The following is a 72,089-nucleotide window of genomic DNA, read 5'->3' as shown; positions in this document are numbered from 1 at the left end:
CTTGAATGCTGCTCATATAATTTTAATAACCAGGGCTTAAATAGAACCATTGTGTTCCTGTGGCAACTGAAACATCAAATGACTCTAGCATAATCTCTCGCTTTATTCTTACAGAATAAATTTCTTATATATATAAAAAAGGCTTATTCTGAGGCCAAGTAGGTAAATTATTTATACAGTTTGTTCTAATTTATTATCTCAGATGAGAAATGGCTCTTAGTGATGACTCACCACTCTGTGCTTCTGAGTGGGAACACAGCTATCATTCCAGGGTCATTTCTAGTCTGTGTGATTTGGCCCCCAAGTCTCCATGATACTGTTTCCTTTTTTAAAAGAAAGCATCTGTAGCCTAGAGCATGCTGTTTTTCCACACACAGCTGATTCCACATACGTGTTATATGGAAGCTGGATCCATTACAAAGCAAGAAGCTTCAGAAAAAAATTATATCCTACACTTATTTATGTACTGAGATAGCATCATAGTGTTTGATACTGGGGAATCTCTGGTTAAAATAAATCAGAGATGAGAGAGATGTCTTATTTACTCAAGGCACCTATGGCCGAACCTAAGGGTCTGAGTTGGATTCTTAAGTTCTCAAGAGAAAGAGAAAATGGATTCCTACAATTGTCCTATGACCTCTTCCCTCCTCCATGTGTGGTGGCATGTGCATATTCCCATATACCTACACAGTGTGCACACTTGAGTGTGTGTGGATACATATATATACATACATATATATACACACACACACACACACACACACACACACATATATAAAATACAGCAAGACTGCACCATGACAAGCACCAGTCATTCTAAAGTGTGGAGGCGACAAATGAGGGCTTAATACACTTGTGTGGATAAGCAGATGTGATTTTCTATCAGCAGCATGCTTTACGGTTAAATGTGAAGTTTCGCAGAGGAAAACTGCTCTGTCACATACAGACTTGACATCTTCAGCTGAAGAGCGGTGAATGGATCCACATTCAGCGCTTGTAGGGAAAGCAGTAACGCAGGGTACTGATGAGCACAAGGTCGACCAGTTGTCTTTCTGTCCCATCCTGGTGAAATGTCCAGACAGAAGCTTGGGCTGAAATCATCTTCAGAACATCTCATATTAAGCCTTCCTTCCATGGCCTCCCTACAGGGATTTCCACTCTGCTGAACACTGTCTGGCCTCTGAGGGTTTCCTTTGAAATTTGGGCTGAGACATCTATATACCAACAATTTTTATGTTCTTCGTTTCTGTATAGCCTGTGTCCTGTGAACAACATTGACACCAGCCCAGGTTACTACCTGGGCCATAGTACCAGTGGCCACTGAGCACATGATGGCTGAAATCTTCCTAAATATTCTTGTACAATCAAAGTACCCCATGGCTCTATTCTCTAAGCAATTCCTTTCAAATGAACTAGTCTTCACACCCTTTACCTCATGTTGGCAGGGCTAGTCAGATTTCACAGGGATTCTCCAACATCTTTCCTGTCATCCTGATGGCAGCCCCACCCAGCACTCCTCAGTTGGCAGTTCTGAGCAGGAGATCTTCTGGATCGCTGAGCACAGGATCACAGCTCTAGGTGACGGTGCTCTGTGTAGCCAGCTTATCCAATAGGAGACGTTACAGGTTTTGTAGATGGCCGAGATGTCTTCTGTGTTGGGAGTTCTAGCTTTGATTGGTTCATCTTTCCTCCTCCTGTCCTCAGTACCATTTGCTTCCTAAGATGCAAAGTTGGTTTCTATGACCTGAAATAGTCCTTCCATTTTTCAGTGTTCTATAGCTTTGCTAAGGGAGAATTCAAGATGAATTAGAGTGCTTTTTGCCATTTTAACAGAACTTTGTAGTGTCAAAAATCAAGTCACCTAGAAGCTCCCAGATGCACTCAAATTTATTTAACAAATTATAATTTAGTCAGTGCCTCAGAATAAGCAGTTATAAATGACACACTCTGCAGCTCGTTTTTCATCTCGGCATACTGAATTAATGCATCTCTTAGTGCTCTAGGCTAGTAGGTTGGTTTTTTTTTTTTTCTTCTTCTTCTTCTTTTGGTGGCCCTCTTGTGTGGTTTCATCACACCTGAGGTTTAATCTGCTGCAAGGCAAGTGCTTTTTTTCCTCTCTCTCTCTTTACACAGATGCTAAAGTAAGGAAAGGATAAAGAGGTAAATGGTCACCCTGAGCAGAGATGCGAACGTCCCTTAGAGGAGAATCTTAATGGTGGAACAAGGCCTTTAGATATATTCACCACGGGGTGAATATAGCAAAGAAGGAAGTGCTGCTTTCAGTAATGCTTTGGCCAGTCTGACTTGGCTGATCCGAATTAACACTGGCGTCATTAGCGTTGTTCATCGATGTTACTCAGACATTTATTATAATGAACATGTCCTGAGTAAGACATCAGCACTCTCAGACCTGACCTCAGCATTGACACTGGAAGGGATAAAATGTGTGTAATTATGTCACGGCTTGGCTCTTGCACTGATGCCTCTGTCTGCCACACTCAATCCCCTTGATTTGCGCCTGATTTTTGTTTTTATTCTGTCATTGACCAAAACCATGTTAAGAGCAATACTAAAATTAGCCAGGGATCAGTTTCGCCCTCTCTGCTCCTCAGCTGCTAAAGTTGAAGAGTAGCTCCTCACTTCTATTTGTGGGTATAAAGAAGTAACAGCGGGCTGCAGGTGGTATACAAGTTACTGCCAACCTGCTGCCCTGTTGTAGAAACCAAACCACTTTTCAAAAAGAGAAAAAAAAAATCACAGCAAATCATTTTCACTCATTATCGGTTTCCCAAGTCCTACTCTGTGTAAACAGTGCCTACCTGCCCCTGAGGTCCTGATAGGGCTGAGAGAACTGAAGGCTGGAGCAGCATTTACTCCGACAGCTTCAGCTGAGCAAAGGGGAGAAAAGAAATTCTAGCCATCTGTGAAGAAAGCCATCAGACTCCAGCATTAAAGGGTTTCACGAGTTATTCAATAGCATCAAGAATACTTTTTTCTTTTTAAGAGCTACAAAAGAGCAAGATAGAAAAAGAAAATCCAGCCAGATGTGGAGATGAGGTAGGTGAGCTCATGAACCCCCATCGCTTGCTGGCTTTAGCAGTTGGTGGCTGTTAAAGGAGGTGAGAGTCAGTTCTCTTCAAGGAAGTGGCCTCTTAGGACACCCTTGCTCCAGAGATGGTCCTACATCTATGGATAGCGCTGGTTGGACTCAATGGTTTAAGGAGAAAGGATCTAAGTTGGGGGGTGGGTACATGGCAAGGGGAATCTGGGAAGAGTTGAAGGGAGATAAGGTAGGTATGATAAAATATACTGTATACATCCTCAAAGGATTAATTTAAAATGTTAAGAAAAGGAAGTGTCACTGGGGCATCAACAGTAAGAAAAGAGCTATGCAGATTTTAAGTTCATTGTTGGTCGTATTTTCTTTACTGTTGTATTGCAGGTGGTTTCCATATTAATTAAAATCGCTCTTTGATGGTAAGATACATGTATAGAACTGCACTGAAGCTGCTCTTCAGCTCTGCTCTCTGTTCTTTCTCTCCCACTCCATCAACTCTCTTTCCTCCCTGTAGGAACCTTTCCCACGGTCATATTTTCTCATCTGTTTTATAACCATTTAGTTGAACCAGGGCTGTTTGAGTACCAGGGTTGCTTCTCAAAAAGACAATGTCTCTTCCTCTTTAAAAATCTATTAGCTGCCAATGATTCATAGACAGGGCAGAAGTCCCATGAGCCCTCTACCATCCATGACTGACTGTTAACAGGGCCGGTCTTATTTGTGATTAAAACAGCTGTCCCATGGCCAGAAACAGATATTCCCCATCTCTCAACTCTTGTATTCCTTCTGCTCTCTCCTCTTCAGGGTCCCCTGAGCTTTAGGGAGAACAGCATAGATGTCAGTTTTAGGGCTGAGCTTCCAAACCCCATGTATTCTCAGCCCATTTCCTTCCCAAGTTGTTTTTGCTCATGGTGTTTATCACAGCAATAGAAAGAAAATGACATGGCCACAAGGCTCTTTGGGGTTTGCGTTTGCATTGCGTTATTTTATGGCCTTGAGGACTAAACCTAGCATAAAGCTCTCCATGCTCGGTGAACGCTTTACCACTGAGCCACACCACCAGGCCTCTTGCTTTCTTATTTGAAATACTCTTTCACTAAGCTGTAATTGTGTGCATACATGTGCATATGTGCATGTGTGCACGTGTATGTAGGTGTGGCTTTAAACACACTCAACAGCCAAGTCAGGCCTTGAACTTGTGATTTTCCTTCCTCAGCTGCCGCGGTGTCTTAGTCAGGGTTTCTATTCCTGCACAAACATCATGACCAAGAAGCAAGTTGGGGAGGAAAGGGTTTATTTGGCTTACACTTCCATGCTGCTGTTCATCACCAAAGGAAGTCAGGACTGGAACTCAAGCAGGTCAGGGAGCAGGAGCTGATGCAGAGGCCATGGAGGGATGTTCTTTACTGGCTTGCCTCACCTGGCTTGCTCAGCCTGCTTTCTTATAGAACCAAGACTACCAGCCCTGAGATGGTCCCACCCACAAGGGGCCTTTCCCCCTTGATCACTAATTGAGAAAAATGCCTTACAATTGCATCTCATGGAGGCATTTCCTCAACTGAAGCTCCTTTCTCTGTGATAACCCCAGCTGTGTCAAGTTGACACAAAACTAACCAGTACAATTGACCCCTTGTCAACTTGACACACAAAAACATCACTAGTAAGCCTCAACCCTTACAATCTTATTCATCCCCATTCTAAATAACTTTAAAAGTCCCACAGTCTTTACATATTCTTAAATTTTCAATCTCTTTAAAATATCCATCTCTTTTAAAATTCAAAGTCTTTTTACAATTAAAAGTCTCTTAACTGTGGGCTCCACTAAAACAGTTTCTTCCTTCAAGAGGGAAAATATCAGGGCACAGTCACAATCAAAAGCAAAAGTCAATCTCCAGCCGTCCAATGTCTGGGATCCAACTCACGATCTTCTGGGCTCCTCCAAGGGCTTGGGTCACTTCTCCAGCCATGCCCTTTGTAGCACACACATCATCCTCTAGGCTCCAGATGCCTGTACTCCAGTGCTGCTGCTGCTCTTGGTGGTCATCTCATGGTACTGGCATCTCCAAAACACTGCATGACCCCTTCAGTCCTGGGCCTTCATTTGCAACTGAGGCTGCACCCTCACCAATGGCCTTCCATGGCCTCTCACAGTGCCGAGCTTCAGCTGCTTTGCATGACCCCTTCATGCCTTCAAAACCAGTACCACCTGGGTGACTCTTACATATTACCAAGTCCTGCTGCAGCAGGAGTACAACCTTGGCCATCTCTGGAACACAGCCTCTTTGTGCTTTCAGAAAACACTTCCCAGAAGTTGTCACCACAATGATGCTGGTCTCTTCTTAATCACCACTAATTTCTTAGCTCCAGCTAACCAGCATCAATAGTCCCAGTAATGCAAAGGTTTTGCTTTAGTAGTTCTGGTATCTTGTTAATCACAACTGATTCTTCAGTCCCAGCTAACCAGAACCACAGAATAATCAAACTCCAAAATAGCAATGTCCCTGAAAAGAGTCTTTAATTTTCCCTCTGAAACTTCACAAGCCAGGCCTCCATCTTCTGCACTGTTCTCAACATTATCTTCCAAGCTCCTACACAACATCCGACAGAGCTCTTAACAACGGATGGATCTTCAAGCCCAAAGTTCCAAAGTCCTTCCACAGTCCTCCCCAAAACATGGTCAGGTTGCCACAGGAATACCCCACTCTGCTGGTACCAATTTGTCTTAGTCAGGGTTTCTATTCCTGCACAAACATCATGACCAAGAAGCAAGTTGGGGAGGAAAGGGTTTATTTGGCTTACACTTCCATGCTGCTGTTCATCACCAAAGGAAGTCAGGACTGGAACTCAAGCAGGTCAGGGAGCAGGAGCTGATGCAGAGGCCATGGAGGGATGTTCTTTACTGGCTTGCCTCACCTGGCTTGCTCAGCCTGCTTTCTTATAGAACCAAGACTACCAGCCCTGAGATGGTCCCACCCACAAGGGGCCTTTCCCCCTTGATCACTAATTGAGAAAAATGCCTTACAATTGCATCTCATGGAGGCATTTCCTCAACTGAAGCTCCTTTCTCTGTGATAACTCCAGCTCTGTCAAGTTGACACAAAACTAACCAGTACACGCGGTATCTGAGATTAACGTTGTATGTCACTGCTCTTGGCTCTTATCAATGAATTATCTCCAAGGTAAGAAAAAGAAAACTGTGCCTATATGCACAGTTAGAAGCCCAGAGCTGGACTTCTGTGGACGACTTGCTTAAGCAGATTTCACAATGCATTGTTGTAATGCAGTGGCTTGTAACTTCTGGGTCACAACCCCTTTGAGAGTCACAAGACCCTTTCACAGGGGTTGCATATCAGATATCTTGAATACTAGATGTTTACATTATGATTCATAACAGTAGCAAAATTACAGTTATGAGGTGGCAATGAAAATAATTTTATTATTGGCAGTCACCACAACATAAAGAACTCCATTAAAATTTCACATCAATACGGAGGCTGAGAACCACTGTTATAAGAAAATTAATCTGTGAAGCCAATGATTAGCAAAAACAGTATCATGTCAGTGACCAAAATGTTATCTCTTTTAAAAATATGTGTGAGTTGGGACTAAGAATGGGCATTGAAATCTGTTTCAGCTACTCTTTTTCCTGTTATAAAAATACAAGTAATTTTCTGTTTGGAAATATCACTTTAAAATTCCTATAAAACTATAACTTTTGTGGCAGGGAAGCATAAATTTGATGCTATCAAATGGTTGGGTTATGAGGATGAATATGCAGCATATTTTAGTGGCACACTTCTATACAGTTTACACATAAACACCTACATCCAGGCACACACGTGCACACACGCGCCTATGTGATTACAAAAGGCACGGGTGTAGCAAAGCTGGTGTTTCATAATCATTCATCTTACATAAATGCTCAACTTTTGTCCTCTTTTCCCTGAAGCCTATTTCTGACTTTGTAGTGTAAAGCCCCTAGCCATGTGAGCTCTCGGGACACAGGCGCTTCAGCATTTTGCATTCACAATGGGTAGAAAATACCTGAGAACAATGGAAGCAAAATTGAAATGAGAACAATCAACACAAACCCAAGAAATCAATATCACATCTGAACCCAAAATTACACATCCATTTCATCTCACAAATGCTCAGCTTTCCTCGCCTTCAGAGGAGCATGGTGCGGGGCGATCAGAGGAAATCTGGTACTAGTTAGATGGCTCCTTTAAATATCTTTTTCTCACAAAAGGGCATTTGGAGAAGTTCTTTGCTTAGAATAATTATTTTTATATGGTAGAATTTATCTTTTTTAATTCCTTTCTGTGAATCCATTTCCTATTTAAAATGCCCAAAGAGGACATTTACATGGGGTTTATGAGGTTTACAAAAAGCTGGCTAAATTTACATCCGTCATAAATATATTTCATAAAAGTTAGAGTTGGTTGGCATTATGAGTAAGCGGCATGTGGATTGGAATTCTAAATCATCCTTTATCAAGACAGAAAACATCACCCAGAAAGCTAAGCGATCTCTCTTGTCATGAGTCAAGCAAATAAGAGCGCCTATGACCCCTTGTGCTCTCAAGTTCCCATGCAAGCTTCAGGACAACAAAGCATGATCCTGCTGAGATCTCTGTGTGAGGCTGAAATAAAAAGAGATCAGGCAGGAGAATTAAGCTCACAGTAAAGATCTGTACATCAAGTACACCCATTTGACAATTAGATGGGTCCCATCACCAGCTTTTTTTCTCAGCACACCATGAAATCAAAATGCCCTCTTAAAAACAGTACAGCCCACGCTAACACTCTGTTCCTTGCACACTATTTTTAGAAAGCTTAGGGGAAAACCAACAAGCCCTCTGAATTTTAACTGAACACCGATCAAAGGACTTGGGTACTTCATCTTTACTGCCTTATTCTATCAGTGCCTTATGATGTCACACAGAGTGTGAGTATGACATCCCCCTTTGCCCTCCCTCACTGAAACAGACCATGCCCGGCTTCTGCAACCTGCCACCTAGACTTTCCAAAACACCAAAAGGAGCTGTCAGTTGATTCTTAAAACTGAAGTGCTTTGCTCCTGCGTTACAGTTTGACTTAAGTTTGCACATTTTCCTGAAAAGGTTTTAGTGACTATCCTAAAATACCGCCCCCCCCCCCCCACCCTGCCCTACACATTGTCAAAGTCTATTGCAGAGTTTTTCTATTAAAAAGCTTCCTTAAGGTAAGGATCAGAACCTTCAAGTTAAATTCAAATTACAGCAGTGGGCACATGCCACCCAGCTTCTACGTTCTCTTTAGTTGGTGATTTTCAACAGAACGTTGAGAGTGTATTTCTAACGCATTGTCTAAAACTGCTTTCGATGTAAAAGAAGCCCTGCCCATCAAGGAACACAAAGGCTGCCCTCATTTGTTCTCCTTGTACACAGTTTCAAGCGTGGGAGGGGCTGAGGTTGGGAACAAGCCTCTGTTAGAATAAATGGACTCAGTTGGCAGCAGCAAGCATGACTCTACAGTGTAGCTCATAACCTCTTCGATTGCCACACTTTACATATGGTTGATACACACTTAGAGTGTCACACCATTGTGCCGTACAGTTCCAAATGTGCAGATAGCAGATTATGAAGCTCACCTGCAGATTAATGCCCAGCAAATCACATTGCCACAGACCTCACGATCAAGGCACACACAGAAACAGAGCTGTGAAGAATCCCCAAATGCCCCAGTGTAGTTTTCTGTTACAGGAATGTTACCCCATTACTTGATGCTTGCTCTTCTAATATGTTTAAACAAAGTTAGTATGCATACTATTGTGAGATTATAGAGGCCGAGGAGTTATTCTACAGACAGCAAAGCCCCAAACAGAAGGGCTGCAGACAGGACAAGTGACTACTGGTCACATACCACGTGAACCAGACCCTGTGTTCTTCTGGATGGTCCAATCAAGGAATGTCCTTTGCAAACACTAGCCTCAGCCATAAATGCAAGAAAACACAATGTCTTTTAGCCTAGTCAATGAATTTTTGACCCATTTCTTAAAGACCCAACACCTGGCCCTTCCCTAACCTTTACTTTCCTACTCACAAAGGACTTTAAAAGAGTGGGCTCAACTTTCCTTAGGCAGGCCAGGAACTTATTTAGACCCCCACATCGTGCTGTCTGTCTGTCTGTCTATCCATCTGCTTTCCGGCATTTACAATGATATAGCTCTTGCCTCAAGGACGATTCAACTTGAACGTCCTCTCAAGAACCATGTTTCTCCTCTCAAACCCAAACAATGACTATAGTTTTAATTTTTAACAGATTTCATGCTTTTGGAGAGCCAATGGCTTGCTCTTTATGCCCTGCTCAGCTTGCGTTCTTATAGAACCCAGCAGTACCAGCCCAGGGATGGCACCACCCACAATGGGCGGGGCTTTCTGCGAGCACATATGACTCATCTATGCAATGGGCTGATCACTAATTAAAAAGATGCCTTATAGGCTTGCCTACAGCTATGGAGGTAATTTCTTAACTGAGGTTCTTTAGCTGTGTCAATTTGACATACTTCTATCCGAGTAAGCCCTTTGGTGTCGTTAATACCTTGTGTCAGCACAGGCATGGGTCTGCCATGACAGTGCTGTTCGGAGTGTTTCTGTGTCCTGTCAAGTCCTTCTGCTCAACCTGGCAGTTACTCGGTTTGCAGCTACACATGCTCATCAGAGCTTGGTTGTGTGCTGGAGGCCAGCAGCCCTGTCTCACATCAGGATCTGCTTTAATCTCTTGTAACCTGTGTTCTTCATGTGATACCTCTTCTTAAATTAGTAATTTCCTATGTAAGACAAAAAAGAATTACCAAACTTGAAAGTTCTGTCTCAAAAGTCTATCTTGCCTATGTAGAAATGGAATTTGATTCTATACACACACATGTACACACACACACACACACACACACACACACATCCACTAATGCCTATTGGCAGCCCACGGGCAGCCCCCTAGTCTAGGCATCTCCACAGCATTGTCACCCTGTTGCTTTGTTGCCCAAACTCCACTTTTTACCCTGTTAATTCTCTGGTATTTTTAATAAATCAGCAAAAAACGTGAATGAAATGTCCATTTTCTAATACCTATCATAGCCCCCTTTCTGCTCTGTGCCTTTTTTGTTTTTACGCCATGATTTACTGCATAAATTGACTCATATATGTATATGTATATGTATATGTGTATGTGTATGTGTATGTGTATGTGTGTGTGTGTGTGTGTGTGTGTGTGTGTGTGTATGTGTATGTGTATGTGTATGTGTATGTGTATGTGTATGTGTATATGTATATATGTATATGTATATATGTATATGTGTATATGTGTATATGTGTATATGTGTATATGTGTATATGTGTATATGTATATATGTATATATGTGTATATGTGTATATGTATATATGTATATATGTATATATGTATATATGTATATATGTATATATGTATATATGTATATATGTATATATGTATATATGTATATATGTATATATGTATATATGTATATATGTATATATGTATATATGAATATGAAAAGTGGTTAATACTCTCTCCACTTCACCCATTCTCCAGTATGATTTATATAAAAGCAAAAAATTATGTTCCAACTACAAGAAATAATAAACACCCCAAGAAAATTTAATGAAAAATATATATTCCTATCATCATGTGGTAATTGCCAAGTTAACTGGTAAAATCGTCTTCTTCCTTTCCTTTTAACATATTTTTGCAGCTGATTCTTGTTGAGACTTGACGATTCATAAGTCATACTAAACATCACAGGAATTACTTGACAGAAATTCAATTTGAGTTTAAAATAGTTCAAACTGGGCTTATATAATATATTACCAGAACAGTAAAGATTATAAGTTAGGTCCCTAACTTCTTTGACCTTCAAGATGATGCATACCATCACAGGAATTATATATAACAGTGTCTGTGGGGAAAGCCTGAATAAATCAAAGGGCAGAATCAGCTTTCAGAAAGTCCCCTCCTCTGTACAGTATCATGAGAGAAGGGAATAATATTTTTCACAGAGACCAACACCTACCTGAGAAAATGATTTTAAACATTGTGTCTGGCCAATGGTTCTGGGAAAACCAAAGACGGACAAAGACAGAAGCCAATGAAGTGGGAATAGACAGGGAGACAGACAAACAGGGAGAAAACTGCAGGAGAAGAGAGAGAAAATGAGAGGGAGGGACAAGTGTGGGAAGGAGCCTGACTCTACCCACTCAGGAAACACTGGCATCAGTCCACTTATGCCTATTGACAGTCCACGGGCAGCCCCCTGCCTCCAGGCTAGGCATCTCCACAACATTGTCTCCCTGTTGCTTTGTTGCCCAAACTCCACCTTTTATCAATTGCTTCTCTGGTGCTTTTAATAAATCAGCAAAAACGTGAATGAAATGTCCATTTTCTGATACCTATCATGACCCCCTTTCTCCTCTATGCCTTTTTTATTTTGATGCCATGATTCACTGAATAAATTGACTCAGATGCTCAGATATAGAACTCCCACCCAGGATCCTGGCTTCAGATTGCCTCTGTGTGATGTTAAGGAAGCAAGCATGTGACTCGTGGTCCACAGTGGTCTTCTAGCCGCCTGCTGCTAGTTGGCTCACTAACAGACTGAGGAAGCCACAGACACTTCAGCACTGCTTGCTGTTCTGACTCCTATGGTCACACCAGACCGTGCCGAGACAACAGAATGTCACTGTCAGGCCTGAGCACCATCAACAGCACTAAGGAGATTTCTTCTTTATCAGATGATATGAAGAAAATTAAGACCCAAATCTGTTATCCAGGACAGAATCATGAACTGATCTGCTTGTGTTCTTGTCTCAAATATCCTTCTCCCTCCTCTGTGTGTGTGTGTGTGTGTGTGTGTGTGTGTGAACGTTCCTATTGGGTGGGTAGGCGGGCATGCTTGCAAGTATGTGATGGATGTGTACGTGGAGACCAAATGTTGATCTCAAGTGTCATCACCACTTGCTCTCTGCCTGGCTAGCAAGTTCAAGGCATCCCTTTGTGTCCACCTCATCATTGAAATTACAAATATGCTATCTTTTTACATGCGTACTGGAGATCTGAACGTAGGCCCTCATTTTTGCAAGCGCTTACTGACTGATCTGTATACTCAGACCTCAGTGTTTCTTATAAATATCAAGACACTGGTCAATCACAGGCAAGCTCCAAGATGAAGCCACAGGCTAACCCTGGACAACATGTAGAGCTCTGGGTCCTGGAGTTTGTCTGCTGGCCTTGACGGCTAGTGAAAGCCCCTCATCTGTTCTAGACCCTATGAAAGTCTATCCGAGCCTGGACGAATGGTTGTGGAATTGGAAAGAGCAATGGGGACAGGGGGAGGCTAAGCTCTAAGGCTTAGTTCTAGTCAAAGATGAGTAAAACTCATGGAGACAGGCTTCCTGGAATAGGATAGTGTGTGTGTCTCTGTGAGCAGCCGGCAGTAAAGATCAGGCAGAGGAGACCCCTACAGTAGCAGGAACATGGTGGAATTGCCTCAGAGATACCAGCCTCTTTGAGTTTCCCTTGTTTTGTTTGGGGTGTTTAATTACCTTGTGTTCCTAGGAAGGTTTATGGGTACAGAATTGGGAACTGTCTCAGTTCCCAAACACCTGCTCCAGCAGATACAATGACCTTTTATAAGTTTTATTAGTGATAAACCCATCTTTCATGAAATGATGTACTGTCAGTCATCATTCCTAAATTTTCGGTAGTGCTTCCAGTCAGTTTGATGATGTGCAGAACACAAACTGCAGCATGAATACTTAATCTCAGGCACACTGCTCAATGCAATGCATGACATTGTATTATAATATAGTTCTCACCCCTAATTATATTTTCAGGTTTTAAATGACCTGTTTAATGTTCTTTTTAAAGACCAGGTTTATATGCTCTCCTTAGTTATATTTTTGTATCATACTTTATAACTTAAAACCATCTCCGTTTTCTACTCCATTTCCCTTCAGATCCCTCTGGCAAAGTTGCTCTGATATGCTTTAACAGCAGGAAGAGCTCAACATGTTTCATAAGCCAAAGCCTCTTATTTCTATGCTTTGCTTTAGAGTATAGTGTGCTGTCTTTCAATAAATTCTATGCAGTTTAAAACGTCTGCTTGTTCTCTGCTGGATCTTTTTAAAAAGGACATATAGAAGAAGCTTTCTTAATTTCACAGTGGCTAAAATATTTGTTGAATTTTTATAATAAATTAACGTAGATAATTATCTACTCTGTTCTGATACCCCCTGCTGCCTATACCTACAGAGCTCCAGTTTTCTCCTCTTCCGGCTGCTCCTTCTCTCAGAAGAGCAGCATCTATACACAGGAAGCTGCACCTATAATTCAACAGAGGAGGAGCTGAAGAAATACCACCTCCACACTTCAGTCTCCTTGTACTGATGAAGGATGTGGGCAGATTCCCACAGAGTAGCCCCACTCAGTTCCCTTATGTCAATACTCCAATCAGGGTGCACATTGGGATGGAACAGGAACCTGGCACTGTGATGAATCTCACATATCACTGCACAGCTCAGACCTTTCCTGTGCTTGATAACTTCCTGCAATCCCAAGAGTCACAGGATACTATGCCCATACACTCCTATATTCTTTGTCCTCCCTCAGGACACTGGTGTGCAAGATCCCAAACCTACCAGATAAATTGAGTATCTAGGTTGGGTACTTGTGATGAAGTTGGTACTCAGGATGGATTATGATTCCATCCTCCATGGCATCCTATTCTAAGAGGACTCAGCAGGCAAGAAGATGTCATAACAGGACCCAATGATTGTGTGGGAGAGAGAAGGCGTTATTGGAAAATATGTGACATGATTTATTTGGGGAATTGGTAAGACTAATGTGCAATTTTAGGTACCCATTGCCTGAAAATACCATAATTTTCTGTTTGCTCCTGGCTTCAATAATTATCAAAGGAGTAATTCCCTGCCCTTATAAACGAAATGTACAGGTCCTATGTTTAAAAAAGCAGGGGAAAAATAATCAAAGCCAATCAAATGTAGGTGCTTGCCACATCAAGTATGAAAATGAGAGGGGGGGAGAGAGAAAGAGAGAAAGAGAAGGGGGAGGGAGAGGAAGAAAGAGAGAGAGGGGGAGGGAGAGAGAGAAAGAGAGAGAGAGAGACTTTAAGTCCTTTGGGGACTTAAAATTCTAGGCTTTGTTCAGCAAGGCCTACTCTTTTTTTTTTTTTTTTTGATATTTTCTTTATTTACATTTCAAATGTTAACCCCTTTCCCAGTTTCCCCTCAAGCTCCTGCCCCCTTCCACTGCTTCCAGGAGGGTGCTCCTCCACCCACCCACTGACTACCGCCTCCCTGCCCTGGCATTTCCCTACACTGGGGCATCTTGACATGGAACCTTCACAGGACCAAGGGCTTCTCCTCCCATTGATGCCCAAGAAGGCCATCCTTTGCTATGCAGCTGGAGCCATGGGTCACACCATGTGTGCTCTTTAGTTGGTGGTTTAGTCCCTGGGAGCTCTCTGGGGTCTGGTTGGTTATTATTGTTCTTCCTATGGGGTTGCAAACCCCTTCAGCTCCTTCAGTCCTTTATCTAATTTCTCCATCGGAGACTCTGTGCTCAGTCCAATGGTTGGCTGCGAGCATCTGCCTCTGTATTTGTCAGGCTCTAGCAGAGCCTCTCAGGAGACCGCTATATCAGGCTCCTGTCAGCAAGCACTTCTTGGCATTTGCAATAGTGTCTGGGTTTGGTGACTGTATATGGGATGGATCCCCAGGTGGGGCAGTCTCTGGGTGGCCTTTCTTTCAGTCTCTGTTCCACACTAAAACCAGACACAAAACTCCAACTCTAAGGTGAACAGGAGGCTGTGCTGATGAGACTGCCATCTTACAGTGGGCCGGGGGAGGCTGCTCATATGAAATCATGTATCTCAAACTTCAGCCTCTCTTCAGTCATATGCACTCTGAACAGAAAGAGCCCACATGTGCGCTACCCAGAATGCTGTGCAAAGCTTCATTCAGCAAACTGCACTTCTTTTTGATAATGCAAGAGAGATTCTCATTTTTAATACATATCTTCTCCCAGATTCATTTCTTAAACAAGCAGTGTTTGTTGCTGTTATTGTGTCTCATCTACCTGAGTAACAGAGATGGCTCCTTCTTTTAATCAAGCATGAGGTGTCAGCAAAGACAGCCTTCTCCTGCACTAAAAGGAACTGTGGTACCAGGGGCTTCTCCCACGTTAAATTTCTCACAAAATAGCTGAGTTTTCTGAAACTTTAAGTTGTGCAATTTTTTTTAAATCACTTTAAAAATCACTTCCAACAGCCACTTTAAAACATCTTACCTCATTACAGTCTCCCATCGCTGGCTTCCTGGGCTCACAGCTCTCTCCTCCCATTTCATGTGCAGCCTCCAACTGAGATCACAGGACCCTCATCTCCCAAGCAATCAGCTCAAGTTGCCAGGGTGGAGCCTTCTCTCCCTGTTCCACTGCCAGAGAACAATCCCCGCTCAGTTGGAGGTGACTTTCTCCTGGTTATTTACACACTGCATTTGAAGAAAGAGAAAAGTCAAGCTTAGCATAGGTTGGCTTGGTGGATTACAGGGACACACACAAACAACAGCATCAGCATCATGTGTCTGGGTGCACTCTGATGAAGATCAAGCATAGTGTTTCCCCACAATGTAGACTGAGCCTATTAGCCTCCCAAGGGCAGAACTGTGTGATTCAAATGTGAGATTTTCCTGTAAACCAAGTAACACTGGCATGTGTTGATAATATTCCAGATGCATGTTCAGATGATATCACTCTACTCTTTGTTTGTTTGTTTGTTTGTTTGTTTGTTTAAAAAGGAAACATAGCTGCAATTGTTTTTAAAAACAGGAATTGATGACCAATTGTTCTAAGCACTAAACTGACCAAAAACAGTTTCCATATCAATAGCTGTTGCTACAACGAATTGCATATATATTTTATGTCATCATCTGTCATTCACATAAAGATAAGATCTGATTGTGATAGTGTAGGTATGTATACTGCGGTACCTGATATATTTCAGATTACTGAAAAATGCTGTATTTTGTAACGTGTCATACTTAATCTGGACCTATGACATAAGACAATGAGACTCCTGTTCGGAGGCAGAGACAATAGGTGTACTGTTGCCATGGAGATAAGCAGAGGATGCGGAGGAAAGGCAGATAGTGATCTGTAAGTGTGGAGATAGTGTTTCCCCCTCTCTCCTTCTGCTGGACCCTTAGCTCCTGTGCAGGGGGATGGAGAAAGGAACAGAAAGATAAAGACTCCAATTATGTCGCCATTTTTGCATGGTCCTCTCTGCAACCTTTCACTTACCCTTGTATACTCTGAGGCCACATAAGGAACTTTCTGAGGTTTTCCCCAAGGACAAGCTTCTCTTTGTCTTTTCCTACATTTTAATGTTTTTCTCCTCTTACACCTCCATAAAGAAACCAGAGCTCACTACAAGCAAGGCTTCTGTTTTTTCCAACCAAACTTAGCTCTACCAGCTCTTACCTCTTGGTGTTCAATTCTCCCTGTGTCCCTTCTCTGACATCGAGTCACATCCCTCTCGGTAGCATGGTGCTGCGGGTGACAGTCATGGTGGTAGCACTGTGCCCAGTTCAAATAAGGGAGATGTCAACATAGTCTGGCCAAGTGACCAAAACTTGACCCGGAGGCACAGTGATGTCAACAACTCAGGAGGCCTGACAGGTAAGGGTGGGGAGTTAAAGAAGACATATAAAGTAAAGAAGCTACTGGCTACCTCCTAAATTTGCATTCATTACTGCACCTGAACGCTTAAAGGCTCCATTTCTGACTGATGCCAAATCCACTCAATGAAAGACTGCTTGAAAGCAGGGAATTCATGACACACTAGGGTCTCACATGGTTAATAAATTCGTCACTGCAGCCAGAGGGTGCAGTATTGGGGAAGCGACCTTAGCTAAGCCATCAGATGGAAACTGAGACACAGCGAGCCTCCTGAACAGGCCTGAGCAGAAGAGTTGCATTTAAGGCATCACTTCTACCTGCATTCTGTCACAGGTGATAGCTAAGACACCTGTGAAAATATTCTCTACGCCTTTGGCACGATGTTCTTCTCCTATGGAAGAACCAATGAAAATCCCTCCAATTTCCTGCCTTAGAGAACCTCTGGAAAATTGGGTGCCCTACTATCCCAAAGATATGACTTCACACTGCCAGTAACAAGCTGCCTCAGCTAGCTGTTTCCTCTTTTTCCCTAGAAATGTATATGCTGTCCTAGAATGATTATTAAAAAGATGAATAATGCCCATAAGAATGGCTATAATAAAACTCAGGAAAATATTATGGAGAGGGATGTTGCAATGTATACATAAAATGAATTTGTCAAATATTAGAGTTCATTTTTGGATGCATCTTACAAAGCAATAAAGTGTGTGTGTGTGTGTGTGTGTGTGTGTGTGTGTGTGTGTGAAACTTATAAGAGACAAATTGTCTTCATGTTAAGGAATGTCATAAAAGCTAAATGCAAGTTAAGCAAGGGTAGAAATGCAGAGGTAAAAGTCGTTTGACAATGGAACTCAGCTTGGATGGAGAATGTGATGATAAATTTTGACTGTCAACTTGACAAGACCTGGGATCAATTGAGAGGCATGCATCAGGGGTGTCTATGAAGCCTTTCCAGGAAAGATTAAGTGAGGGGCTGAGTCCCTGCTCAGAGTGGGCAAGTGATGGCACCTTTCAACAGGTGACCCCAGTAGGAAGAGGCATTCGGACACAAGGCGTTGTCACCCTACCTTCACGTCCTGTCGATAGGGATTTCTATCCCCGCTGTTTCTGCTGCTGACATCGGACAGAACCCAGGTCTTCCACCTTTGACTATGGACTGAAGACCCACTGCTCTCTCCAGGAATTTTCCGTGCTTTTGGAGTCAGATCAGGACTGCCAAGGTGTCCAGCCTCACAGTTTGAGCCACTGCTATAATCTCAGCCTCGCCAGCACATAGATGGATGTTGTTGGATTACTGCCTTGGTCAGGGTTTGTATTCCTGCACAAAACATTATTACCAAGAAGCAAGTTGTGGAGAAAAAGGTTTATTCAGCTTACACTTCCACATTACTCTTCATCGCCAAAGGAAGTCTGGACAGGAACTCACACAGGGCAGAAACTTGGAGCCAGGCACTGATGCAGAGGCCCTGGATGGGGTGCTGCGTACTACCTTGCTTCCTCTGGCTTGCTCAGCTTGCTTTCTTATAGAACCCAGGACTACCAGCCTAGGAATGGCATTACCCACAATGGGCTGGGCTCTCCTCCCTTGATCACTAATTGAGAAAATGCCTTACAGCTGTATCTCATGGAAGAATTTCCTCAAGGGAGGCTCCTTTCTCTGTGATAACTCCAGCTTGTGTCAAGTTGACACACAAAACCAGCCAGTACAACTACCTAGACCCTACTTTGCAAACCAATCTGTTGATCTCCTTTCTGTGGTATCTAACCATCATGTCACACTGCTCCTCTTGAGAGCCCTTCATAATATAAATACTTCTTGGTTCATTTTAATGTGAAAAGATCATTATCCATTCACCAGGGCAACTGGATCATATACATTTTATGTGCCCCAGTGGTGTATTGATATTAAATTGATTGCATTTGATGTCGTGTTCCACTTAAATGGAAGTTAGAATGAAATGCCATGGCCTTTGTTGTAGTGTGCTTCCTGCTGCTCTGATAAACACCGTGACTTGGGGAGGAAAGGGCTTATTTGGTGTCCATGTTTTAGTCCATCATGGAACCAAGCAAAGTGGGGAACCTGAGGCAGGAGCTTGAAACAGAAACCACAAAGGAACACTGACCAGTGGCTTGCTCCCAGGCTCCAGTCCAGCTAGCTTCTTTATACAGCCCAGGACGGTCTGCTCAGGAATGGCACTGCACACATTGGTTGGGCCTTCCATCTGTTAGCCATCAAGAAAAGTCCCCAGAGATATGTCCACAGGCAGCCTGCTCCAAGTAGTTCCCCAAATGGGACTCTCAGGTAACTTGGACTGTGGCAGGTTGATAGCTGAAGCTAACTGAGAGAGTATCTGAACATGTTTTTATATGGTTAAAGCAAGAGCCACAGATGACTAGGATGGGCATCAGGTAAGTATATAAGCTTTATTACACCGTGTAATATACCTTTACATTTATTACACCTTTCTTTTCAAGGGAGGGATCAAGTTAAAATCTAAGAAAAAAATCATAAAAAGTAATAAGGAGTGATTAATGTCTCTTTTGTGTGCGTATGTGTTCATAGGTATCTTCATGTGTGTACATGTATATGTGGAAGTCATGTGTCATTCACCCACACAAGTATCTACTGAGACAGGGATTTTCAATGATGCTGGAGTTCACTATTTTGCTAGACTGCCTTGCCAGAAAGCCCTAGGAATCTGCCTGTCCCCACTTCTCTGGGCCTGGGATTATAGGCGTGTACCACCATGCCCAGCTTTCATTTATGGCAGTCATAACTATTACATAGTGTTGAATGTTAAACCAGGAAACCTTGAGATCGATATAGTTTACACATGATTTGCTCATGTTACTAGTTCATGTGTTCACAGAACATTTAAAGATACTTTTGCATGTCTCTGTTTTTAAGACAAAGAGACAAAGGAGATAGTACTTACTGTTTTGGTGTTTTGTTTTTCGAATCCCTAGCTTAGTGGATAACATCCACTTCTCCCTCAGTGTCTAGTCACTGAGTGAAGCCTTGGGAGCCACCACAGCAGACATGCACAGACGAGAAGAAAACAAGTCATGCCTTAGCTTTGTTATGACAACTCTTCTGACTTCATCCCTTCAAATGGCTGCAGAGAGTAATAAATGGTTTAAAAATGAAAAAACTTGGGCTGTTATTAAATGTATTTTTTAAATAAATAAAAACTTTAGGTGTATTACTATAGGTGGCTTGTCCTTGTGCCAACTAACCATTTAAACCATCATAGAACAATTCGGCCTCATTGTGTTTCCTTCACTCTTATAGGAATTTAAACAACAAAGTTAAGGAAGAGGTCATAAAATGTGTTACTTGCAGTTTGATGCTATTGATTGCTACACTACAATAGCTACTAGCTTGCCTGCAATGCTCCAAAACTCCAAGGCAAGTATTTTGAGGAGTAACATTGGAAAACTGTCTACCAGTAGGAGGAATTGACTCTATTAGGACATATAATAATGACACGAAACAGCGGAAGTTGTTATTATGAGGGCATTGTGCTATTATGGGAATAAGAGGCAGGGTATTAATTATTAATAGGAAACATAGATTGCACCCAAGAATACCATTTTATTCTCTATTATTTTCATTAAAATAAAACAGAGTTTTTCTTGGCATCATTATGCATCTCTAGAAAGAAATAGCATATATATTATTATACATGTATGTAATATACATTATGTTATATACAAATTACAATATATAATATTTATTATATAATATATACAAATATATATTTCTATAACACATACAAATTTTATATATTACACATTATATATGCAAATATAAATTATACATTTATAAATGTATACTCATGGCCATGTGGTCTTGTATAAGTGTTTAAAAGTGAACAACATGTTTGAGGAGAAGTGTTAGGAAGAGTACAACATGGTGAATCGTACTTCAGTTTCTGTTTTACTTCTTTAAAACTTCATAGCACATGGGAAGGGGAGGAAGGGTGCTTCTATGGTAAGGCCTGGGCACTCCACACTTATTCCTCTTCAGTGGCAGGCCTGTTCAGGAAGCTCCATCAGAGATAAAGAGAAAGCAGGGTTCCGAGTCAGTCCGGGTCTCAGGGGACAACTCTCAGCATCAGGCAGCACACAGCAACCTCCAAGTAGAGTTAATGCCATCCTGGGTTGACATCTTCTCTTCGAAGTGGAGACTTCCAAGTCTCAGAGTCAGAGGTTTCTGCCAGAACACAACTTTGTTCCAATGTTCCTGAGATCAGTTACCTGCTTTGAATTGAAATGTTCTCTCCTAGGGGAAGAAAGGATTCTCTTAAGATCCATGCAACTGGGAACCACTCAGAAAGAACTTAATACTATGATATAAACCAGTAAAAATAAAATCCATCATTTCAGACTCTCCAATGTCTCCTGATGATTTTGTCTTTGAATGATTAGTTGAGTAAGTGATTTTGGAGGGACCTTCTGATCCAGCCTTCAGATCCTTCTGATCTGTGGGCAGGAAGGGATAAGAGGGAAAGGTGATGTCATGGGGACCTGTATCTTGGGAGTGGATTCAAGAGGCTCCAGCTTACAGTCAGGTGTGGAACTGCTTGACTTTGTAAATAAGATGCTAACAGCTCATCCATTCTATATGTACGACCAGGTGAAGCTCTCAGGTTAAACCTGACATTGTGAGCTCAATATCTCTGCAAACAACCCTGCCTTCTTTCTTGACTGGTATGGTCATTATGAAAGAACACACTCCGGGGTTGGATAAACACCTCTGCCTCCGCTATAGTTTTACTGGTAATTCCAAGTCTGAATTGCCTGAACCACAAACTGGAGAGTAAAGGCTTCCTGCTGAGGGGGGTCTCAGCATAAGATCACTGACCACCCCCGGGTTGATCGTTGTGTCTTCTCCTCAGCTCTGACACCATGCTTAGGTCAGGACCACTGATAGGGGTGTTCAGGTGATGGGCATTGGCTACCATGGTCCAGAAGACCAGGAGAGAAGGGGGATGCAGGTGTAAAGGAGGGGGATACAACATGGCCAGAAAGGTTGTCTTCCATGAATAAACACAAGTCTGAAGTGAAAACCCTTGGGTGGGCACCCGAATTTCTCTCCTCAGCAGATGTATGTCTCTGACAGCTTCTTTATTTTTACCCAGTGAGTAATGTCTACCTCAAAGTGTTGTAGGGTCTGAATGGCAGAAACGTGCACATAGCACCCGACACCCACCTGGGAAGTCCAGGAGGAGCTGTGCTGCCTCATCAAGTCACTAGAACTTAATCCCAAGGCTGACCATATTTGTTTTTTACAAGCCATATCTTTGTCACAAAGCCTAGAACACACACCTCGGTTGTGGCAGAAATAGTTTTCTCGCTCTTCCTCGGCCTCTTTACAGAATGTTCCATTCAAGTGTGGCTGGGGTGAGCTTCCAGGACTTGGTAATGCCTGTTTTCTCATGCCCTGGGAAAAGAGATTTAGAATATCATCACATTATTGAATGCCTTTTAGAATGGAATCTCATTGTTTTCAATTTAAATTTGTCATACGAGTTTAAGTCGGCGAGCCAAGTAGTGACGGTAAGTGCTGTGATCGTTAATAAAAATGAACGAACCAGGGTCACGAGGCTTGGCAGAGTGATTGTTCTTCACAGTCATCAAAATTAGACAAAGAGATCCATCACCGATCTAAACTTATTGGGAAATTTCTTCAGAAGGGAAATCAATTTTAACCATCTTAGCCGAGGAAAAGTCTGTGTAGCTGTGGCTTGAACATAGGACAAGATAATAATAAATTTCTGAAAGAAGGTAAGCCACATGCTTAGACAACAGCTCTGTGAGGGTGAGGGCCATCCTTCATCATTGTTTAACATTTAAACACACGCAGTTCTGAATTATTCACTGGCTTGAAACCCTATCATACCCATGGCCAGCAAACAGATTGCCATTCTGTCATATTTGACATTACCCATGCATCTCAGTGATGCTTAACTGATTCAGACAACTGACGATTAATATTTAATATTCCATCCCCTATTAGTACTTACGATGGGTGTTGCAAAGTTAGAAAATAAGAAATCCAAACCAGGAGTTCTGCTCAGTGTAGCCGACTGGCAGTTCTGTGGAGACGGAGAGGGCAGCGGTGTGGCACATATGCTGCTCACTCAGAAGTCTGAAGTGTGCTTCAATAACCTGCTGAACTCCAGTAGGAAGAAGAGGAACTTTTGCGGTAAAAATCACTTAATTGACTCCAGCGGGAACACATTGCGAAAGGTGTTGAGGAAGGGCAAGCCTAGAGCGGCTAGAAGAAAGGTCTTTGAAGAAAGCTGGTTTGGTGTGATGCTCTCTCTAACACCCACGAATCTGGCAACTGTCTGGCTTAAAGTCTTCCCAGGGCTAAAACGGGTTAGTTTTCTCACTGCGGAGCATACATGAAGCATGCTCACTGAGTTCAAAGTCAGAGTCTCTGGAAATATACTGAAAGACGTTCTGAGCTAGAGGAACTTACTGAGCCTGAGACAGCTGTGGAATCACAGCTGTGGGACTGACCTGGTTCCCAGGGCAACCAGGAGTATGCAGCCTGGCTATGCAAATGCACACCATTCCTGCTGTGTTGTCCCTGGTGGCTGGCTATACCTATATCACACTGCTAAAGCAAGGATGGGCAGTTGGGAGCAGACCAGTCTCTAATGGCCTGGCAGGGGCATGGAACTGAGGCAGAAAGCAAGCGATGTGGTTCGTACGTGAAATGAGCTTGTAGACTCATCTGTTTGAACACTTGGTACCAGGCTGGTGGTACCGTTTGGGAAGGTTATGGAACCTTTAAGAGGTGGAGACTTGATGGGGATGTGACTGGGGAAGGGTTTATGGTTTTATAGACTAGTTCCCCTTCCTGTTCTCTCCCCCTCCCCCATCCCTCCCCACTCCTCCTCTTCCTCCTCCTCCTCCTCCTTCTTTTTCTTCTTCTTCTCCTCCTCCTCCTCCTTCTTCTTTTTCTTCTTCTCCTCCTCCTCCTCCTCCTCCCCCCCTCCTCCTCCTTCTTCTTCTTCTCCTCCTCCTCCTCCTCTTCCTCCTCCTTCTTCTTCTTCTTCTTCTTCTTCTTCTTCTTCTTCTCTCTCTCTCTCTCTCTCTCTCTCTCTCTCTCTCTCTCTCTCACACACACACACACACACACACACACGGGTGTAGATGCAATGTGATCAGTCATCTTCCTCTCTTGTAGACATGTCATTAAAAGACAGAGGCTGTTAAACCTGACAAAAAAATTAAAACTAACCAAAAAATTAACAAGAACAGTAATTAAAGAATATACATCTTACGCGCGCTCAACTGGCCAGGAAGAACGACGCTGCTACAGGATCCTTCTGCACACGTTTATTCAGTCCTGTTTCTTCTTTCTCTATATCTCCCTTGTTTATATCTCCCTTGTTTATATCTCCCTTGTTTTTATATCTCTCTTGTTTTTATATCTCCCTTGTTTATATATCGCCCTCGTTTTTATATCTCCCTTGTTTTTATATCTCCCCCGAACCCTGGGCCTCTCACTCTTTTATACTCTCAGTTCACATCCACGCACAGCAGGCCACGCCACCTCACCAGGCACGCAGCTTCAGCTAATCAGGGCAGCAGGGGCAAATCTCCACCAAATTGGATTCACCTGTATCCTGGTACACCTGCGCAGCACTCAAGATGTTTGTGTCTTATATGAGGAAGTCAGGTGCAAGTCATATGACTTAGCTGCAGTCCCTGGCGCCTTTAGGACTGCCGCCACACCTGCTCCTAACAATTCCCCCTTTTTTCTTTTTTGGCAGAGAGAATGCCTGTAGATAGCCCCCCGCAGCCATGCCCCTTACCCGTCCTTGGGTGACAAACAGCATTGGTTTGATCCCTGTCTTAGGTTGGTGACATGCCCAGGGAGTCTTATCACTGACTACCTCTCAATCATGCCAAGCCACTCCTGGGGAGATTGTGTTTTGCTTGTGGCAGGTGCATCAAAAGGCCAGGATGTTGATTAATCTATGGCCAAATCTTAATTGCTGCAAGCAAGCCTCATGGGTGAAGGTAGAGGTCTGATCCCCAGTGTGCAAGCATAGGGGCCCTACACAAAACCATCCCTTAGGCTCATCACCCAGAGAGGTCTTGGCCAGCTCCCGTGTCGTTTTTCCTGAGGGAAGGGAACTAGGACACTGAACCTTCATGCAATCAGACATGCCTTCCACAGGATGCCAACAGCAGCTATCCTCTGTGCAGTGCTTAGCCTCGCACCCCACGGCATAACGCAGCATAATTTCTTTTAGAGCGGCAAACCGAATCTGAGGAGATTGTCCCGCCTCCACTGCAGCAAAAGCCTACGCTACCATGGCGAAAGTGCGGGCCTGCACACGCTGCACCTAACACATGTGCCAAACACAAAACACACACACTATAACAAGCATACATCCCAGGGCTCTCATCCCCGCTCATCTTCCCTGAAGCAAGGGATAGATAGCCAGAGGGGCTATCTCTTTAAGGGAAATTCAGGGATCAAAAAGGCATGGAAAAATTTGAATGTCATGTCGAGCTGGTATCGGCTTCTGGAATACCGAAAGGATCTCCCATCTCTGCTCCATCCTTTGTGCTTGTGGGATCATCCACCACATCCACAGGGGCAACTGGATCAGGACGCTCATTCTTGCAGTGTCTCACCAATCTCTCCGGCACCCAAAGAGGTTCCGTCTGGTCCTGTGGAAACACACAAACAGACCCTCTCGCCCACATCAACACCTGATCCTGTCGATCCCCAGGGGAGATGGACACAATACCTCGTGGTAATGAGACCATAACCTCAATCACCTGTGTGTCCATCTGGGGAGTCAATATGAGAGTCAAGTTTTCACTGCTGAGGAGGCATAGGGAGGAGGCACAGAAGCTAATTCGCCTTCCTCCTCCGCCTCGGCTCTTTTGTTTCGTCCTTCCTGACCACCTGATAACACTGTGTCTCCTTTCTTTTTCCTTTTTCTTTTTAAGCCCTTCTCCTCTTCCGACATACTTTCTTGTTGTTCTATAAGGATTTTCTGACCTGTCTTGACTGCCTCTACACACAGTTTCAAACAGTAACAGAGTCCATATATCAGAACAAACAAGACCAAAACTATCAGACCTACCCACAAAGGGTCAATGGGAGAAAAAAGCATAACTACTCAGCGAGGATCTATTGATCACTACACTGAGGTTATCATAGTTCCTTAACTTGTCCCCAAACCGGGAACCTTAACTTGTCCCAAAGCCGGGAACCTTTCGTTATGTGCCTGCTTCCTGGCAACTTTATGCTCACCTCTATTTTATCCGAGGTCCTTCCCAAACTCCTGGGGTCGCAAGTTTCACTCACCTTGAACTTACCCTGCCGGCAACCACTGACTGCTGAAAGTTCTGAACTCGGTGGGGGAGTCGGTTCCCCTTACGGGCCACCAATTGTCGCGCCCACTCTCGACCAGCAAGAACGATGCGACCACCAGTCCTTCTAACAGCAGTTTATTCAGTCTTCATCTTTCTTCTTTCTCTTCATCAGTACCGTTCCCCAGCTGAAGAGTTCTGAATCCACGCCGGATCCTTCTCAACAGTCTGTTTTACGGGAACACTCTATTAACCCCTTCTTCCCCGTTATGCAGTTCTGAATCCTCCCTGTAGCAGGGGGTCTTCGCTCATGCCTGAAGATGTTTCTTTTTCCCGGGTTTTCTCGTCCCAGGTCTTCTCGTCCCAGGTCTTCTCGTCCCAGGTCTTCTCGTCCCAGGTCTTCTCGTCCCGGGTCTCAGCACCAACTCTTACGCGCGCTCAACTGGCCAGGAAGAACGACGCTGCTACAGGATCCTTCTGCACACGTTTATTCAGTCCTGTTTCTTCTTTCTTTATATTTCCCTCGTTTATATCTCCCTTGTTTATATCTCCCTTGTTTTTATATCTCTCTTGTTTTTATATCTCCCTTGTTTATATATCGCCCTCGTTTTTATATCTCCCTTGTTTTTATATCTCCCCCGAACCCTGGGCCTCTCACTCTTTTATACTCTCAGTTCACATCCACGCACAGCAGGCCACGCCACCTCACCAGGCACGCAGCTTCAGCTAATCAGGGCAGCAGGGGCAAATCTCCACCAAATTGGATTCACCTGTATCCTGGTACACCTGCGCAGCACTCAAGATGTTTGTGTCTTATATGAGGAAGTCAGGTGCAAGTCATATGACTTAGCTGCAGTCCCTGGCGCCTTTAGGACTGCCGCCACACCTGCTCCTAACATATACAGACTAAACTAGTAATGCATATATATATATAAAATGCATATATATAACAATATATATTGTTCTTTAAAATAATATATATGCCTATATATACATATATTGTTCTTTAAATATATATATATTTAAATATATATATATATATATATATTTCTCTAAATATATATATATTTAAAACATATATATATATATGTTTTAAAGAACAATATATGTGGGAAACACAAATAATAGGGATATCAAGTGTCTGTACTAATACAAGGTAAGATGGTCTTCAGGGCAAGAAATACAATCAGGGCCAATCCATAGTGATAAAAAGGCCAAGACCATAGCTGAGTCTAAAATGTGTATGTGCTCTATGCAGCTTTAAAATTCACTAATCAAGCATGAAGAAACTTGAAGAGGCTAGACGTCATCACAATTTCACATTTGAATACACACAACACCTAGCAGTAGAAAAATGAGAGGACAAGTTGAATACACTGTCAAGCAGCTACTTCATCTATATGACTAGGAGCTCCATCACTCCGTAAACAAGAGGGCATGCTCCTTCCAGGAGCACATGGCTATCAACCAAGATGGAGTACATACTGAGGCCAAACAACTCTGACCACCAGGATCACAAGAACTGGTTAGAAACATAGAAACAGACATCAAGAATATCCTCGGGTGTGTGGATGAAGAATTATATTGGGAAACACCCTCAGGGTTAAGAACGAAACCTAAGAGGAAATTGGGAAATATAGACGAGTTCTTAAACTAAAAGAAAATAATTAGAGGACCTTACCAGATCACAGGGGATTACCAAACCAGTTGGAAGCCACTGTCCCTGACCTCTGAGAACATCATGGCCCTGAGGTCACTGTGTCCCCAAGATCTGAGGTCACGTAAGCAAGATGCTGTTCGGAAATATACACAGGAGTAGGGAGGAAAGCCGAAAGTCTAGGTAGCAATAAGGTTGTTTATCTTGGGACCAGCCCCTGTTTTTCAATATAAATTATTTCTCTCCTCCTCACAAGGGGGCTTCGATAGCATGAATGGCCTGCTCAGTAGGAATAGCTTTTAAAGCTGTGTATAACTTTAAAATATATAAACCATGCCAGCTTTGTATATGCTGATATAGAACTGTCCAGTCTATAGGGCAGCCCCAGCCCAATGGAAATATTGAACAACTGTGCTCAGCACCAAATTTATAACTGTATTTAATTGTCAATACATTTTATGACTGACATCTGATTCCATTTGCTAGAACTTTCAAGTAAGGCTGAACATCCACTTGGTGAATTTGCTTTACTCTTACAAATCTTCCAAAATCTAAATCAGATAAAATATTTATGTTGGAAAAATTAGCATCAGGGAGAGTCCCCGTAAGTGTGAGTACACCTGACATTTTCAATACTCGGGCCTGAATAAAGAATGCAAAATATGCATTAATAATTTATGTTGATCTCATGTGGAAATCATAATGTCTCAGACACATTGGGCAAAGTATAATATACTATTAAGATTTACCTCAACTGTTTCTGAACTTTTCAGGATGGCTTACAGAGAGTTGAACATCATGTACATACATTAAGATTGCCCTCGTTAGTGCTAGGAGTAGAATATCAAAAACTAACTCTCCTCTGGCCATGCTTTTAAAAAATAATAATAACTTGGCAGATTCACAATCCATATTGTAACCCATGATCCTTTACTTTTTTATAATGTTTTTATTAGATATTTTCTTTATATACATTTCAAATGCTATCCTGAAAGTTCCCTATACCCTCCCCCACCCTGCTCCCCTACCCACCCACTACCACTTCTTGGCCCTGGCATTCCCTTGTACTGGGGCTTATAAAGTTTGGAATACCAAGGGGCCTCTCTTCCTTTCTTACAGGTGTTAAAACACACATACCTGTAAGACAGGGCCTCTGTCCAGTGAGTGGTCAAAAACCCTGATACTGGACCTCATTTTTTAGTGGGAACTTTGTGACAGGAGTTCACACTCAGCTGACAGCGGCGGCGGTGCCTTGCTCTGTGCTTAGCTTACAGGTGGAGACTTCCTGCAACACGTCCTTTGCAGACATTGTAACATTACAGGATTGGAACTGGGACAGTTCCCTCATAGCTTTATTTGTCACACATGAGGGAAGGCAGGGCTCTGACTCCTCAGTTCTTTTTATCTTCAGATCTTCACCCAAAGTCTGTCCCAAGTTTCTGTTCAAAATGATTTGTTAAATAAAACTAGCTTTGAGCTCCCTGTCTGCGCTGTACACATAAGAGGCCATGTCTAGTCCTGAAAGCAAATGCATAGAAACTTCAAACTGCGGGAGTTGGTGACTGTTGATCAATGAAGCTTAGAACAGGGTTCATTAAAGGGCTACAAAAGAAGGCAACTTTCTTGTCTCACCATTTTGACCTTTAATCACATGTTGTACCCGACACAATGTTTCTCTTTCTTTATCCAGCTCATACTTTGTTGGCACTTGTGAAGCAAATGTAGTGTACAGTTTCAGGAGCAGGTGTTTGTGGTGCATTCATAGGAGTGCAGAGAGGTTCTAACACAGTTTCCTTCCACAGTTTCTTCTCAAGGTGAAGTTGCTATACCTGGCCAGGAGGGAGTCAGGGGTGGCTCTTCCAGCCAGCAATGCAGTTTCTAAGCAATCATGAGAGGAACTTTGATGTTGCATTCTAAAAGTATAGCGTTATTTATTATGTCGTCAAAATACTAAACTTTTGGAAGAAATGGTAGGACAAAAGTAGAAGAAAATTTCTCACATGGAATAAATATGGCCTCACTAAATAGACAAAGCAATCACGCCTACAGTACAAGGATTGCCAGCCAACCACGCAGTGCCCACAGCTGACTGCAAACCAGCTACAGCTCAGACCAGCTCCCAACACTCCTGTCAGGATGGAGAGTGGCCCGCTGACTCACAAATACCACCTTCCCACACTCCTGCCACTTTAGGCAATTTCCAGACAACAGCAGGCCCTTCCCTCTTCCTACAGAAATCCCTGCCTAACTCAGATGATCCTTTGCATGATTCTAGTCTACATCCTTGTCAGTACGGACAGGCTCAGGGTATATTTTATTCCAAATGCATTCTTATTTGACTTATCATTGTATGTGTTGCTTGAAAATTCCATAGACGAATGGAAGAGGTTAGGGTCAAGTGCAGCTCTATTTGTCTCCCCTTTCAGCTCTGTCTCACCATTTTTAACTCCCCAACTTCACATCCTTTTTTAAAAACCCATTGAATTCAGCACTGCAGGTACATGTGTGGATATGTCAGGGGCTGCATCACGCTCATTTTTTTTCTCCCCCAGTGGCCATCACTCCTCAGCGAGGGATGGGATTTTGTAATCCCTTTCCCATGCTTACTTGAGTTTTTGTCTGGCTTGGTCTCATGTGGGTCACAGCTACTCAGTTGGGTAGGCCCTGGGGAAGAATCTACTACCATTGTTCTGCTAAATGAACAAAATAATAACCTGCCCCCAAAGTTCTTATCTTTATACATAGATTACTGAATCTCTCAACTCTCTCTTTTTGCAATAGGTGGAGATTAATTAGAGGAACCCACAGCAGGTCTGTGTAAAGTGAGGCTGTGGAGTGCTCGGTCCCAAATACAGCATCTATATCCTTGTCACCCCTCCTTTAAATACTCAGGGACCATTGCAAAAGAGGGATGGGAGGTTGTAAGAGCGGTGGTGCTTGGTGAAGCAGCATCTTCTGCACATCACAGCACTGTTGCACTCTCCCTCATGGAGAGTTTATGATTTTATGACAAGGGACTGTGGTTCTACTATAAGAACAGTTTTAGAACTTACATCGAGGATGCAGGAGTTCTCATGTGAGAAATACACATACACATGTTGCAGGGTTGAGGGGACACGTTTCATCCCGTGCTTCTTATTGAAAGCATCCTTTCAGATCATCGCTATCATTCACAGTTATGCAAATCCACGCACAGGGCAGTCTTCACTGGAGCAGCTTTTCCATAACTGTTAATAGTGGGAACTTTTCTCCTTGCTGTTAGTGCTAGGATATGTTGTTCTTCTATGTAAGACGCGTTGCTATCTTATAGAAGTGCTTAGAGCTGCCAATGCAAATCAGCACGAAGTGTATAAATTAGACCAGAATTAAGCCAGCTCAGGCTGAGGTTAACCATCCTGGATGGAGAAGGCAGCAGGACATCACACCTCCTGCAGCACATGAGTGAAACATGTTCCATTCTTCCATTTTCTGTCAGCCCAGTATAGTTGATACATTATAGCGGGAGCTCTGATGTTACAGCTACCTTAGCTCTGTCTTATCCTGTTGGACACACTTGCAATGTACCTTTGTGTGTGTGCGGGGGGGGGGGGGGGGGGATACAATCTTATTCAGTATAGAAATGAGTCTTAATTCTGGAACATGTTAACTGAGGGGCTATTTCATTAAGCATATGCAGGAGCTAAGCATACACTTCTCAGGCTTGCTTTTTTTAAAAATTACATTGATGCTTTCTATTTTATAAGACTGTTAGATGGACAGAAGGAAAAAGAATACCAGTTCTTTTTTTTAACTTAGGCCTTAATAAAAAGTCTCATATTGCCAATTGTTTTAAAATTTCCTAAGTCACTGTCCTTATTTTATTTTAGCACAAAAATATTTAACCAATCTCTTTCCTTCACTGAGATGCTAAATATGCTTTTAATTCATGACATACAATTATCATATTAAATTACCCAAGTTAAATTTGACAGCTTGGGCAGAGATTCCTAATTGAATAAGAAAAAGCTCACCAAAGTCGTTTGTATTTTCCACATTACATTAATTAAAAGCTCACTCTGCTCTGCTCTATCTTGCTGATCTGCATCAGAGTCGCCTAGACTCCTCGGACTTCTCCACAAGGGCCAAACTTCAAAAGTTATTATCTCAAACTGATAGTTGAAAGGACTTGCTACACCAGCATATTGCTGCCTTCTTGTCTATATTTAATCTTCTCTCTGTTCTGATTATCCAATTCTGTAAAGCCCTATACTTCACAAAACTATAATTATACCTTCAAGGCTATTAAAGCTTATTTTATATGCTTTGATTAAACTGAAATTCTAAAATTAAAAAAAAATAATAATAATTTCCTAAAGGCAAATGTTCTCAAAAGAAGGCTTCTCTTCCAGACACCTGCTTGGCACCCAGGTGTAGAGAGAGAGAGCTCTTGGAGGATCCCCACAAGTGTCAGTGATGGGAGGGGCCCAGCCCAGGTTGCCTGGCAACTCTGGCTCAGGACCAAAGGAGGGAGCCTTAATTTCAAGACCAGCGCAGGACTCCTGCTAGTCTAGGGAGAAAAGGAAAGGTCTATTTTTAAAGAACTTATTTAAATCCAATACATTTAGAGGCTATTTTCCTTTAATTTAATTCTTTGACAGTTTCATACACGTATGTATATTGAGCATCATCATTTCTCTCTCCCATTCCTTTATCTCCTTCCCACCTCTGTCATGATTCTCTTCCCTGCAGGTCCCTTTGCAATATTCATGACTTTGGGTTTTGTTTGATGGCATTTAGTCTAACCAGGGTCATCTGTATGAGCACTGGGTTGGGACTAACCATTAGAGCCTAGAGAGTCACCAGTGCATACACTGGTGAAGGCAATGACTGCCACCACCCCAGATCGATCAACAGTCAGTAGTACAGCAGTGAGGGGTAGGGCTACATGAGCCCTGCCCCAGCCTTGTGTGGTGTGATAGTTTGTATATGCTTGGTCCAAGGAGTGGCCCTATTAGGAGGTGTGGCCTTGTTGGAGTAGGTGTGTCACTGTGAGCATGGGCTTTAAGACCCTTGTCCTAGATGCCTGGGAGCCGGTCTTCTAGCAGCTTTCAGATGAAGATGTAGAACCCTCAGCTTCTCCTGCACCATGCTTGCCTGGACTCTGCCATGCTCCTGCCTTGATGATAATGGACTGAACCTCTGAACCTGTAAGCCAGCCCCAGTTAAATGTTGTCCTTATAAGAGTTGCCTTGGAGAGCTGAAGGTGATTGCAACCCTATATGAAGAACAATATCCACTAACCAGACACCTCAGAGCTCCCAGGGACTAAACCACCAACCAAAGAGTACACATGGAGGGGTCCATGGCTCCAGATATTGTAGCAGAGCATGGCCTTATGTGACATCAATAGAAAGGGAGGCCCTTGGTCCTGTGGAGGCTCAATGTCCCAGCATAGGGGGATGCTAGAGTGGTAAGGTAGGAATGGGTGAGTGGGTAGAGGAGCACTCTCATAGATGCAAAAGGGAGGGGGGAGAGGGAGATGGGATGGAAAGTTTGTGAAGGGGAAACTGCGAAGGGAGATGTCATTTGAAATGTAAATGAATAAAATAATAAAAATTATACAGGGGTAAAAAAGGAGTCGCCTTGGTCCCAATGATTGTTCACAGCAGTAAAACCCTAACTAAGACACCTAACTAGGTCAAGTAGAAATTTGTGTGCCTTCTGCATTGTGTAAATAAAGACAGAAAAATCATTGAATGTAATTAATCAGAGGCATATTGTTAAGTATGTATACTGTGCAGTCTTGGTACAATGAGATAGGGTTTCTAATGATATTTCATTAGCCTAAAATATATATTTTGACCATATTCCCTTTATAGTACTCTCTCCCAGCCATGCCAAAACAAAAAGTAAGTCTGCTTTCTGTTTTCTTGGCTCCAAATGAAAGTTTGTCTTTCTTGGTCTCATGTTCGCTTAACCTGATGGATCTCTTGCATACATTTTTTTCCTCAAGTGGTGTCCTTTCTTCCATGGTCTTGAAAGCTGAATGTAGCTCCCCTGTGTGTGTTGTAGAGCTTCCATCCCACCCTTCTGTTGCTGGATACCTGGGATGATTGCAGTTGTGCATAGTTGAGATGGTTTCACTCTCTCTGCTTTTATACTTTGGATCCTGTTCTTCCAGATGTTTCTGAGAGCTCATTATGGGGGGGGGGGAGAGAGAGATTGAGAGAGAGAGAGAGAGAGAAAGAGAGAGAGAGAGAGAGAGAGAGAGAGAGAGAGAGAGAGAGAGAGAGACTCTCCGAAAGAGAAGCCATAGAAGCCAATGCCCACACTGGCTGAATGGCCTGTTGGTGTCTTTCAGCTGAGAAGCCCACTCATCTCCTCTCCTCAAGTCTAAAGAGGGCTTGATGATTATCACATTATTTCCCTGGACAGGCTGAAACTACAGGTGCCAAAAAAATCTAGAAAATAATTTTACAGTTCTTTGTGATGTAAACTTTGTGTTTTCATGAGATTGCACAATCCATTCTATCCCCAAAAGGAAATCAAATAAGAAACAAGGATTATTTCTTTCTGTAGAGACAGAATTCCCTCTCCTCTCTTCTCTGAGATCCTTTACTTGGGAGACTTCATCATGGTGACGACTTCCATCATCTTGAAATGATGGTGCAGGTGTTAAAGACTTGATGGGCCTGTGCTTGGCATCTTGACCCTGTTCTGACTTATTTATTTGCTTATTTTAATTAGCATACGCAGTTTCAGGTTTCCTCCTGGTGTTTTCATACTTGCTTTTAGTCGATCCTTCACCTTCCCTCTTCATCTCTCTGCTTCTCTCCATCCCAGCTTAAACTCTGCCATTCATTTACATAGAAGGGGACATGTAGTATTTTTTTCTGATCTTGAGTTACCTCATTTGATACGATATTTTCCATTTGCATCTATTTCCTTGCAAATTTGATAATTACATTTTTTTTTGCAGTGGAATAAAATTCCATTGTGCTTATGTACCACATTTTCTTTATCCATTCATCTGTTGATGGGCATGTAGGCTTATTCCTTTTTCTTGCTATCATGAATAGGTCAGCTATGAACACATATGTGCAGGTGTTTCTTCACTAGTGAAATGCCTCCCGACAAGGTCAGTGAAGTGTGCCTTTCTTGGATAGTGCATCTCAGTTCTCACTCAGTGTCATTCAGGCCACTCACTAGGTAAATTTGGAGTGATTCGAGTGTTATCAACAGTGGTGTTGTAGCCTCATTCTCAAGAGCAGTTATACTCACCGACAGAATGGGTTTCCCTGCTCTGTCAGGAGACGTGAGACTTACTGCAGTCTATGCAGTCTTGACATACAACCGCCAATAGGTTCACATCCTGACTGAATGCTCATTCAGCAGTAAGGCTGATCTATTTCTCTGCTGCTTTGATGACCAGATTTCTGAACTGAAAGGACATTCTGTTGTTAATTATACTTCCCTTCCAATTCTTAAATGCTTCCTGGGAACAGGTAAACTTCACAAACACAGCGAGTAGGTAGAAGTATTGACTCTGTGTGCCCCAATGCCAGATGTCCTGTGAAAGACTCAAAATCATTCTTCTTATTATTAATTTCATTTTATTACCTAGAGCAATAAAAGTTACTAATTTTTTATGTTTTGTAGTATTGTTGCAATTTATTCTTGCTCTGCCATTCCATCCTTAAGAGGCACCTGGAATTCTGAGTAATTTATCAGAATATGAAACAGGGAAAAACATATCTCACATCTCCTCTTCCTCCTCCTGTTTCTCTTCCTGCTCCTCCTCCTTCTTCCAACATGTCACTCATCTGAGCCAAAGAGTGCAGAGAATCCTGGGCTGGTTAATTATAACTGTGAACCTCACTTTTACCTGCACTTAATAAAGATATGCTCTTTCTCTCTCAGTGTGCCTACATGAGTGCATGTGTGCCTATGTGTGTGCCTGTGTGTGAATATGTTCGTGTAGCTGTGGTGTGTGTGTGTGTGTGTGTGTGTGTGTGTGTGTGTGTGTACATTCTTAAACATTTCCTTCCAAGTTCATTTGCATTAAATACTATGAGGAATGAAAAATACCCCCAAAGGCAGAGTTTAGGCAGATTTAATGCAGGCATTATGAAGACATTTGCTGAGACTGCTTGGTTTCAGGAATAAACAGGGTTCAGGCTCCTTAGAGGCATTGGAGCACTAACTACTAAATGAAGAATCAGAGTGGCGCAGTAAGTGAAAGTGGAGGAAAGCCTGGGCCTGCTGAGTGACAGGTACGCTCCACCTCTGTACAGCAGCTCCAGGGCAGGAGACTGAATTTGGAAAGGAAGGGGATTCATAGGGATCATAACTAGCAAGACGTCCCACATTGGAAGCTGGTGTGTCAAATACCACAGGCACCAAGGTTAACAATCAGTAAGTGGAACCTCACGAAACTGAAAGGCTTCTGTAAAGCAAAGGATACCAGCAACAGGACAAAGCAACCGCCTACAACGTGGGAATAGAGCCTCGCCGACCCCACATCTGACAGAGGGATCATTTCCAGACTATATCAAGAACTCAAGAACACCCACAGGATTTATTAATCTGGGCCAGAGGTGCTCACAGAGACTAAACCAACAACCAAGGAGCCTTCATGGGTCTGACCTGGGCCCTCTGTATGGGATGCCTTGTCCAGCCTTAATACAAGGGGAGGTGCCCAGTCTGACTGTAAGTTAATATGCCATATTTGGTTGTTATGCATGGGAGGCTTGCCCTTTTATTTGAAACAAAACAGATTGGGAGGAGGGGAGGAAAGAGGAGAGGAGAGAAGGGAAACTGATCAGGGTATAAAAAATAGAGAGATAGATACATAAATATGCAGGTAGATGAGCAAACAAATAAATAGGGTTGGAAACATAAAACAAGAAAGGAAGGAGAGAAGAAAGGAAAGAAGGAAGGAAGGAAGGAAGGAAGGAAGGAAGGAAGGAAGGAAGTTGGTGTGATGGTGACATCTGCAGGAACTCAAACGAGCCTTTGGCAGTATATGTCCTGCAGACATTATCCGCCCTCCCCCCCGCCCCCATCTCCCTCTACCTTACACAGTGAAGCTGGGATTTTCTCAGACACCAATGGAGACTAGTTCCCTAGCTTCTTATTCTTTCTCCGGTCTGATAACGGAAAATGCGGATTTTACTTAATTATTATTCTGAAATTCTGATTAGAAGTTTCATCACGACTAACCAACTCATTTCAATATTAACGAGAATGAAAACACGCGCTTATGCACTGACCACAGGGACACGCCTTAGCCAAACGCGCATGCTCCCCTTCTTCCAAAGCTTTCCTCGCCTTAAGCAGTGATGCTCCTAAAACACCACAGGACTCGACAGTGTGCTGTGCACACCAGCACCATTAAGAGTCGTCTTTGAAGTCGGGCCTCTGAGATCTTCCCCATCCTCGTTTCCTGAAAGGAATGAGGACATAAAACAGATTTAAGGTGACACCGGGCATCTCTGAGAAATCGGCTGCAGTGAGGCACGGCCTGCATCTCAGCATCACTTCCACCTTATTGTCAGCCCCATTGTCTTGGCTTGTATTCCTACAGTGCATGTTCCCCAGAAGGAGAGAAACATACCGTGGTCCTACCCAGTGCTCTCCATGCCTCTAAGTAACCATCTATCCGTTCGTCCTCATCCGACTGTCTTCTCTACCAATCTCCTTTGCTTTTTTTGCTTTGCTCCCAACTTTCTCCTTCAACGTCTGTCACTGGAGCACACGAGTACCTCCCCCCCCCCCACCCCATCACACACTTCCTCATATTCGCATTGCTCACATACACACGTTCTCCTCAGTTAGCACCCCACCCCCACACGCCACTCACATCCCACGCATGGCGTGTGAGGTCACGGTGCAGCTGAGGTTCCAGTCTCGCGTTCTGCGATCCGTCTGTTCCCATGGATATCAATCTTGCGCTAGGAATGGATTGCTTTTCTCGAGGAGCCTGATTTCCCTCTGGGAAGACAGCAACCTGCTGTTTACCGGTAATGAGAATCCGGACGACTCAAACCTAATGGCTTTGGTGTGTGTGTGTGTGTGTGTGTGTGTGTGTGTGTGTGTGTGTGTGTGTGTTGTGAATTCTAATCATCAGAGAATTTGTTGCAGTTAAATGAGAGCAGATCAGTTTTAGATCATCTCCATGTTACAGAGAGAAATGTTCAAAACTAACAGACTGAAATCACAAATGCTTCACTCAAACAGGAGCCCTGAAGTGGACATTTGTTTCCTTGTATAACCTTCCAGATCCGCACATGGCATGCCTGCTTGAAGTCCTGGGAGAAAAGACTAAGTTGTATGCATTTGCAGGTGTAAGTTATTGATAGAAAACCAACCCCACCTTCATTTAAAACCCTAACGTTGGCTGTTCTGTGCATCTGTGAATCATGTTTCATACTTTCAACTGTACCTTAAGCACTTAGGATCCTGTGTCCTCTGAACTCCCCACCTGAAGGTCCTTCTTTCATCCAATTCCCTTCTGAACCTGGTCATGGTCCCCACACACATTGTGCCTGCAGCTTTAGCTGAGCCTACTGAAGGTCTCACTAGAATTACATGGACACTGTCTCTAATGAAAGCAAGAGGTGTCCCTCACACAAAGTCATCAGAAGCAACTCCATCTAAGGCCTACATTTCTCCCATCATGCCCAGACACTACAGGACTGACTCAGCTCAAGCCCACTACATTTTTCAGGGTGGTTTTAAAAGTAAACAATATGAAAATTCACGACAGGAGACAAGGAGTAGGAAGTAAACACAGCGGCTGGGCACCATGATGGCTCACACTTAACCTTTGCTCCACTGTGGCTACACATCCCCAGGACTAGAAGCCACTCAAACTCTGGATCCCGCTTAAGAAACTGTGTCAACGCAAAGAGCTTTGTAAAGACCTTTAAGCGGGAGAACACAAAATACAGGTAAGGACACAGAAAGGATGGGTAAAGATGGAGGAATGCCTGAACGTGTGGGATCTCTGAAGACCAATCCTGCGTCTTAGCCACCACTCAGTTTTTGTGGGCTCAGCATCTACAGCAGCAAACACAGGGGTTGTTCCATATTCACCCTGGAGTGTAGCTTGGCACTGCACCATTCTCCTACGCCCAGCACTGCCTACCGTCTGATTTCCCAAAAGAAGTGACTCAGGTGTCTTTGGATTATTTCTATAATGGTGGGCTCTCTCGGGCCTATCCTGCAACAAAGCTGCAGGCAGCTCTTCTGGGTTCATGTCAGGAGGGCAGTTGCCATGGGGCAGTGAGTCAGGTGTGCTCTGCACACATAAAAAGATTCCAAAATAAATTGCCAGCAGGTCACATTTCATTGTGTCAGGGTTTCAAGAAACAACAGAATAAATGTGAGCAAATGCAGCCAGCTGGGTTGTGTTCCCTGGGTTGTAGGAACAGCACCAACTGAAGCTGCCATCCATACATTACGCTTACAAGGCACACATTGGTACAGTCTCTCAGTTGTGATACAGTCAGTATCACCAGCCCCCTTTCATCACAACAACCTTGTCAGGTTGAAATGTCGATCTCTGTTCTGGTTTGCTTTCTTCTCACTGTGATAAAACGTGTCTCTAGAAGCTATATGTGGATATCAAATGCTTCCACCAGAAAATTGCCCTTCATGCTAATGGACCAGCCAGCTCAGTTTGTCCTCACAAAGCAGACAAGACCAGAGGGCTCTATCAGAGGCCTTACTCCATACCCCAAGGCTGCAGGACCTCTGTGTGTGAGCGTTCAGCTCTCAGGAGACTGCTTGGTAGTCTGTAGACCACCCTTATGCCTCAGACTACCTTCTCAGCTCTGGAGGAGGATTTGATGGCTCTTGGAAAATGTGCCACACTGTTGCTTTAATTTTTTCAAAGCCTACTTTTAATGATGGATCTTAAACACTTTAAACTCCCTTCTAGGCCACCACCCACCAGAGGTAGTGGAAAAGAAAGGATATGAGGGAAATGGACATGTTCAGAGATTATTCTTTGGAGCAAATCCCATTTTCATTACCAGGAAATCAGTTCAGCTCACAGGTTAGCAGCAACAGCTCAATCTGCTCACAAACACTTCATAGGTAGACCAGCAGTCCAGTTCAATAGTAGCAGCGGTGACACAACCTAATAGGAACAGCCAGGCCTCAGCCAAATCGGCATGAGTTAGTAGGAATAATTAAGGCCAGCAGGGACCCAAGGAGAAGATCCCTGCCATGCTTCCCTAAAGGAAGCGAAGATCTGTGAAGACGCAAGACCAAGAAGTGTTGCAGAGCTAGCTCTACAAGCAAGCTCCTCTCACAGTCCATTGAATCCTACTTATACTCCCTCCAAACATCATGCGTCGTCCACTAGCCTTGCCTCACCTTGTTTCTTGCCTCTGTAGATGATTCTGTCTTAGAAAAACTCCATGTGCATCTGTCTCAGCCTACATCACTCTGCCAATCAGCCCGAGTCCCCAGAAGTGGCAAGAAGCCACAGCATGCCACCAGAAGTTTTTTTGGTGCATTTCTCTCTATGGAGTCCCGACAAATGGAGCTCAACTATGCAATGTAAGGCAGACCAATACATGTGTGTCATTAGTGAAGAATCTTTCATCACATGTTCATTCACATGCTTGCTTTAGCAGAACCAAAATTTTGCTGGGAGCCACTGAGAGCAGCTACAGTGAAGAGTGAAGCTGCTTCCCCCACTACTCTCCATCTCTGCAAAGAGGGACACAAGCTCCATTTCTAAGGATAAGCTTTTAATGTCCTGTGATCTACATAGGTGGAGTCTCTTCTAGGCCTTTGTCACTTGGCTCTTAACAATATGCAACTGTGGTGTGTTGCAGTTACAGTTGACATGTATTTTTCCTGCCAGGGTGCCAGATGAATTCACCCTGAGCACTGAATGGATGCTTACTGGACCACTGTGTTAAAAGGAAAAGAAGGTTAGGCTATTGTCAGCTACACTTACATTCGCCAAGCCACTCGCACACATCTGCTTTAAGATATGTTTGGATTTGAAGACATTTCATCCTGTCTGGAGCTCTTTGTAGAGTGTTTTCCAGGAATTCACAAGAACCCCATGTTGATTGCCAGCACCAGATAAACCAGGCTTCTTGGTGCATATGAGTAACCCCTGTACTCTGGAAGTGAACGGAAGTGATCTTCAGCTAAACAGCAAGTTCGAGGCCAGTATGGGATACAGGAGACACTGTCTAAACATGTTAAGTGAAATGTCTTACCTAACATCTATGCTGGTCACTCAGTGAATTCAAATGACCAACAGTCCTGTGACTTATGGGTTAAGTAAGTTTTCTCCATATGCCTACCACATCCTTTATGCTAGGTGGAACCTCGGCCCTGCCTTTTAAGGATGTTAAATCTCCAACTAAAGCATTAAAATTTAAATGGAGTAGCCTTAAGCAGACTGCAGGGCAATACTTATCTACAGTAGGAATATGGGGATTCCCAGCCCCTCCTGGGAACTCAGCATCAGATGCCACAGACAGATTTACCATCCCTGAGCATGTCCTTGGAGGTCCTGGATATGTTGCTTTTATCTCTGAAATGTCTCTGAGAGCAAGAAGGCTAATGAGAACATCAGAATGAGCACTTATAACCAGTCCTCTCAATGCTCTTCTGCATATTCTATTTTTGAAAATAACTTATTTTCATTGGTTGATTGATTGATTTACATCCAGATCACAGCCCTTCTCCCTCTTCTCCTACCAGTCCCACTCTTACAAGTCTGTGCTAACAACAGACTGTCTCATGCTATGTGCTTATGATGTTCTATGTTAGGTACCCTCAACTTCCTCCTCCAGGAGACCTCATGATGACCCTGGATAAGCCTGGATAAGCCACCATCCCAACATCTTTCCTTTTACCACACACAGTCTTTCTAACCTTGTAAGGGGAAAACCCCTTGAAGACTCTCATGTACTAAGAAGAGAATATCCTCAGAATTGGGGTACTGGCGATCTCCCCTTCTACTCAGAGGAATGGATGCTCCCACCTTGGCTACCACTTTGCCCTAGGATATCCAATCCCAGCATGAGACTAAGCACTATAGCATCATGAGATGAACCAAATTCAACAAGTGCCCACTCTCACCAGGCATAAAATACATCACTGATATCTGGACATCAGACCAGCTGAGGAGGGTCTGAGTGGCCTCAGTCGCACAAAGAGGGACTGCAGGAGGCCCAGATGTGAGCAAGACTTCTTGTCTGTTGTTTTGTCTTGAGGAACTGTGATGCCTTTCAACAGGCCCCTCAGCTCTTTCTAACAGGGCCAGGTGCAGGGGCCTGAGACAGCAACCATCTACCCCTGCTCTGATAAAATGTCTTTCTTCAGAAACTCTGTCAACCTCAAATACTCTATTGGCTTCTGTACCCCAAGCCTGTCATTTGGCATAACATTGGGTTGATTCATTTAATCCAGTCACCAATGTGAAAATTGAAAAATAAAATAATAAATGCAGTTCTCTTTGTGGTATGCAAATGCACGCCAGAATATACCCTGGTATAGATCTCTGGTACTAACCAAGAGTGACATTTTATCCATACTATTATTGTCACTGCTCAGGACAGTTGAAGTTCAACATTTCTTCCCAAAATTGGAGAGCTCAAAAATCAAATGAATTGTTGCACCTGGCTGAGTCTCTGCCTTAAAACACATCCTCCCTGAGTCCTTTAACCTGTGTTTTATTGTGGGAATGTCTGATTTCTCCTTCAATTTAATAAACTTTTAGGTGTATGTTATATTATGGGTTTGAAGTTATTGCCTTTCAAAACTTGGATTCTGTCTTCCCAGACAATTCGTGATTTTTTTCCTCAAAGGGAATAGGAGATGGTTTATTCTTAGGAAAGAGGACTGATCCTAGCTGGAGAACATGGACTTGAGTTGTCCTAAATAACACACTCCCGGCTAGAAACATTGCACGAGGTTTTTTTTTTTTTTTTTTTTTTTTTTTTTTTTTTTGCAGTTATAGGGCAAAATGAACTCACAAATCAGATGATGAGGTTATAGCTCAGTGGTGGAGCAATTGCCTAGCACATACGAGACTCTGGGCTCAATTGTCACAACTTCACCACAAACAATTAGACATGTTTGGTGTGGAGAGATGGCTCAGCAGGTAAAATTCCTCACCACTAAGACTAATGTTGGACCCTTAGAACCTATATAAAGTTTTCCTGGGACCTTATTAGGTATTTTATGTTACCTATTTTATGTTATCTGACCACATTCTCAGCTTTGAGGTTGACGGAGACTAGAGTTTGCTGAGATGCTACAGCACAAAGATCTACGTGACACTTAAGCAGGTTACAGCCAGACATAAAGGTGGGGAATTAATCATCTCAAGGGAACTGATGGCAGCTCCAGGCAGTTCTGTTCTGGACATACAGCATTCCAGCTCTGGAAAATCCTGAAATCTTACCCAGCAGCTCACCTTCATATCCCTTGCCTTTTTCCCCTTGCAGAGAAGAGGTTGTGGTGGTGTGTATATTCTTGGCCCAGGGAGTACTACTATTAAAGGTTGTGGCCTTGTTGGAGTAAGTGTGGGCTTGGAGTAGGTGTGTCACTGTAGGCATGGGCTTTAAGACCCTCATCTTAGCTTCCTGGAAGCAAGTAGTCTCATAGTAGCCTTCAGATGAAGATGTAGAGTTCTTAGCTCTGCATGTACCATGCCTGCCTGGATGCTGCCATGTTTCTACCTTGATGATAATGGATTAAACCTCTGAATCTGAAAGCCAGCCCTAATTAAATGTTGTCTTCATAAGAGTCGCCTTGGTCATGGTGTCTGTTCATAGCAGTAAAACCCTAAGACAGAAGTTGGTACGAGGGACTGGGGTGTTGCTGTGATAGTCCTGACCATGCTTTTGTTTAGAAGAATTTGGATTTTTGGACTTTGGATTTGGAAAGCAGTGGGATGCTTTAAATTGGGCTTAATGGGCCATCCTAGTAGAAATATGGAAGACTTTGTTAACTGAGTATGATTTGAATTGTGCCGACGAAGTTTCAGTGGAAATTTTCAATATATGGTGTAGAGACTGTTTTTGTGCTATTTTGGTGAAGAATGTGGCTACTTCTTGCCCTTGTCTGAAGAGTCTGCCTGAGGATAAGGTGAAGAGACTCCGATTAATTACATTGATAAAAGAACTCTCAGAAATGCCTATCATAGACTTCATTCTCTGATTAAGTCTCATGAAGAGCATTTTAAACAAGCATAGCAAGATGACAAGGGAAAAATACAAAATATATGGTTGGAGTATTAAAGGGGCTCCAGGAAGTGAAATGGGGCTGAATCCTGTGCTCAAAGATATTAAATTGAATTAAGGGAGTAGTGACCTTGGAGCAAGATCCTACCCAGATAAATTTAGGTCCAGGCATGGTACAATCCTTTAATCCCAGGAGGCAAAGACAAGCAGATCTCTGAGTTCACACAGAAACACACACAGAAACACAAACACACACATACACACACACTCACACTCACACTCATACCAGCCCACTAGCTCATCCATTGTTTTCCCATTCTACAAAATTCCCAGGTTCTCAGACTTGGAGCTGTTGAACCTCTGTGTCTATTCCTTCCAATGTGGCCATGTTGGATTAATCTCTTCTTTCCACCTTTCTCTTTGATTGCTGTATTGGACTGGGTGGCCCTGCCTAGTCTGTTGGGGGCCCTTTAGTCAGGACCTTTGCTGTGGTAATCTAATGCTCCGATAATATAATGAATAGTTTTTAAATAAGGCTTGCTTAGTGAATCAATCACTATAGATCTTTTGGTCATCTTTGTCCATTCTAGGTTACTCGTATTTTCATACAAATGTTAGGCTAGCTTGCCTGTTTTCCCAGAAATTCAGTTGGCATTTATGCAGGCATTTCCTGGCAAATATCAGTCAGTGTCTTCACCTTTATTTTTCTTAGTTAAAATTCTTTCACCTTGTTTTGTTACTTTGAAATTCTGCTTTTGATTTATCTTTTTTTAAGTCACCTGGAATATTTAATTAAATTATCTGATCATGTAGGGCAATTTGGAGACTAGTGCATGTCTTAACAGTAAGAAGTCTCATAACCTATGAACACAGATTGTGTTTTCATTTGCTTCAATTTTCTCTAAGTGAGAGTCATAGTTTTCTTATTTTGGGGACATGTAGCTTGCACTTCTCATATTATTGTACTGTATTATTGTTTCTTGTCTTTTCTCTTATAAGCCAGATGATTAGATTTTAATTTCATCTTTGGATTGCTCTTGCTAGTGTACAGAACAATTAATTAGGATTTATATGGTTGTCTTATGTCTTCCCACTCACTGACTTTTGGTGGCACGTCTAATAGGTGTTAGCTGCGTTCCTCAGTGTTTTTTTCTACATATGGCTGAGTCATCCAGGAGAAGACACACTCTGACCCCTTCCCTTAAACTGGATTTGTTTACCTACCTTTTCCCCTAATCGCCCTGGGCACATCTTCCACTGCAATAACTCACAGAAGCAACGCACTCACACAAACCGCCTTCTCTCTGGCCAGATCAACATTAGAGAAAAATGGACAAATCTTCACTATAAATGATGTGAGAAGATAGAAGCTCTCATCAGTCAGACGAGGTGGGAACCTCTTCTAGCCGCTTTTGGAAACCATTTGCATTTATCTGTGGAGCCCTGAAGGATTTCCATAGCTTACTTCTATGCATAAGCATGTATTTGGACCAGTATATCTTCTACATAAATCTTCCAAACAAAAAATAATTCAAACATCAAAGAAAAGAAAATAAATGGATCAGTGAGGGTAAATTCATATAAGAAAATTATATGCAACAATAAAAGCAGAATAAACACAGCTATAAACAACCCAATGAAAGGCTTTACACAAAATTTTGTGGAAGAATTACTGCAGTGTGATTCATAGAGCACAGGCTCATATTCGTGCAGAATTGAAATTAATAAAAGTAGGAATGAACACAGAGGTGGTAAAAATGTTTTATCAACAACAAATAAGTGCTTTGCAAAGCTGAAGGTGGTAGACATTTCCAGGAGAGAAAAAGGAGATGAGAATGCTTATAATATTTATTTTCTATCACTTTAATTGGCTGTATTTTGTATTCTGTAAGGTTAAGGCACAGTTTCTAATCCAGTTAGAATACATACATTTTTTTTCAAGTTCCTTTTTTGCCTTCTGATTAGAGAATCTTAAATTACCTCCACATTTTGCATATCAAGGCAACATGATGTCATCAGACCCAGTGAAGCTGCCATCGCTGTGGACCAGGAATTGCTGGCCCTATATGTCTGGATCACAGAAAAGAGAAGTAGATAGAACTCAGAATTAGGATTTGATAGCAGGTGGAATCTTAAAGAAGACAATAGTAATCAAATCAGAGAGACTAAGAAGACAATAGTAATCAAATCAGAGAGACTAGTGGAAGTTTTCACTATTTACTTTATTCCTAAAATTATCTTTTCAATTTTTTTTCACCAGGCACTGATGATATTATTTGTCTCCTGTTAAGAGAGATTTACTTTTGAACTCTAATTTTCAAATCACTTTAGATAAACAAAAATGCTCATTATCTCAGTGATGCGCAGTCTGACTCTCCAAAAGGCAATTAAGAATGTCAGTGGATGCCAGCTATTTGCAGCAGTAATTCATCACCCTTCTGGCCTTTCCCTGAAAAGATCAAGTTGAGAGGTTTTATACACCAAATAACTCTGAGCAGTGTTCTGTTATACTAACACTGATCATAAAATACGCCGGGACGTTTAAATAAAACATGCTGGCACTGAAGGCCTGTGTTCATGTCGGATGCTGTACCCTGATGCTAATCCTGGATGTGATGTGCCTTGAAAAGGGAAGGAAGAGAGGCCAAGCAAGAGGGGAAGAGGAAGAAGAGGGAAGAGGGGGGACACAGGAGATGAAAGGAGAGAGGGCCGGGGAAATGAGCTTATTCCACACACTTTGTCCTGAATTGCCTGTGAGAATTAGTTTGGGAAGAGTAAAATACTACAGAGCTAAAAACTTACCAGAAAGTGTTCCAGACATGGAAGAGATGAGCATAAACCTTGTCTCTGGGGTTTAAGGTGCTGGTGACAGGGGTGCATTGGAAGAGTTAGAAACCTAACAGGGTGTGAGATCCATACACTGGTAATGTAAGCAGTGGGGAACTGGGTGTGGTACATGCCTGTTATGCTGGCTGTGAGGAGGCACAGGCAAGAAGATGGCAACTTTGGAGCAATCCTGAAGGACATAGTATGTGTTCCAGGCTAGCTGGGGGCTACACACTCAGGTATGTGTCCAAAAACAAAAAAACAAAACAAAACAAAAACAATAACAACAACAACAAAAACAAAGTAAACCTGGCAAACATGGAATCCACTTGCTTTCTCAATGACAGTGATTTTTTCTGGTCTCGGTGGATTAAGTGCACCTCACCATCAGGTATGGTGGTGTTTAGGGAGGGAGTAGCCCTGCTAAGCATCCTTGAGGATACAGAGCCCTGTCTGTACCTTTGGCCCCTTGTTCACTCTCTCACTACTAGGAGATGGAGTCCTTAGGACTCTCACTCTTTGGAAACAGATCTTGAAGTATAATAAATATGAAATCAGGTTTCCGTTAAAATATTTGAATGACTAGACAAAAGCTTTCACCTAAAAACTGAATAGGCTACTCCATGCGCAACAAAAAATATTTCTCGGGCATTCTGAGGAAATAAATATGTATACCTTTCCTCCTTTCTCTGGTAGAGAAATTATTCCTGATATATAGCAAGTTCCTTGAGTTATTCACTGATATTTAAAGAAGACTCATTTGAAAAGAGATTTTCAATTGTGACCTAAGGCAAGAGTCCCCTTTGTGTGAGAGAGTAAGACAGGTGAGGAAGATGGACTGACGGAGTGATGACTGAGAGCAGCCTGGGTTTCACAGAGAGCATCCTTCATGGGAACACTAGTGAGGAAAATAGTGATTCCACTTTAGAAAAACTGGAAGAGAAGTGTCAATCAGAATGGCGGGAATCCATATCTGTGACGTCACCTTTTTTAATTCAAGAACCTCGGCGTACAATCAGAACTGTGCGCACATCCAGTGTAGTGGTCCCTCCCCCCCGCCACCCGCTGTGTGCACAAGAGCTCAGGTGTGCTTTTCAGAAAGGCCAAGGGGGCCCAGCGCTCAGCAGAGTCAGCTGACATGATTTCAGGAGCACAGGTACCAAAGTCTCCTCAAGACAGACAGCAGCAATAGCAAACCCCATTTAATTCTAGAATCTTACAAGGTAATTTGGATTTCCCACATAGGGGTCACAGTACCTGTGATTTAGAATAATTACCTGCCGGTCAATCCTCTTCATATTTTATCTCCTCCGCTTATATGCAGCCCTGGCTAGAAGCTCCAGAGCAACATGAACACATCGGAGTCATCATGTGCTCTCTGGCCTTTCCCCATTCTGTAGGGAAAGCTGCTGTGGCCTTAGGGATCACATCACTGTCAGTTGGAGTCTCGAACATGTCAGAGGTCATTGTTCCTTTTCCCTGTACTCATGAAAGCCACTAATAGACCAGTCGCTTTGGGATACAAGGTTTGCTCTCTGGGAGCCTGTCCTTGCACACCTACCCTTTCCCTCTGGATAGCTGGAGGCCACATGTTCATTTTATCCTTTGTCTACGAAGCTCTACATTCTTGAAAAGTACCCAGTGTTACCATTGTGTTTAGTACTTCATAACACCTTAGGAAAGAAGTGCTTGGGTCATAGTAAGTGGATATTTCAATCCAAGGGAACAAACCCACTCCTGTAAATTATAACTGTTTACTCTGTCACACAGCGAGGTGTACTTTTTCTAGTTTTCCTTTTTTTTTTTTTCTCCAGATATTCTATAAACCTTTTGAGTTACAGACTCATCCTTTGGTGCCTGCCTGGTGGACTCTTTTGTTGCTTCAAATGACTTGCTCATTTCAAATGTGGTTCTGCTGTTTTTATTTAAGCATCTAGGATTCTTCTCTCATGTACCACTTGCTTTGTTGAGACTTAATACAGATCTCAACTGTGGTCATATCAAAGGAAATAAGAGGGGTTTTTCCCCCCTTGCATCAATATTGAGTGACCATTGTCAGGTTACCCCCCCCCCCATAACATGTTCCAATGCAGACACAGTTTTTCAAACTTTTTGTAGTTATAGAACAAAAGAAATTTATAAATCCAGGGATTTGCCAAATGCATTGGGGGGAGGAGCATTAAGAGGTAACTTACACTGAGGCAGAGATTGTCCGCAATGGACTTCAGATGGAAGATAATGTTCATAGCTTCTGGGCTGGTGGGAGCTAAAGGTCTAGCAACACCTCTCAAGTGACAGCCACAAGGATATTCCGTCACACAAATGAGTAGGCAGGGAGTGGCTACCAAAGCAACTAAAGATAGCCCAAGATGATTTGTCTCCAGATTTGCAAAATTCCATCTCTCCTCAGTCATTGAAGTTCTAATCAGCCCTATAGAAACTTCATTGCAAGAGTGGCTTTTTTCTAGAAATTTCAGCTTGTAGTTATCCAAGAACATATCTGAAACTTCTATTAATTAAGCACTGTTTCTCTGCATGTCAGCTCTGACCTATTTTTAAAATAATTGTAAGCTTCTTTTTTCTTTTTCCCAGTTTTGACCCTAGTTTGTGCTAACTTGATTAAAAAAAAAAAAGAAAAGAAAAGAAAAAGAAAAACAAAGGGGGAAGAAACTAACAAGCACAAACCATTTAGTAATAAAATATCAACATTTGTATTTCTAACACTTCATCCACCATGGTTCAAAATGTTTAAATTTAATCACATTGCAAAGGTCCAATCAATAACTTAATATAAAAAGATCCACCATAGTGCAGATGCCCCTTGGGTAATGTATTAGTTTCTTTTAATAACTGAAATAAAAATATCTGACAAAAATAATCTAACTGTTGAAGATTGTTCTGGGCTAATAGTTTATAAGGTTGTAGTGCATGGTCACCTATGTTGTTTCTGGATCACAGAGAGGCACATCACAGCAGCTAGACTGTAATAAAGAAAAACTTCTCACCCAACATTATGCAACGGTTTCCTCTGAGACTGAAACATTCCACCCTCTAAGGAAGCTGGCAATAAGGCCATCTACTGACTGCTGTCTATGGAAAGAGCTTCAGGAAGTCTTTGATACAGATAAGATTCACTAGGTCCCTCCCTGCCATAGTAAGCGGTAAAAGCTGAGAGGCTTGCTGAAGAGCAGGACCAAGCTACAAAGGAGACTCTGAGACTAGACCAGCTGCCTAGGAGCACAAAACACCAGAGCTGTCAGAAGAGGTTTAGACTTGGGAAGGGCACTCAGCAACATCTGAAGTATGCAGACTCTGCAATGAGTTCCGGGTCTCTCAGATTTTATGAGCTGACAACCCATGCTGGAGTGGGCCTTTGTCTTGGTAATACAGCTGTCTTTAAGTCATTTCTGTTCCTGTAAGTGACCCCTCACCCATACACACTCCTCTAAGAAACTTGAATAAAATTCACTGGTTCACCGTGGTGGATTTTGGCGGAATCCACAGGTTGGTCTGTCATGGGATCCCTGTGTGGGATGAGTAGATGTCTGTCTCCCCAGGGAAAGTTTTGTTATACAACACCCCATAAAGCAGAGAAAGGAGAAGATGCAGCCTTCCTGACATACTGGAGTAGCAATTTCTCCCCTTGGGCTACACTGCTCCTTTTTACCTTATGCTAGCACAGTAAGAGCCTTCCCACTCTGATGCTGGGAAAGAGACCTGACCTTAAAATAATGAAGAGAGAAAGAAATCTTGAGCAGATTTATCACTTGTTTTTCCACGTTTTTTGTTTTGTTTTGTCTGTCTGTTTGTTTTGTTTTTGTTTGTTTGTTTGTTGTTTTGCTTAGGAAAATCAGTATAAGACAAGTAATTACCAACTTGCTTCTAGCTACAACATATAAACGGGTGACATTAGAGAGGCATGTGCTACACGCGTGTGTGCTTCCTTAGACTGTAAGCAAGCTTCAGGATGAACTAAAATGATTTGGTTTCACCTCATAACAGAGGATGTGTTCATAGCATAACTCATACGTCAGCATGAAACACAGATGATAATAACTGGAGTAATGTCCCTGGGTGGAAATATGTCTGTGTTTATCTAGAATTACAAATAAAGGATATGAAAGAGAAAGGGAGAAATTCCAAGAAGCCAAAGGGGCCCAGAGATGCTCTGCAGCCACACAGCCCTACTCGCCAGATTGTGATCAACAGAGACAAACAGTGGGGATGTCATAGCCCTTCAGAGCATTGACTCAACAGAGACAAACAGTGGGGATGTCATAGCCCTTCAGAGCATTGACTCTACTTTTGGCCGATATTGTAACTCTATTTAATATGCTTGACTGTGGGAGACATGATGACAATTATACATGAAATATTAGTGAAATGTCATTCAATTATTAAATTCTCATTAAAACAGAATTTATGGTCACCTTTGCTACAATTTGTCTTGTTTGTTAGTCCCATGGGATTACCTGTGTCCCTGTCAGTAATAGTATTATTGACACAGAACTCATTCATTCAGTCTTGTTCTTCTGCTCAGCCTGAGGGAGAGGGCAGAGGCTGGCCACCCTAAGTTACACAGTAGCCTGCATGACATTTGAAGGTAATTAGAAGCTTTAGCCTCAGCCCCACTCTAATCAAAACAGCTCTGATTTTTTTCTTGGTTTCCCCCATGCCTTGGAGTGTTTCTTTTTGTTTAATGACGTCATAGAAGCAAATGCTTTGCTGTTAGCCTAGGGCTCAACATGGTTTCCCTCAGGCAATAAGGAACTGACAGTGAATAAGTGAAAATAAGTGTCAAAGAGGGAGGAGAACCTGCCCTTGTGATCGATGATGGGATAACTCCAGCAGCAAGCAACACATTGTGCTGTGAGGGCACCTGAAAGACCAAGGCACTCTTTTCTGAAGGCAGAAATCCACTCTCTACTGGTATTCTTCTTTGTCCCTAACTTCAACTATCCTCTAATCAGGATATCATTTAAATATCAGATATTTGATCCCTTGGGACTCACTGTCTTGGTATAGACTCAGGATCCAAGGTTCCTCTGGTTCTTCTATACTACCCCTTTCAGCCTCTGGTAATCTCAATTCTTTTGTGACTCCTCCTGGGCCCACCACACTCTAACAGTGACCCCACAGCTGCCACATCTGGCTAGGAATCAGGGAGCCCACAGCAACTACACCTGGCTAGAACTCAAAGAGGGCAAGAGTAACCAAAGAAGAGAACATGTGCCCCCCAAAAGGCAAGAACAGATATCTACACTAAGACACAATAGAACATCATTACTCCAGAGGCCAAGATCTACACACACACACACACACACACACACACACAAAACCCCACAAATATGAGCTAGCAAGAGCAATATGCCTTCTCCAGAATCCAGCCACTGTACTGTACTAGGCCCTAAAACAGCAATTTAGCTGAACTAGAAGACAAGAGCTAAAAATAGTAGTGATGAATATGATGATCCTTGAAGAGGATATGGGTAAATGCATCAATGAAAACACAAAACAGACAGATGAATGAAATAATAAAAACAAGTCAAAGCATAATGGTAGAATTCAACCAAGAAATATACTCAACAAAGAAAACCAAAGTGAAATAAAACTGAGAATGAAAAACCCAGGACATCAAATAAAAACATCATAGGTAAGCCTCACCAAAAGATTAAGAGACTCATAGAAGAGAATTTCTGGTCTTGAAGACAAGATTGAAGAAGTGTGATCTATCTCAATCAAATCAAATGTTAACTATAAAACAGCTTGGGCACAAAACATCCAAAAAATCTAGGACACTGTAATCAGATAAAAACTATGAAATATATTGAAGAAGAAGGAACTCAGATCCAAAGGCACAGAAAATATTTTTAACAAAATCATGGAAGAAAAACTTCCCCATCCTAAAAAAGGAGATGCCTATCAAAGTACAAGATGTTTACAGGACACCAAATAGACAGAGCTAAAATAAACAACTCTCCATAACACATAGTAATCAAAACACTAAATGTTCTGTACAAAGAAAGGATACTAAAAGCTGCAAAGGTAAAAAGAACACATTACATACGATAGCAGACTCGTTAGAATGACACCTGATTTCTCAACGGAGACTCTCAAAGCAAGAAGGCTGGATCAGAAGGTCTACAAAGACTGAGAGAACACGGATGAGATGTCAGATTACTATCAACTACATTCAACAGAGAAAGACTAACATTTTATGATAAAAAAAAATTTAAGCAAGTCCTGTCTACAAATCAAGATCTACCAAGGGTACTAGAAGGCAAAATTCAACCTGAAGAGTAGGCTAACTACAGCTAAGAGACACAAGGAATAAATAATCCCAGAACAACTAATCAAAAGGGGGTGGTAATACCAGCACAACAAAATGACAGAGATAATAAACAATGTTCATGAACAACTCTCAACATTAATGGTCTCAATTCCCCAGTAAATTAGATAGAATAAGAGATTGGATTAAAAAAAACAGAATCCATCATCCTGCTGCATCCAAAAAAGCATACCTTACTTACCATCAAGGATAGACATCACCTTAGCAAGAAGCTATTCCTAGTAAATGAACCCATGAAGTATAGCCATTTTAATGTGTGAAAAAAATGGACTTCAAACCAAAGATAAACAGAAGAGACAGAGAAAAACATTACATACTCACTGAAGGGAAAAGCCACCATTTTAAGGATTTATGCACCAAACACAATGGCACCCAAATTTCATAAAATAAACTCAACTATAGCTAGAATAAAATATTGATCCTAAAACAGTGATAATGATTGACTTCAATATCTCACACTTGTGTATAGACAGGTCATCGAGACGAAAACTAATCAGAGAAATGCTGAAGTAACACCATAAATCAAATGGATCCGGAAGATATCTACAGAACATTTAATCAGAACACTAAGAGTAAAATTTCTTCTCAGAAGCCCACAATCCTTTGTTTACAACTGACTACATATTTGGACACAAAGCAAGTCTTAACAGATAGAGGAAAACTGAAGTAACTCCCTGAATCCTATCTGACTACCCTGGATATAAGATAGATATCAACAGCAACAGAAACAACAGAAGGTTTATAAACTCATGGGAACTGAACAGCTCCCTACTGAATGAAAATTGTGTTAATACAGGAATCGAGGAGAAATTTAAAACATTTTGAATAAATGAAATGAAAACAGAACAAACCTAAACCTGCTGGACACAATGAAGACAGTACTAAGAGGCAAGTTTATAGTCCTAAGTGCCTACATCATGAAAACCAGACAGCAAGCAAATGTGCAGCTCTTCATGTGAGTTCCCCCAACAACTGGATTGGGGGTTGTCCCTAAAGCTGTTGCCTGTCTGTAGATCCTTTTTGCCTAACTGGGTTGCCATGATGCACCTCAGTGGGAGAGAATGTGCCTAGTCCTACAGAGACTGGATGTGTACTGCTTGGTGGATACCCAGTAGGAGGGGGCTCCACCCTCTCAGATCTAGAAGGGAAAAGAGTGATGGGGAAGTGTTGCAGATAGCCCTAGGGCTAATTATATTTGATGTTAATTCCATTCTCCTGTGAGGGGTTGTGAACAAGGACTGAGTCAACACTCAGGTGATTTCCAGTAAACCTGCTCCCCACCTTAATTTGTAAAATAAAGGAGAGCTGATGATTGGGCAGATAAAAGGGAAGGTGGAGCAGAAGGTTGGGAAGAGAGAAGAAGAAAATGGAAGAGGGAGAGGACACAGAGGAGGAGGAAGAAGAAGAAAAGCAGAGCAGAAGCACATGGCCTGGAGAAACCGCAAGTTCTAAGGGATCTCATAAGCTGTGGAAGATGGTAGTGTAGTGGTAGATCTGACCAATCTGGATGCACAGCGTGTATTCATATTAATTGAGTTGTGTTTTCATTGCTGGGGCATATTTGGGTTGGAGATTTACTGCAACAGGGAAGATTGTGTAAAGGGAGAACTAGGAGGAAGGGAGGAACTATCAGGATGTAAAGTGAATGAATGAATGAATGAACGAACAAAAAACAAAACAATAATAATGACAAAAATACCTAAAGAGATAAATTAATGACACATTCGAAAGCTCTAGAAAGAAAGAAGAAATAATAACTGAAAGAGTTGAAAGGAAGAAAGAATCTAACTCAGGGATGAGATGAATAAGGTAGAACCAACAATAGCAGCAAAGAATCATTGATATAAAAAACTGGTTCTTTGAGAAAATCATCTGAGGAAAAATGAAGAGGACAGCTAACACTAACGGCCTTTGAAACGCCACGTGGAAACCCATTGCTGCAGAAGTTTCCTAAAACACGTACGTATAGGAAAGGAATTTAAAGGAGTGACCATGTACTAGAGGAGACAAGGCCTCAACTAGACATTGTGTGCTATCAAGTAAAACCTCCGGTGCCACGAATAGGTTGCATCTTGTTGAGTCATCGGCCAAAGAGGTCCCATACCTTTTCCAAATCATAAGTGTTTGCCATGGCTATTGGCTACCTTCAGCAACCAAAGATCAGACCCTACCGTTGGAGACACTACCGATTTGTCACTAACATGGAGAATTCAACTGGTGACAAACTAGAAGCTTTACCCCTACTGACATGGAACTGGAAAGTACTTTGCACACCATAAGAGGAGAAAAGCAATAATAAATATAATAACAAACACCACTTAGCTACAAAACCTGAGACCTATAACAGAGATCTGCCTGCAAGATATATTGGTGACATGGTGGCAAAAAAGTTACAGCAGTAACCAACCTGATTATTTATTTACTTATGTATGTATGTATTTATTTATTTATTTACTTGGCTTTAAGGCCCATTCCATGAGATAGAATCCATACTAACACTGCTAAAGTAGCCATCAATCCATATGTAGATGGGTCATGGGTCCTAGGGGAAAACGTACTACTAGTATTCTGCTAAAGCAATTTAGAGGACCCCTAGTGACATATTGCTGGACTCATGGATCAAAACATAACTCATCCCTCATCAGAGAATCTTCTTGCAGTACATGTTTATTAATAAGGTGACCCACAACTAGATAATGTGGAGAAAGTGAGATGCTTTGGAGCTAAAAGGAGATGTCTTCATGAAACTCCTCCTCCCATCTATGATCAGGAAGGGATCTATGTGATATAATCTATGTGATTATAAGAGCCAGAAGTGGCAGATGACTCCAAGGAAGAGGCATCTTCTAGCCATAACAAGGCTGATATATAGGAAATCACAGAAACTGTCACAGCAAGTACAAGACTACACAAATCCAAACCAAAGAAAATGCTAGCATGGGTAAGGGTACATTCCACATCTAACAAAGAAACTATTTGCAATTGATTAGCTACTAGGAAAGGAAAAATCTACCCCCCACCCACACTCCCATTGGGTGTCATTGGGTATCTCCATCACACTCCAGGACAGACCCTATGCTCAGGAGTAGTAAGCCAATACAAATCAGACTACTGTGTGTGTGTGTGTGTGTGTGTGTGTGTGTGTGTGTGTGTGTGCGTGCGCGCGCGTGCGTGCGTGTGTATACTTCTGCATAAGCCTGAGTTCATGCTTCTTGTTTTGTTTTCTGATTTTGTTTTAGTTTTGAGTTTTGTTTTCTGCTTTTTTTGAGAGAGAGAGAGAAAGAGAAAGAAAGAGAAAATAAAGAAGCATAGAATTGGATAAGTAGGGCAGTGGAGAGAATCTGGGAGGAGTTGGGGAAAGAGAAAGAATGTGATCAAGATACATTTTGTGAAAAAAATTAAACAGCACATGTATCATTTGTCTTACTTTGAATTCTGTATGTCTTCATAACATATTGATATGAATGTGATGGTGATACCTGCAATCCTAACACTTAGGTAGTTGATGCAAGAGTATAGATAGAGGGTAAAAACGTACCCTGGGCTACATAATGAGTTTGAGGCCAACCTGGACTAAAGGTGAGTTCTTGTCTGAAAATACAAAAACAGTAAGTTTGGTACTCCATCATAATATGGTAAATCTTTAACTTACTCAACAGATCTAGCTGATCACATAAAATTGTTTTTCCCATAAAAAAAGACAGGATGGTTTACTTTGATTAAAAAAAAAAAGGCATCTAGAATTCTTTTAGGAAGCAAGCCCTCACCTTTATAGCCGTCACAATGCCTAGATGGTGATCAGAGGCACTGATCTTTTAGTCTCTTGTCCAACACTGCCAGTGAACTCCTAATGTGATTTGAACATGGTTCTAAAGACCTTGCCCCTGAGAGCACCATGCAGCTGGATCATGTGCATCCTGCATGGCTCTGCTCCCCAACACTGTCCTCAGCAAAGGGAGCGTGGACAGTCACCTGCAAGAAGGGGCTTCGTGGCCCCTACCAGTGACCAGCCAGCTGCTCTCTAAGAATCACAGATGCCAGCAAGAATCTCCACTAGTCACAGTACATACTGAGCAGTGACAGCCTTTGGTCAGCTGTGCCTTCTCAAAAGTATATATGCAGTTATAACCATGAGAGACCAGGTAGCCTCAGGTCACAGTGCTGACTGGTCTACTGACCATTGTATGATGAGGATTGTGTCTTTGAAAACAGTGCCAGGCAGGTTTTGTTTATACTATTTGTGTTCAAACCTTCCTCAACATCGGGGAGGCCAAGCCACTGCACCAGTACCCTCACTGCATAGGACCACACTGTCCACACATACAAACAGGAAGCTCCTCATGGAATGATGTCTGTAGCTGGACATAACACCACCAGGGGCCCATGTATCTTCTACCAGCATCTATGAAGCTGACCAACTAATTCAGAAACTTGTTGGAAGTGTGAAAGCTAAAGTCCTCAGAATGTTCAGGATAACCTCACCAGGGAGCCACAGAACTAAAAGAGAACTTGATCACCCGACACCCTGAAAATCTTCAGGGTGACTCAGCTGATCTGGCTGGCTAGATGGATGCTGCATTCCACTGTGACCACTGCATGCATTTTCCCTCCAGAAGATGCACACTGGGAGTGAAGAGGATATTTTTCCCCCTGAGAATGGACAACTATTCTCCATTGAAGAAATTGTGTGTGTGTGTGTGTGTGTGTGCACTCACACACACATATATTTGTCTTTTCTTTATTTTTTAATATAATTGCTTTTTGAATGATAAACAAACACAAGGTGAAGCATTAACTGGTTTTGCTTTGTGCTTGTAGCTTTCACCTGTCCAGGCTCTTGTGAAGATGTCCCACACAGAGGGAACTTCTCTTTTTCTGCTCCTGATGTACAGAGGGGGAGCAGAGACATGGAAGCAGCTGAAAATTTTGATATTTGCCTTGCATAGTGAAAAAGGAGAGCCATGCCACAAAAAACAAAACAGGAAACATATGGGGAGGCCATGCAGACATGGGAGCAGCTTGGTCCCTCAGGAGAAAGTCAGCACAGAGCAAGCCATCAAAACTATCTCAGGGAAGGATCTGCCTGCTTCTTCTGGGTCAGCGCCACCATCTGTGCCGACTCCTAGTGACAAGATATTGACTGGTTGGGATATAAACAGCCTCCAGAGGCATGGGCTCAGCTTTTCTTATCATTATAAATCCAGGAGAGCGTGGTCTACAGTGACAGCTGGCTGCTGGTGCCAATCTCAGTCAATTTTGGCCTGTTAGGTCATATATTTGCCTGTGGATGGTATGAAACAGTAGACTTTGAGAGCTTTTGTCTCTTGAACTCCAACTCCAGCCCACTCCCCATGCAGTTTTCTGTTACTGCTGCTGGGGGTGAGTTGTGAAGTCAGATAGCAGGTGACACCAGACTGGGACAGATGCAAATGGATAGTCAGGAAATATGTTATATATAGTACAAGGACACATAAACCTGACTAGGAAATTACTCTGTTCACTTTTGTGTCTCAGTAACTGTTTCCTCGGTGATCTCTAACCCAGATGTAAATACAGAAAGCGACAACTGGTCAACCTACGGAGAATAACAAACTGTGCTATACCCCTCCCCACAAGGCTTTGCAAACATTTTTGAAAGAGGAGACTAAAAGACTAGGTAAGCTAGAGGTAGCGGGCGTCTGCACTAAGTCTGCCTTTGCAGACTTACATGGCAGTGCCATTGTACACGTGACCTCACAGTGCCAACGGCAGCGTCCACAAGGCCTGAACAAGATCAAGCCAAATCAAAAATCACTGCATTAACAGGAGAGAGACTCTTGAAGTGCCTGCCACTCCTAGGTGAGCAGCTGTAGGCACTCTGGAAGATTGAAAGCATGATAGGTCACACATGATAATAAGTGTATAGCATTCACTAATCATTCTTATACAAAGTCAGGTGGTGTAGGAACAATGAAGAAAGCAGTGGCACTCTGTGAAATACATATAGTATACTCTTCTTTAAACTTAAAACCATCAAGAGTTGGCTACAAAGTAGTGCCATTTCTTTTTTTTTCTTTTTTTCTTTTCTTTTCTTTCTTTCTTTCTTTATTTATTTTTTTCTTTTTTTTTTCTTTTTTTTTTGAGACAGGGTTTCTCTGTATAGCCCTGGCTGTCATGGAACTCACTTTGTAGACCAGGCTGGCCTCAAACTCAGAAATCCACCTGCCTCTGCCTCCCAAGTGCTGGGATTAAAGGCATGGGCCACCATGCCCAGCTTGTGCCATTTCATAACACTATAATTAACACTGAGTTTCAGAAAGCAGAGCTAATAGGGTTGAAGACTGGCAGAGAAATACAAGGTCATAAGAGTCAGGTCTCTGGCTATCCCTTGCCACCTAGAACCTCATACAAAGGAAACCACTAGCCAAACACGGCTGCGGGCACTCGCTTCAGAGCCCCATGCTCCTGCAAGCAGGGAACCAGCCAACATTGCAGAACATAATTCTTCAGTGGACAGTCAAAATGGCTTCATCTGAATTCCTAGAGTAAAATTTTCCTTCTACCTGTTGTGCAGTTCAATGTCATAATGAAAACAATGCCCTGACTTTTTAAAACATTAAAAGAAGGGCATATAAAGGGTGTGTCAACCAGAGTTCATTCTTCAACAAAGAGGATCAGAGATGTCTTTCTGCCAAGATGGCAAAGTAAGACTCTTTTTACATTTTGAATTATAGATCTACATGTCTAATAATTCCCTCCTGTGCCCTGAGGCCATAGTGGTAACATCTCAAAGTTTTTTGTTGTTGTTGTTGTTGTTGTTTTTTAATGTATTACTGCTTAACTGCTATGTGGTGTGTGTGTGTGTATGTGTGTGTGGTATGAAAGAGAGAGTATGTGTGAATGTGTGAGTATGTGTCTGTGAGAGTGTGTGTTTGTGCATATGTGTGTGTGTGTGTGTCTGTGTGTGCATGTGTGTGTTTTCCAAGTGTATTTCATTCAGATGTCTATAGTCTTTTGGATTGATTAAAGTACTTAAGTATTATCAACACTAATTGTCTTTTATATACCACATCAAATATAAATTTATGTTTTCATATTCTGTATCATTTGGTCCTTCATATTTTAAATTTATTTATCTATGAGATACTCTTTGATCTGAGTTTTTGGTTCATTAAGTCTTTCACTATCACTGATACTCTTTTTAATTAACTGTGTCTTCATTTTAATAATGTATATTTCCTTTTAGCTCTTTTCTTTGAAAAACAAGATATTTCCTTTTTTCCTTTTTTTGGTCATAAGAATCTTTATCATTTATGTTTGAAAATATTTAACAAAGCAAAAACAAGAACAGCATACACCATCCTTCCCACAGCTTCCAGGGCATATATGAGACCTAAAAGAGAGGGCTGAGTAAAGCTGTGTCTGCCTTGGCTGGTTCTACAGGGAAGCCTTCAGACTGGGCAACTGGGCCTAGGTAACCTCTGATTCACAGACACTTCATTTGCTCATCTCCTTTTCACATGCCACGCATTTAAATCTCGTTTTTAAATGCACACTGTCGATGATATCTTCAAACTTTCCTGAATCCAAAAATCTGTCTGCAGTTAAACAGTGGTACTATTTCTAGACAGTTTCCTTTTAAGATTTATTTTATATTTTAAATGCACACACACATATACCAAACACATGTGTGTGTGTGTATTTACGTATATATACTGACAATGTAGTGATCTTAGGAATGGAGGCCTGCTTTGGGGACCCTTTGCCTCCTCCTGGGTTGACTAGTCCAGCCTTGATATGAGGCATGTGCCTAGTCTGATTGTAACTTGTTACGCTATGTTTGGTTAATATGCCTGGGAGCCCTGCTCTACTCTGAAGGGCAATGGAGGAGGAGTGGATCTGGAGAAGAGGGGAGGTGGTGGGGAGGGACTGGGAGGATAAACTGTGATCAGAATGTAATATATAAGAGAGGAGGAAGAAAGGAAGGGAGGAAAGAAGGAAGGGAGGGAGGGAGGGAGGGAGGGAGGGAGGAAGGAAGGAAGGAAGGAAGGAAGGAAGGAAGGAAGGAAGGAAGGACCCTGCAGATTTGACTATACGCCAGGAAGATAAAGGCAACTTGTCCACCGAGGTTCTCTCTTCCCAGGAGAACTCCAGCTTGTGTCATGTTGACACAGACTAACCACCACACTTTCATTAAACAGCACATTGCAATGATAAATATTACACTGAATAGTCAGGAAAAAAACTGGAGAAAAAGACTGGAGGCATTCTGGTCATTCAGGGGTCAAGATAGAGTCCCCGTCAACGGAGCCCTTAGGAATGCTCTTGTATCTTTCACCATGAAGGCACACAGGCTGCCTGTGAACTTTATCAGGACCCAACCACACTGGTTTCCCAGTCTCAAATTTCAGGTTCTACAACTAGAAAAAGCAAACTTCAGAGACATCTAAGCCATTTGGACTCGGGGGGAAAAAAAAGCTACAATGAGTAACACCCAGAAACAAATAGCTGTTCAATGTTAAGTGAAATCCCAAACTCATTGTGTGTGTGTGTGTGTGTGTGTGTGTGTGTGTTTGTGAAAACTCCTGTGACTAATGCTTACTACCTTTTATTTCTTCACAAAATTATGAAAAAAAAAGAAAAAAAAGAAAAACTGGCAATGCTCAGATTCCTGAGCTACAAAGGGCACACAGTGAACCCCACAGGGTCCAAGGACAGAAATAGAATTCAGTTTTAACATCACTCTAGAAAAACAAACTTCTTTTACTTGATGACCTGGATTCCTGGTCAGATGGTGAAGAGTTATTAAATGACCTCCTCTGAACTCTGTGTTGGGTGTGACCCTTTGTTCAATGTCTCATCTGAGGGCAATGTGAAATGTTCTTTCTGTGTTTGCTATCACTTTCAGTGGTTATTTTATCCTCCTCCTCATCATCATCATCATTATTAAGTCACTTTGCATCCTGCTCACTGCCCCCCTCCCAGTCACCTCCTCCCACCATCCTTCCCTCTCCCTCCTCCCCTTCTACTCTGAGAGGGAGGAGCCCCCACCCCCTGTATCCCCCAAGCCTGGTACATCAAGTCTCTTCAGAACTAGACACATCTCCCACTGAGGCCAACCCAGCTACAAGAATATATTCCATGTACAAGCAACAGCTTTTGGGACAACCCCTTCTCCCATTGTTCAGAGACCAAAGGAAGACTAAGCTGCACATTTGCTACATATGGGGCCTAGGTCCAGCCCATGTGTGCTCTTTGGTTGGTGTTTCAGTCTCTGGGAGCACCCAAGGGTCCGGGTGAGTTGACTATGTTGGCCTATGGAGTTCCTATCTCCTTCGGAGCCTACAATCCTTCCCCCAACTCTTCCATAAGAGTCCCCAAGCTCCATCTACTGTTTGGCTGTGGGTATCCTTTTGAGTCAGCTGCTGGGTGGAGCCTCTCATAGGACAAGTTACAACACCCAAACAAAGTCTACCCTTCATCAGGGTGTTGGAGCCAACTACATCCTACCATCACAGTTCAGGTTTAAGTAGGTATAGAGCCAGGAGCTTCATTATGTGCTAAAGGTTGGTATTGGGCTTTTTCACCCAAGAAGCCAATTGCACTGATTGTGCCTGTTTGTTTATTTAACCCACTGAACTGATTCGTGCTTCCCTATAAGACCATCCACTGGAGCATGAGAAACCTACCTGGGTCACAGCCTCAAAACACCTGACTCTACCCCCATCCCCTTGCAACCATCAACAACCAATGGCCCCTCAACTAGGGGTGGGGCCTCTGGAGCCTCTCCCAACTCCAAGCTGGAATGTTTAACTCTCTTTATCTATGTGATGGGAGGGCATGCCAGTGAGGAATTATAGAATCGGTGAGAGAAGATCAGTGTATGATCAAAATACATTGTGTACATGCATGAAAGTTTCAAACAATAAGTAAAAATATTGCTGTGAATTACTTGCATTACTCTTGGGAAAAATATGCCTTAAAATATTTGTATAATACTATTAACTGCATATCATTTTCTTTCAATATCCTCATTTTAGCTTGTGAAAGTAACTGTAGCACAGTCCTTGAAGGAGATGAGTATTTTGTATTTCTTTGCATCGGTTATTATGATGCAGTAGAACACCATAGCCCATCTCAGAGATGCTGATGTGAGCTGCCTCCATTCAGCACTGCTTCATGAAAAATAAATGTTTAGTACTGATAAGTAGGGTGGGTTTTTGAAATGTCAACATCAAAACTAAGTTTTGCAAACAGCTCTGACTTATTAAGGTTGGAAATATATTAATTCCCGGTTCTTAGGCAAAACATAGTGTTTTCATTACTGGAAGTTTAACTTGAAGTCACGATTTCCCCACTGTTGTTTGCTTTTAAACTCAGATGAAAAGGCGTGCTTGATCTTTATTACTTTTTGTACATTCAGTTCCTTAGCAAATAAAAAGCTCTGAAAATTTAGGACTTTTATGATACAGAACGTCTACTTCAAAGCTGTTTCTTTTGTAATAATTCCACTTCAAACCCACAGAGCCCAAATGCTTTTGAGGCCATGGATTTCACAAAACAAAAGAAAACAAAACAAAACAAAACAAAACAAAGCAAAAAAAAAAAAAAAAACCAAAAAAACCACTAACTTTGTTTGTGATAGTTTCTTGTCCTCTGACCTCCCCAGTCCATTTTGCCTTTCATTCAGGAGGTTCTTTCTGAATCTCTGGTACACAAAAAGATACTTGTAGGCATCCTTACATCCCAAAGCTGTCTCTGATGGCAAATACCACTGGCCCAGACAGAGTGAACAGCGTGAGGGAGAGGGGGGACCATTGTAGAGGAGATCAGGAAGATGATGGAGGCAACATCCATTTCCTAAGGTCAAGATGAAGATGGACAGTGAATATGAGATAGGAAACATAGAAGAAACAGAACATGGAAGAATGTTTAAGTGTGTGTGTGTGTGTGTGTGTGTGTGTGTGAGAGAGAGAGAGAGAGAGAGAGAGAGAGAGAGAGAGAGGTGGAGGAGAGAGGGGGAGAGAGAGAAGAGAAGAAACAAAATGTGGGAGAATGTTAAAATGTGTGTGTGTGAGAGAGAGAGAGAGACAGAGAGACAGAGAGACAGAGAGACAGAGACAGAGAGAGACAGAGACAGAGAGAATGAGTAGAACAAACAAAACATGGGAGAATGTTAAAGTGTGTGTGTGTGCATGTGTGTGCGTGTGTGTGTGTGTGAGAGAGAGAGAGAGAGAGAGAGAATAGAATTTAGCTTATTTTCTTCCTATTGTGATGAATTTTCTAAAATCACATCTTAAAATACTTATTTTTCTCTTTACCCAGTCTTACCAATTCAAATGACATTGGTATGAGGCTGTCTGACATTGTTCCACATATATGTAGTTTTCTAGTGTTCTATGAGCGAGTCCTGTGCTCTCTGGTCCTTTTCTATGTAATTTCTGGTAAGAGTCTCACAAGTTCCAAGATTTTTTTTATAGTTCTTCCTGTCTTATATTGTTTAAAAATCACATCTTAAAAATCTCAACATTGCATATTTCATCTGTGACAGCTCAGGCTTTGCCTTTCACAATTCCCTGGTCCTACCTTTTCCTCTACCTTCTGTGTTGTAGTTATAGTGTCTTCATATACTAACCCAGGTCACTTCTGGAGCTGTTATGATGCACTGCTTTCCCTTGTCATCAGGAGCTTTCAGACAGTCATCCTCGAGTGGGTCTGGAAGGTAGCTGTATGATAGAAACCAGTGAGCAACATCCTGCGATTGAGGTTTCATGATTTCATGGGTGCAAAGATCCAACACAAGAAGTGTATGCAGGACCTCAAAATAGCTCCTTGAAAAAACTAGCATAATTAGAACGAGTCGTGGCTTGTGTTTCAATGCGCAAGCTAAGGGATGGGGATAAAGATTTGTCCGATGTCACCAGCAATATCTGAGCTGGCCTGATTCCATTTTTCATCTCTTCATGGGGCTTCAGCTTTCAGGAGGCAGGTGTAAAAGCCAAATCAGATTTCAGCAACTTGTTTCTGGTCAACCCTCTCTTTCATCTGTGCAGGCAACTTCCTTCCTTCAACATCCACCCTCCATAGCAGGCATACCAATATAAATCTCTCCACTTAAGGTTTTACAGTTGTTTAAGTGTCCAGCCCAGCATCAGCTTCAAGATTAATTGTGAAAGAAGCTGGCAATCATGGCGGTGGTGCTTCATGGTCATCTGTAACTTATTGTACAGCTTTGCCTATTGTCCATGTGCCAAACCCAAACTCATGAACTCAGAGGTTCAAAACAATGATGATTTATTTTCACAGATCTTTGAATTGGCTGCAGGTTAGCTTGTAATGGGGATGTGTCTACCTATCTCAGCTGCCATAATTAATGAGTCTGTGTGCTGAGCTAGGTGATGAATCATCTTGGCTGGGATTTTTTGTGATGTCTTTGTTTCACTCAATCTACAATGAAAGGCACTAGTAGTTTAAATGGCTGGTCAGCTACAGGCAGGAAGGTTTCAAGAGGGGACCAGCAATGCAACCTTCCCCATCCACTGTCTACCACCCTAACCGGTTCAAGGCTATTTCAAGTAAGTTCCTTGGTCTTTTTGGCTTGTAAGCACTGAGTGTTACATTTCTCAGATGTGGAGGAAGAACCTCATAGTGAAGGTAATTCTATAGGTTTTCACCTTGCAACACCACAACCCTAGGGGTTAGGGTTTCAACATATTAGTTTTGCAAAAATGAAATTGTTCAGATCATTGTTGCAGGTTCCTTGAAATTTTGGGTGAGATCTGGAACTCAGTTTACCTATTTTACTAGGTTACCACTGATTCTCTTTATGTAATTCTCTTTAATGAAATCAACTTTTCCTTCTATCATAGTCATGAGTAGACTTGGGTCATTTTGAAAGATCCAGTAATGTCAGTTAGAAAGATGGAATATCTGTTAAAAGTCCTTGCTGCTCCTACAGAAGACTTAGGTTTAGTTGCACCTGTGCACGTGCACACACACACACACACACACACACACACACACAGACATCGATGGCTCTCAGTCATATATTCATCCAGTTCCGTGGGATCCAATGTCCTCCTATGGCTTCTTTAGATATCAGGTATGTATGTGGTACACAGACATAAATACAGTTCGACACTCATGCACATAAATCCAGAAAAGTAAATCTTTATTTAAAAATGGAAAGCTCCAGTAATTAATATAAAGTAAAGAAGTTATCAGAAATTTCAAAACTATGGAATTCAACATTTTTGATATCTAATATTTATACTTAATCTGTTTTAATCTGGTCTGGTGTTTGTCTCACTGCAGTGCAGATCCTAAAACACAAGCATGTCGTTGAAAATCTAGCCAATGTACAGACAGAGCATACCCAGCTTGAAATGGGGAATACAAGCCTTTTCACAAAAGATCTGTGAGGTGCCAACATTTTGTCGAAACTGATTGTGGCCTCTAAGTGAGTCCATCTCTAAATTAAACATTATCTTCACAATAGGAAAGAGGTTTTTATGTTATACCAACTGTCTATGCTTCTAAGTCATTATGAAAGACTGAAAGATTAGAAGTAAAGTAACATGGCTGGTTATGTGCTGCACATGCACACCTGGTCCCAAGCCCAGACTCTACCTTGTATATGTCTGGTCAACTGGAAGACAATTTGTATTAGGAACTACCTCCACCTCATATGAACACCTGTCTCAGTTGGTCTGTGTCAGTGGAAGTCCACCATGATGAGCACAGAGGACATGCTGAAAAAGGACTTACCCTACAGTATGCCTCCCTTCTTTTCTGTTCATTTCAAGTTCATGAAGTAAAATACTGCCAAATAATTTCTATGCTCAGTTTGAGTGGATCCTGTCCTTTCCTTCCAATATGACTGAGCAAGCATGGTGAATTCTACAAATCACCAAAATCTATCTTCATTCCCTGCACTTGGGATGTCTGAAGGCTGTTTGGCTTGGTTCTTATTCAGTTGGTTTGGGTTGGTTGGTTGGTTGGTTGGTTGGTTGGTTGTTGTTTTCTGATGACTCTTAGAGAAAATACAGTGGTATATAATCTTTATCTTTGCTTCCTACACAAGTAAGTGAGAAACTCACTCACTTACACACAAAATAAACATCAGAGAGAAGTTCACAGAGCCTACAGATGAGTCACATGTTCAGGTTCAAAACACAAAACCGAGTCACAGAAACTAGTATTGGCCAAGTACTTCCATGAATTCTCCATCAGTGGCTGGTAGGACACAGTGCGGAGGGCTTGGCTTGGATTCTTCCTCATCTGGATTTCTCCTGAAGTTGTGTAATGAGCGTGTGGTAAGTCTGGAGCTCTCCTCTCACACTGTTGTACTGAGAGTGCCACCTGGGATACGGCTACAGCTTATATCCGTAACATCTGCATGGCCTAGTCTATGACACATGTGTCTGCACACTAGGATGCCTAGGCTATCATAGTGCAGGCCTTGAAAATGTATAAGATGTGTTTGCACACTAGAGAGAAACATTTTGCTAAATCATTTTCCTTAAGGCAAGTTCAAAGGGAAGACATGCCAGGTCCCCTGTGGATATGTGCTTCAAATTACCATATGACTAATATCTTTTCTTAACTGTGTGTAGGATTCGGGTATGTCTTAGAAAATTAACTCACCTGAAATTCTCTATTGCCCAAAGGCATATGACTTTCACTTTAAATATCAGTTCTGCATTTGTTTGTAGTTTAAGCACCAGCATGGAGCCTTCCTATCCTCTGCGACTATGCATCTCACTCCCAATATTCCTTCTTCCATTAGGCACTCTGAGTAATTATCAGAATCTGCTTCTGGAGAAGGATGGGCTAGGTGGTGAGGGGTGCAGTTCTATGTGCAGCAAAGACATTTGGAGCTCCGTATTAAACACAACATTAGTCACCCCCCCTGTTATCACACGGTTGCTCCTGCAGTGAAATTATTAGGCAATTATTTCCCCAAAACAGCATTGTAGTGATAAAGATAAAAATTATACAATTCGCTCCAGTCATTATTTTTTCCTCAAGGTTAATGTGTTTGTCACATCGCATTAAACACCCACATTAACCATTAGAGCACTTCACGGTCCAAGCAGAGCTGCCTCTGTGAAACTAATAAAAGGATAAATTAGAACAATCATCACCATGGTGACCATGTTTATGAATAATGATCATTCTTTCTGATAAAGTATTCTACTTGTAAGGCAAAAGAAACCTGATTTCTGTTGATTGTCTTTACACGAAGTTTTGAGATACTGAATGCTGTCTCTGAGTTCATGGTTATAAAGACCATGATACCATGATCAAATGCTGATTTTATGTTGTTATATTTAAGCTAGATCTTTAGAGTTAAGTGTAACTGTCTGCCAGGAGGATGTAAAGATTCAGTTTCCGGAGTCAGGTGTTGAATGCAGTGTAGAAACAATATCACTTGATAGATCCAGGATACTACCTTCCAGCTCACGGGTAAGCCAGCCACAGCCACACCCTCTCAGCCTTGCCCAAGGGCCCTCCATTCCTTGTAGCTCAGAGAGGATTCCTACTTTTGAAATCACGCAATATTTGCTTCAAAGGAAAATGATGCAAAACTTCGAGGCCAGTAAGATACCCGTATTATCTGAACAGACAGCCTCTGTGGCTACTTCATCCAGACATGAATGGCCAGTGCATAGGCTTAGTGTCCCTTCTTCAGAATAAATATGGAGTTTTAAGTTAGCTTGAGAATTACAACCAGAACTGTGTAGTCAAATTTAGAAACACAAAATTCAAACAGCATTAAAACATAAAGCATTCGCTCTGTCTAATAAGGCCGCCCCTATCCTTTTTCATTTTCGTGAGCTGACCTTGCACCTGAAGTTGACAGACCTGTGTCACACATATTTTGGAAGGTTAGGTTGGGTTTTAAAGTTTAATCTTACACTAATTTTAGCAGCATCTTCTAACTACACTAAAACATATAATTGCATCAGGTAAACGTTCTTGTGGCAGCCTCTCTCCCTGGATAGAGCTGATAAAATGTGTTAGGATCCTACCCCTCTTACAAAGAGCTCAGCTCTTACCCTCCTACTTGCCTCTATGAACAAGAACAGCACACCCTGAACCTCTAGACCAGTGGTTCTCAACCTGTGGGCCATGACTCCTTTGCTCCAGACAATCTTCTCATGGGAGTGGCCTAAGACCATCAGAAAACACAGATATTTACATTATTATTTATAACAGTAGCACAATTACAGCTATGAAGTAGCAACAAGATAACTTCATGGCTAGAGATCATCACAACATAAGGATAACCTTGAATTATAAGTTGACTTTTTTTGAGTGTCCTTTTGATTCCCATAAGTACCTTGTGACTTCTGCCACCAAAAACAAAGACAGGATAGATCAGGCCCTGTGGAATTTAACCTACCCCTCTCCACACATACATCAGAGAGCTTACAAGAATCACAATCCCCATTAGTCCTCTGTAATTGAAAGCTTTTTCCCGTCAGGACCCCAGTCATACTACATATAACAGCTTTTTCTTCTAATGAAGCTCCTTTGCTCAACTGATGTTCACCTCCTGTCAAGATCTCCCTCGTTGTATATCTCTGGTTTGGGGCTCCATCCCTCCTAAAGCTTTTCCACTTCTGAGCCAGATCATGTCTGCCCGCAGTCATGTTCTCTGTCCTAATGAAGCTCATCTGAAGGGTATTTGTCAGCTTCCTCCAACCAACTTTCACCGAGTTACAACAGACCAAGCTCAGATCATGTTCCTTTGGCCTCCTTGGCTCCCTTCTTTGCCGTGTTCTGGATGAAAACTCTGCCAAGTCTCAAAAGTCTAGCAATGACTTTAGTTCTGCTGACCAAGAGCAGTTGTGGCAGGCCCAGGAAACTTGGGACGAGAAGTCGAAATTCAGACCCGACACTGTCCTCTAGATGCCTCACCCATCTTTGAAGTATAGACATCAGGACATGGGTAATGCAGCCCAGAAAGGCCAAAATATTGTGCAGCTGTCTGGTCCAAATTGGAACATTCCATCTTTGAGGGAATGTGTCTGCATAAGATTCCTGAAGTTAGTCAAACTTTAAAGACTCAGGCAACTGAGAATGTTGTCAGGTTCTGAAGGCTCCTGTGGTGGGCTTTTCAGCTGACTCTTAGGTTATCAATGGCGCTGCGAAGCATCTCCTTTCTCATCTATGAAGCCTCAAGAAACTCTGCTTCACCAAGTGATAGTCTCAGACTAGGGTAGATTTATTTCTTTGGGCTACTGTTGGTGTCCTAGCTATGGGGAATAGACATTTATTCATGTCTCCAACAGAGTCACACAGCATAGGGTTTCAGTGACCCTTGGAGTAAATTTTAACTCTCAAGATTGAGAAAGCCAAAGAACCATGTAGAACAATTCCGATCCACTCTCCTACTCTGGGCCGGTGATAAGGTTCTGCACTCTATGCCCAAACAGGACTTCCCACAGGACAGGAAGCAGCTGGCTCATTTCCTTCAAGAAAATCATTCTCCAATGTCCCCTCACTGGACTGGATAATCTACCCTCTGTCTGTGCATTGATTGGCTTCCTTGGAGCTTCATTTTCTAATAGCCTCACCTCCACCCAAAGGATATGAAATTCTCATACTTGGATTAGTTTAGCATACTCCTCCCCTGAAGCACAGGTACTGAAGTGTCATCCACCTCTCTAAGACCTGCATAGAAAAATGCTCTCTAATACCATCCCATATATGCACCATGTTATGGAGACACTGTGTGCGTAGTGACTCCCTACTCACCAGGCACAGTGAGAGTGAAGCCATCAGGAGGTTGCAGCAGAAACAGTGCCTAGACTCAGCCCCACATATCCCCAGCTTAAGTCCATAGCTCAGTCCCTGCTGCTGCCAATCCCCGTGAGATTCATAGTTCCAAAGCTATTGCTTCAATCGTGGTGCTTTCTCACACTGATTTGATGAGAAGTTTAAATGTGATTTTCTTTTCCCGTGCATATCTTATTTGTAACTGACATGCATGCTTTCAAAGCGAAGTGTATTCTTATTTTGAATACATTTTACATGTCTAGTTAACTTCATGAGGATTCAGTGAAGGTTTACAGTTATGAGGAGAGCTGTATACTGGATAATCATACTCGCATTGAGGTGATCTAAGAAAAATATCTCAAAATGGCAAAGTGGCAGCAAGAATGAGTTCCAATCTCATAGCCTCACCGTGCCACAGTTACGAGAAATGATTGTTCCGTCTTCAGGTGCGAGAGGAATTTGGAAATGAGCTATGGAGAAATGAAAATGACCTTGTCACTTGTTGTCTGAGCTGGGGAGGCATTTTGATTAATGCTGCACTATTTTAAAGAGAAAAAAAAAATAGTGACTCGGCAAATGCAGCGAAGCCAAAAGCACTTACATTTGCATGCACTGTAGCAAAAACTCAAGTTAGCTAATACAAGTTAGTCCAAGGAGCACAGAGGCTGTTTCTGCAGACTACTGTGTTGGCATTATTTATTCCATGAGGACTCAACCTGAGCATGGTGTCATGAATAAATTTGGCAGTGAGTAAAAATCTCTCTTTTTTTAAAAAAGTAGATAAACACTTGAGGTGAGGAAAGAGCTGTTCTTTTTTTTTTTCTCCTCATGGTAATGTCCAGTTTCTCAAGGTCACGGGGTGCCACATGATCTCAACAGGTTTTGACTTTGACCCAAAGAACCTAAGACAAGTCAGAGATAAGAAACCTGCTCCTTGAAGTTAACGTGAAGTGCAGCTTCCCCTATGAAGTAGCCTCAACATGTCTTCTGCAGGCATCAGCACGCTTTGTACACTCAGCATGATTTCACCCTGTGGATTCTGGGCTGGGGAGCAAACAGATAAAGCGAGGCAAGGAATGCATAACACAAAGGAGAGAGCACAGACACCTGACTTCACACCACACAC

At 42.3% G+C, this 72,089-nt stretch overlaps 1 long non-coding RNA gene across 1 annotated transcript; it reads right to left on the bottom strand.

Annotated features, from left to right (window-relative positions):
- Positions 1-20,659: 20,659 nt before the first annotated feature.
- On the bottom strand, positions 20,660-69,833 carry Gm46033. The gene is made up of 3 exons (XR_001778522.1): positions 69,681-69,833; positions 22,138-22,252; positions 20,660-21,091 (listed from the first exon to the last, which is right to left on the bottom strand). It is a non-coding gene; the product is annotated as a predicted gene, 46033 (long non-coding RNA).
- Positions 69,834-72,089: the final 2,256 nt, after the last annotated feature.

Source organism: Mus musculus, chromosome 8, assembly GCF_000001635.26.
Source record: "Mus musculus strain C57BL/6J chromosome 8, GRCm38.p6 C57BL/6J".
Lineage (NCBI taxonomy): Eukaryota > Metazoa > Chordata > Mammalia > Rodentia > Muridae > Mus > Mus musculus.
Note: the sequence above shows the minus strand (reverse complement) of the source record. Positions and strands in the feature narration are given on the sequence as shown.